Source organism: Lampetra fluviatilis, chromosome 9, assembly GCF_964198595.1.
Source record: "Lampetra fluviatilis chromosome 9, kcLamFluv1.1, whole genome shotgun sequence".
NCBI lineage: Eukaryota > Metazoa > Chordata > Hyperoartia > Petromyzontiformes > Petromyzontidae > Lampetra > Lampetra fluviatilis.
Genome location: NC_136283.1, coordinates 17501 through 79000, shown reverse-complemented (window position 1 = coordinate 79000; position 61500 = coordinate 17501). Strand labels below are relative to the sequence as shown.

Here is a 61500-nt window from a genome sequence, read left to right as displayed (position 1 = left end):
GTTATGGTTATGGGTTAGGGGTTAGGGTTAGGGGATGTACGGTATATACGGTGTGAAAGAAGTTCAACATACACACGGACATGGACACTCGCTAAATAACCTAACCATCATGGACACTCGCTAAATAACCTAACCATCATGGATACTCGCCAAATAACCTAACCAACATGGACACTCGCCAAATAACCTAACCAACATGGACACTCGCTAAATAACCTAACCAACATGGACACTCGCTAAATGACCTAACCATCATGGACACTCGCTAAATAACCTAACCAACATGGGCACTCGCTAAATGACCTAACCATCATGGACACTCGCTAAATAACCTAATCATCATGGACACTCGCTAAATAACCTAACCATCATGGACACTCGCCAAATAACCTAACCAACATGGACACTCGCTAAATAACCTAACCAACATGGACACTCGCTAAATAACCTAACCATCATGGGCACTCGCTAAATGACCTAACCATCATGGACACTCGCCAAATAACCTAACCAACATGGACACTCGCTAAATAACCTAACCAACATGGACACTCGCTAAATAACCTAACCAACATGGGCACTCGCTAAATGACCTAACCATCATGGACACTCGCTAAATAACCTAATCATCATGGACACTCGCTAAATAACCTAACCAGCATGGACACTCGCCAAATAACCTAACCAACATGGACACTCGCTAAATAACCTAACCAACATGGACACTCGCTAAATAACCTAACCAACATGGGCACTCGCTAAATGACCTAACCATCATGGACACTCGCTAAATAACCTAATCATCATGGACACTCGCTAAATAACCTAACCATCATGGACACTCGCCAAATAACCTAACCAACATGGACACTCGCCAAATAACCTAACCAACATGAACACTCGCTAAATAACCTAACCAACATGGACACTCGCTAAATAACCTAACCAACATGGACACTCGCTAAATAACCTAACCATCATGGACACTCGCCAAATAACCTAACCAACATGGACACTCGCCAAATAACCTAACCAACATGGACACTCGCCAAATAACCTAACCAACATGGACACTCGCTAAATAACCTAACCAACATGGACACTCGCTAAATAACCTAACCAACATGGACACTCGCTAAATAACCTAACCATCATGGACACTCGCCAAATAACCTAACCAACATGGACACTCGCCAAATAACCTAACCAACATGGACACTCGCTAAATAACCTAACCAACATGGACACTCGCCAAATAACCTAACCAACATGGACACTCGCTAAATAACCTAACCATTATGGATACTAGCTAAATAACCTAACCAACATGGACACTCGCTAAATAACCTAACAAACATAGACACTCGCTAAATAACCTAACCATCATGAACACTCGCTAAATAACCTAACCAACATGGACACTTGCTAAATAACCTAACCATCATGGACACTCGCTAAATGACCTAACCATCATGATTTAAAGATTTCGTAACTGCAGGGATTCATCTTCTTGGTTCTTTCGGTAAAGTCACGTAGAAGGGAAATCATAAAATAATAAAAATAAAACATAATAAAATACAATTCTCACGACGTTTCGGCCACGACGCAAACAGCTGTCCTCAGGTGAAGAACAGGTCTGTCGGAAAGACAGCGTCTGAATGAGCACCACCAGGCTTGGCAGCGTATATTTAAGCTGGGTTAAAGGGGGAAGGGCGCCTTGACAAATGAATTTGCATATCAAGAGGCATTTTGCATATTTATTGGAAATGCAGGTATGTGATTAGTCACTACTTGTGGAATGCGTAGGAGGTGGGGGGGGGGTTCAAAGTCATATTATGCCCGTGCAGTATGCAGGATTAGCAGCAACAAAGGGAGAGAGTAGGGGTAGCATTAATAAAGGGAAGGAATGTTAATAGTATGGAGTTGCAGCAGATAAACTACCACGTAAAAAAAAACTAAAATATAAACTACATCAGTATCATCAATATACTAAATATACTCTCCAATAAGCTGAGCTTCTTCTTCTTCTTGTTCGTCCATCAAAGTTGATGATGACCAAGGCACGTTTGTCATTATGTTGGGTTTTGATGAGTGCGCAAATGGCTGAAGAGGCCAATCCGAGCCCGGAATTCCCTGTGGCACACTGGACAGGTCAGGGAGGATGCAGAGCTCTGAGGTGCAGCCACACGTCCTTCCTTGGTAGATTTGCGCTGCTGCCTCTTCAAGATAGCACAGGAGCGTCTCCTACTCTCACAGAGGACTGCACCGTCCTGTACTTTTCTTCTCCAGGCAGGTCGGTCCTGTGCTAGGGATTCCCAGCTTTTAAGGTCGAATCCAAAGCTCTTCAAGGAAGCTTTCAGGGTGTCCTTGTAGCGCTTTTTGGGGCCACCTTGTGCTCGCTTGCCATTCCTCAGCTCGCCAAAGAAGACTTGTTTTGGAAGTCTCGCGTAGGGCATTCTGGTCACGTGGCCAGTCCATCTAAGCTGTTCCTTCGCAAGCAAGGTGTAGATGCTGGGGATATTTGCCTTGCTGAGGACTTCCGTGTCAGGGATTCTGTCTTGCCACTTGATCCTCAGCAGTTTCCTCAGACAGCTCAAGTGGAAATGATTCAATTTCTTGGCATGGCGCTGGTAAACTGTCCAGGCTTCGCACCCATACAGAAGAGTTGGTAAGACAACAGCCCGGTAGACCTTCAGTTTTGTCTCCTGCTTGATGCCAGTCCTTTCCCATACCGAGTCACGTAGACGTCCAAAGGCTGCACTGGCCTTAACAATCCTGATGTTAACTTCATCATCTATGTGCACAGCGCGAGATAGTGTACTACCAAGGTAAGTAAACTTGTCAACGGCTGAAAGCTTCTGCCCATTCACAAAGATGGTAAGCTGAGCTACTAACAGTAAGTCATACATTACAATTGTATGTCGCAAAAAATATAATATGCCTCCAGCTAAACGTTTTTCTCTTACATCACACGGGTCTACCCCGTACTATATACTGCCATAGACAAACCCAACATTGAATTATATACTGTATTACTATACACCACCCTATACCTTAGACTATACCTTGTAATATTACACTATGTATTATTCTACCTACCCTACTGTATACCACACTGCTGTATATTCACTATACAATTACGATACTATATATTACTTTATACATTGTATAAAACATTACACTTTTATACTATTTATTATTATACAATCTGCTATACACTATACCATTGACCGTCACGTGAAAGGTACTAAGAGGAAGCAACGAAATATGTCAATGGGAGGACATCCTCCACGGAGCTCAATAACAAAATACAAACGTGGACGTCAACTTTTCTGATGTTATCTTCAAACAGGCCCTCATCCTCCTTCACGACAAACTGCACTCCATTGCTGGAAAATACTACACTATGCTTTACAGCTTCTTACATTTATTTAGGAAAATTAACCAAAGCTGATGGATGCACAAATAGAAGCATACACGGAAATCTTGGAAGACATTGAGACTACAAATCGAGTCATTTGTATCCTTGATGCACATGCCAGTACTGGGAAGACCTTTGTTTTAAAACTGCTACTCGCAAATGCTCGCCAGAGAGAGAGAATTGCTCTAGCTGTGGCATCATCGGGGATTGCTGTGTAAGTCGGTGTGAGTCGATGTGTGTCAGTCGCTGTGTGTGTGTGTGTCTGTGTGTCAGTTGATGTGTGTATGTACGTCGATGTGTATGTGTTAGTCCATGTGTGTGTTAGTCCATGTTTGTGTAAGCCAATGTGTTTGTGTGAGTCGATATGTGTAACTCTATATGTGTGTATCTAAAGTCCATGTCTGTGTGAGTCCGTATGTGTGTGTAGGCCAATGTGTGTGTGTCTATGTGTAGAGGAGTAATATGGGGATGTGACGTCATGCTCGCTGTCCAGTACGATGACGTCATGGGATGTGACGTCATGCTTGCTGGGCGAGGCGATGACGTCATGTCTCCTCTAGGTACTTAAGGGGGACCCCGTGACGAAAGTAGGGTCACTTTGGGAGCCCGGGATAGAGAGCGGTTGAAGAGCCAGCCAGGGGTAGAGCTCAGGGAGTCTGGAGACAAGCCGGCCGTAGTGATAGAAGGTGCTGCTCTCCCTGGTCGGTGTTGGCTGAACCCCCGATCCGACTCGAGGGAGAGAGCCCTGGAGCTAGCCGAGCTAGGAACAGACAGAGTGAAGGTTCGTGTGAAGAAACCTAGTGAAGGACCCCTACCCCTGGGGAAGTTATCCGAAACGCTTAATAAATAACTGGCGCAAGCCCTTAACTGAAGACCTGCCTCCGCATCGTCATTTGCACCTCAATATTTGTATGCGAGTCCATGTGTGTGTGTAAATCGATGTGTGTGTGTTCGAGTCGCTGTAGGTGTGTACATCGATTTGTGTAACTCCATGTGTGTATCTAAAGCGAATGTCTGTGTGTGTGAGTCGATGTGTTTGTGTGTGTGGGTCGATGTTTGTGTGTCTAAGTCCATGTGTGTGTCTTTCGGCCGGGCAACACCAGGTACTTTCCACTAGTACTCTTATATAAGCGCACTTAATCTATCTGTGATGAACGCTGCACTTTCCATCGTTTTCATGCAGGGGGCGCTGTAAACCTACGCGCCCCCTGCATGAACGACGGAGGCACAGAGACAGACGGTCGATCGCGTTGGAATTGATCGGCAGACGGCAGTCTTCTGGCACGGCCAGCTCTGTGTCGCCTCATCTCAATCCCGCGATCCCAACCAGGTGAAAGTCCGCATCAAACCGAATCCCCGGCAAGGCCATCTACTTAACGACTAGAGAAAATTCACACGAAATGTCGTTTTCAATGAAGTCTTCCAGATGTAAAATGATATAAGCTTTTATTGAAGAAACACAATTTAAAACATAATACAATTCAAAGTTATTTCAATTCAAAACTTCTAAACGGAGCATTGGGAGTTGGCGTGGATGCGTCGCTCGTGTGCAATTTTCTTCGTGACTTTCCTGGCCCAAGGCAGTAAATGGTTGTGAGGGGCACCGCAGGCGGTCAGGCTTGCTTCAACCCATGGTTGTGAACATCCAGACGTTAATTGGCAAGGACCATTTCTTGTCCTAGTTCGCCAACATATACGACGTCATGCAAAATTCTAATGAGTGTTGTTGTGCAGAATGTATCTACTAGATGTGCTCAGCCTTGTAACCAAATACAAATCTGTACCAAAAATGCATTCCAAATGTGCTCTTAAAATTACCTCCTTGCTATGAAGCAGATCAGCAGACACGACATCTTTCATTTATCGATCTCTCCACGAAACAAAGGAATGTTTTACATAAACTATATCAAGCACAGACTTCTGGGAGTGCGTCAATGATTCAGTGCAAGCCACCTGTGGACCCTTATTGGTGCACAGCGTCTCAAGAGCAGCCGGGCTTGCTTCAACCGATAGCTTCAAACATCCAGACGTTAATCAGTAAGACGCATTTCTAGTCCTAGTTAGACGAAATGTGTCAACACGTAATACAAAATTATAATTCGTGTTGTTGAGAATGTATCTCCTCTACGTGTAACTTTTGAGTGGTATGCCTTATAACTGATAAACGATCCGAGTGTGCTCCCTATTTCAAAGACAATGAGTTGCTCCAGAGGGAGATGCTTCCTGAAAACACAAAAGTACCCTTTGACCTATATCAAAATAACAATGAGTCTCTTATAGACAAAATGGTACATGTACGCACACAATCAGACAAGTATTCATTCAAAATTAGTGACAGGCATATTAACAAAATTGAAAGACTGCACTGAAATATACTGCATTAGGTTACATCGCATTAACAAGAAGCTAATTTTAAAAAATACGCACCGTCTGCTTAACAGTGTATGTACAACATACTAATGCACCATTCAAAACGAGTCGGCCATTGCATGCTGGCGTCTGGATCAAAATTGAGCAAATTCTAAACATTACCTACAAACTCCACAACTGAGATGCCACATCAACCATCGCCCCCTATTGACAGGCTCTTGTCCACATGCAGGCCGGTGCAGGGCCACCACCTTGTGCCACACGGGCAGCTGCCACTTGGGATGCCCTTCGAGTGTTTGAGACAAGATACGATACAAAACTCAGAGTTGCCAGAGGCGATTAAGCAAGCACCATATAAATGCAATTATGATAACATAGTGAATGCTTGGGGGCTTATTGGCTCTCGCTCCTAGTTAGAGATCTACCCAACACACAGGTCCACAAAGACTGGCCGCTCTTACCCTGCAGGTTGACCTAGGAACCGAGTGTTAAACTTCACATTATTGTCATTAAAGGCCTGTGACAAAGGTGCATCTATTGGAGCGACATCGTTTCAGGCTTACACATCTACCGGGTCTCCATTCGACTTTGTACTGTCTCAGAGGAAGTCCACCCACACCTCCACTTCCACAAACTGCTGGGAGTTGCCTCGCTCTGCCTCACAGTCAGAATTCTCCTCCTGCTTCACATTGCCTGCATCGATGTGGAGGTCAGATTTTGGAGTTGAATCTTCATCTTCACATTTTACATTCTCTTCTTCGCTCTTCACCATCACTTCTTCACATTTCACCTTCACCTCTTCATATTTCACCTTGACACCTTTAAAAGTGTCCAAGCTGGGATTTTCTTCCGGTTCTTGTTTCATGAGGGATGGGCTCATTGCGGAACTTTGACTTTCACAAGTTGATTTCAGACTCTGCTCCTTGTGGATATTATGATGATTGTGTGTTCTCTGGTGTACATAAAGATGTGATGACCATGCAAACGCCTTCCCACACACACTGCACCTGAAGGGTTTCTCTCCCGTGTGTGTTCTCTGGTGTGATACAAGACCAGATGAATCTGAAAACGCCTTCCCACACACACTGCACTTGAAGGGTTTATCTCCCGTGTGTATTCTCTTGTGTGTTACAAGAGCAGATGACTGTGCAAACGCCTTCCCACACACACTGCACTTGAAGGGTTTCTCTCCCGTGTGTGTTCTCTGGTGTTTTACAAGAGTAGATGAAAGTGCAAACGCCTTCCCACACACACTGCACTTGAAGGGTTTCTCTCCCGTGTGTGTTCTCTGGTGTTCTACAAGAGAAATTGAGTGTGCAAACGCCTTCCCACACAAACTGCCCTTGAAATGTTTCTCTCTCGTGTGTGTTCTCTGGTGTATTACAAGAGAATATGATTCTGCAAACGCCTTCCCACACACACTGCACCTGAAAGGCTTATCTCCCGTGTGTATTCTCTGGTGTCTTACAAGAATAGATGACTGTGAAAACGCCTTCCCACACACACTGCACTTGAAGGGTTTCTCTCCCGTGTGTGTCCTCTGGTGTCTTTGAAGATGTGGTGACTGTCCAAACGCCTTCCCACACACACTGCACTTGAAGGGTTTCTCTCCCGTGTGTGTTCTCTGGTGTGTTATAAGAACAGATTGATATAAAAATGCCTTCCCACACACGCTGCACTTGAAGCGTTTCTCTCCCGTGTGTGTTCTCTGGTGTTCTACAAGACCAGATGACTGTGCAAACGCCTGCCCACACACACTGCACTTGAAGGCTTTCTCTCCCGTGTGTGTTCTCTGGTGGCCTACAAGAGAAGATGACTGTGCAAACGCCTTCCCACACACACTGCACTTAAAAGGTTTCTCTCCTGTGTGAGTTCTCTGGTGTATTACAAGATGAGATGATTGCATAAACGCCTTCCCACACACACTGCACTTAAAAGGTTTCTCTCCTGTGTGAGTTCTCTGGTGCCGTGTCAAATTTGCAGTAGAATTCGTGCTGTATGCACACCGATCGCATTGTTTTCTTGTCGTACCGAGCTGCGCCGAGTGTCTTTGCTCCATCAGACCAATTCTGCAGAAGAAGCAACAGCCGCAGACAGAAAAAAAGAATATTCACACCATCTACACATCAGTACAGAGGCACAGAGGAATGCATATACAGTCACACGTGACTTACACGTCTATATTTCGATTTAAAGCTTTCGTGACTGCAGGGATTCATCTTCTTGGTTCTTTCGGTAAAGTCACGTAGAAGGGAAGTAATAAAATAATAATAATAAAACATAATAAAATAATTCTCACGACGTTTCGGCCACAACACAAGCAGCCGTCCTCAGGTGAAGACCAGGTCTGTCGAGGCGACAGCGTCTAAAAGAAAACACCACCACGCTTGGAGCGTCTATTTAAGCTGGGTTGGAAGGGGGTGAAAAATGCGCATTGACAAAGGAATCTGCATATTAAGAGGAATTTAGCATATTTATGGAAAATGCAGGAATGCGATTAGTGCTACTTGTGAAATGCGTAGGAGGTGGGCGGGGGGTTTTCAAAGTCATATTATGCCCGTGCATTATGCAGGATTAGCAGCATCAAAGGAAGGGGATAGGGGTAGCATTAATAAAGGGAAGGAATGTTAATAGTATGTAGCTGCAGTAACTAAACAACAACGTAAAAAGCTAAAGTATAAACTACATAGCATTAAATTGTATACTGTATTACTATACACTACCCTATGTCTTAGAATAATACATAGTGTAATATTACACTATGTATTATTCTACCCACCCAACTGTATACCACACTGCTGTATATTCACTATACAATTTCGATGCTATATATTACCTTATACATCGTATTAAACATTACACTTTAAAACTATTTATTATTATACACTATACCATTGACCGTCACGTGAAAGGTACTAAGAGGAAGCAACGAAATATGTCAATGGGAGAGTGGTGGTAGGAAGCTTGCAGCGGAGCAAAGAATCAATTCCCATCTATTTAAGCTGGGGTTTCCCCCCCCTTCCAACCCAGCTTAAATAGACGCTCCAAGCGTGGTGGTGTTTTCTTTTAGACGCTGTCGCCTCGACAGACCTGGTCTTCACCTGAGGACGGCTGCTTGTGTTGTGGCCGAAACGTCGTGATAATTATTTTATTATGTTTTATTTTTTATTATTTTATTACTTCCCTTCTACGTGACTTTACCGAAAGAACCAAGAAGATTACGCGTCTATACTTATTAATATATTTATGATATATTAAAAAATCTTGCCCAAAATTCATCACACAGGCTGTTATGGCACACAATGAGATGGCAAATGGTCATAAACACGCCTGGAAGCCCTCGTATCGTCAAAATGAACGTTAACCCAAAATTCAGAGCACACAATTTCGGCTGTCTGGCTTCAAAATAAATATTTACGAAAGCTAAATTCAGCTGACATAGCAAAGGGTGTTGAAAATAATACTATTTGTGTTATGCACAAAATGCATAAATTAATGTTCAATCGCAACTGAGAGGTGTGAAGCCAGGCCCAGATGTCCTAGAATGCTGGGATGAACAGTTCCGACTTCAGATGCACGTGTGCTGTGATAACTTCCTGACTCCATTCTTGCAAAGAGTTCCAGAGGAAAAACTAAAATAAACTACTGTTTTGATATAACCTCTGTGCTCAATAGTTAATAGACTTTACTGCAAATACAAACTTGACAATGTCACACTCAGAGGTGGAGCCAGGATTTTCAGGTAGGGGGGGAAACCCCTCCAGCAATGAAAAATTACAGGAATTGTTAGTAAATAAGGAGTTGTTAGTAAGTAAGGAGTTGTTAGTAAGAAAGGAGTTGTTAGTAAGAAAGGACTTGTCCCTTGCTTTTCATTCGACGCGTGTGATCGTCATCGCGCTCCCTGAACGTGTTGATACCTTCAGGAAAGAAAAATAGACTTTTCTATTTTGGGTGGGGGGGGGGAAATGACCATGACGTATGTGGCGTCAACCCGCAACACACCTGAGTGAAGCGCTCTGCAATGCTTACCCCCCTACCACATGGCTCTTCGCGCGCCGTACTTCTACAGCTGTTCACAGCGTGCCGGGAGATTTTAGGTGGCGCTTCGCTCCTGGCCGATTAAGTCATTGGCTTCTTGGAGTTTCAATACAAATCCGTGCAAAGAACGTGTACAACTGCTATCTTAAATATAAAGCAGAAACTACAGATGTTTGTTTGTGTGAAGCAGCAAAAACTCTCCAACGCTGAGCTCTGGCGTCAAGAAATTTGCACAGCTCACGCCGTCTGGAATTTCTAAGTGAACACGACTATTTTCCGCTCGCCAAGTCATTCCCTTTCGGAGTGGCAAAAATCGACCTGACGCAGAAGTGGGTAAAGGTTGAATTTCCTTGAGTGAAAACATCCGATTTAGGTAAATTTATTTGTTTCGGCTTCTTTCTTGCAAGCATCAATTTTTTCAGTGTTTTTCAGTGAATTATGAGGGAATATGAAATTAATCCAAGACAAGAATCCAAGTCCCGGGCAAAGCCGGGTAGTGAAGCTAGTTACTAATAAACCCCAATGATCCTATCGAAATTAGGGATTTTCGATCGGATCATTGGGGGGACACGTGCCACCCCACCCCCACTGGCTCCACCACTGTCACGCACTGGCACGGTTCACATGTGGTGGTGTGTCCAGACCCACGCCTGGCCACCTTCACCTGCTCAGTATTAATGCTTCCTCACTCCACCAAGTAATTCATTGAGGATCAATCAACACAGCCGAGGCTGTGTGTCTCTCTCTCCGCATGGTCGTGTGGATTTCCTTCCTGATCCCCGGGTTTCCCCTCCACATGTAGAGAGTGAACACCGCCACGCGTCTAGAGTGAACTCCGCCACGCGTCTAGAGTGAACACCACCACGCATCTAGAGTGAACACCGCCACGCATCCAGAGTGAACACCGCCACGCATCCAGAGTGAACAACGCCACGCGTCCAGAATGAACACCACCACGCGTCCAGAGTGAACACCACCACGCGTCCAGAGTGAACACCACCACGCATCCAGAGTGAACACCACCAAGCGTCTAGAGTGAACACAACAAAGCGTCCAGAGTGAACACCGCCACGCATCTAGAGTGAACACCGCCACGCGTCCAGAGTGAACACCGCCACGCGTCCAGAGTGAACACCACCACGCGTCCAGAGTGAACACCACCACGCGTCCAGAGTGAACACCACCACGCATCCAGAGTGAACACCACCAAGCGTCTAGAGTGAACACAACAAAGCGTCCAGAGTGAACACCGCCACGCATCTAGAGTGAACACCGCCACGCGTCCAGAGTGAACACCGCCACGCGTCCAGAGTGAACACCGCCACGCGTCCAGAGTGAACACCGCCACGCGTCTAGAGTGAACACCGCCACGTGTCTAGAGTGAACACCGCCACGCGTCTAGAGTGAACACCGCCACGCATCTAGAGTGAACACCGCCACGCGTCCAGAGTGAACACCGCCACGCGGCCAGAGAGAACACCGCCACGCGTCCAGAGTGAACACCGCCACGCGTCCAGAGTGAACACCGCCACGCGTCCAGAGTGAACACCGCCACGCGTCCAGAGTGAACACCGCCACGCGTCTAGAGTGAACACCGCCACGCATCTAGAGTGAACACCGCCACGCGTCCAGAGTGAACACCGCCACGCGTCTAGAGTGAACACCGCCACGCGTCCAGAGTGAACATCACCACGCGTCCAGAGTGAACACCACCACGCTGTTGACGAGCCTCACCTTGTTGTTATTGTTGTTGTGGGCAGGTCGCTTCTGAAAACAAGAGCGGTACAGCAGCTCAAGCGGGTGTGGCCTGGTAAAAAAATGGAAAAAAAACTGTGAATATTTAAAATAAAACAAAGTTACAAAAGTAGCGAGCCAGGTGGAGAGAAATTTAAACATAAGCAAGATTACTCTTTGATTCTTTCGGTAAAGACACGTAGAAAAAAATAAAAATAAAAATAATAGTTTCCATTTCATTTATTTGGTATAGCCCTGTGAGCCATTCGGCTCTTGAATCGGATGCAACCACAACAAACAAAAAACATGAACGAGAAAACATCGTTGGGGGGGACACGTGCCACCCCACCCCCACTGGCTCCACCACTGTCACACACTGGCACGGTTCACAGGTGGTGGTGTGTCCAGACCCACGCCTGGCCACCTTCACCTGCTCAGTATTAATGCTTCCTCACTCCACCAAGCAATTCATTGAGGATCAATCAACACAGCCGAGGCTGTGTGTCTCTCTCTCCGCGTGGTCGTGTGGATTTCCTTCCTGATCCCCGGGTTTCCCCTCCACATGTAGAGAGTGAACACCGCCACGCGTCTAGAGTGAACTCCGCCACGCGTCTAGAGTGAACACCACCACGCATCTAGAGTGAACACCGCCACGCATCCAGAGTGAACACCGCCACGCATCCAGAGTGAACAACGCCACGCGTCCAGAATGAACACCACCACGCGTCCAGAGTGAACACCACCACGCGTCCAGAGTGAACACCACCACGCATCCAGAGTGAACACCACCAAGCGTCTAGAGTGAACACAACAAAGCGTCCAGAGTGAACACCGCCACGCATCTAGAGTGAACACCGCCACGCGTCCAGAGTGAACACCGCCACGCGTCCAGAGTGAACACCACCACGCGTCCAGAGTGAACACCACCACGCGTCCAGAGTGAACACCACCACGCATCCAGAGTGAACACCACCAAGCGTCTAGAGTGAACACAACAAAGCGTCCAGAGTGAACACCGCCACGCATCTAGAGTGAACACCGCCACGCGTCCAGAGTGAACACCGCCACGCGTCCAGAGTGAACACCGCCACGCGTCCAGAGTGAACACCGCCACGCGTCTAGAGTGAACACCGCCACGTGTCTAGAGTGAACACCGCCACGCGTCTAGAGTGAACACCGCCACGCATCTAGAGTGAACACCGCCACGCGTCCAGAGTGAACACCGCCACGCGGCCAGAGTGAACACCGCCACGCGTCCAGAGTGAACACCGCCACGCGTCCAGAGTGAACACCGCCACGCGTCCAGAGTGAACACCGCCACGCGTCCAGAGTGAACACCGCCACGCGTCTAGAGTGAACACCGCCACGCATCTAGAGTGAACACCGCCACGCGTCCAGAGTGAACACCGCCACGCGTCTAGAGTGAACACCGCCACGCGTCCAGAGTGAACATCACCACGCGTCCAGAGTGAACACCACCACGCTGTTGACGAGCCTCACCTTGTTGTTATTGTTGTTGTGGGCAGGTCGCTTCTGAAAACAAGAGCGGTACAGCAGCTCAAGCGGGTGTGGCCTGGTAAAAAAATGGAAAAAAAACTGTGAATATTTAAAATAAAACAAAGTTACAAAAGTAGCGAGCCAGGTGGAGAGAAATTTAAACATAAGCAAGATTACTCTTTGATTCTTTCGGTAAAGACACGTAGAAAAAAATAAAAATAAAAATAATAGTTTCCATTTCATTTATTTGGTATAGCCCTGTGAGCCATTCGGCTCTTGAATCGGATGCAACCACAACAAACAAAAAACATGAACGAGAAAACATCGTTGGGGGGGACACGTGCCACCCCACCCCCACTGGCTCCACCACTGTCACACACTGGCACGGTTCACAGGTGGTGGTGTGTCCAGACCCACGCCTGGCCACCTTCACCTGCTCAGTATTAATGCTTCCTCACTCCACCAAGCAATTCATTGAGGATCAATCAACACAGCCGAGGCTGTGTGTCTCTCTCTCCGCGTGGTCGTGTGGATTTCCTTCCCGATCCCCGGGTTTCCCCTCCACATGTAGAGAGTGAACACCGCCACGCGTCTAGAGTGAACACCGCCACGCGTCTAGAGTGAACACCGCCACACGTCTAGAGTGAACACCGCCACACGTCTAGAGTGAACACCGCCACACGTCTAGAGTGAACACCGCTCTACGTCTAGAGTGAACACCGCTATACGTCTAGAGTGAACACCGCCACGCGTCTAGAGTGAACACCGCCACACGTCTAGAGTGAACACCGCCACGCGTCTAGAGTGAACACCGCCACGCGTCTAGAGTGAACACCGCCACACGTCTAGAGTGAACACCGCCACGTGTCTAGAGTGAACACCGCCACACGTCTAGAGTGAACACCACCACGCTGTTGACAAGCCTCACCTTGTTGTTATTGTTGTTGTGGGCAGGTCGCTTCTGAAAACAAGAGCGGTACAGCAGCTCAAGCGGGCGTGGCCTGGTAGAAAATGAAAAAACAGTGAATATTTAAAATAAAACAAAGTTACAAAGTAGCGAGACAGGTGCAGAGAAATTTAAACTTAAGCAAGATATTCTTTGGTTCTTTCGGAAAAGTCACGTAGAAAGAAATAATAAATTAAATAATTGCATGCGACGTTTCAATTGAAAACACAAGCAATCATCATCAGGTAGAAATAAAAAAGGAAACAAACCTAGTAAACGTATAAATGTAATGCAATACAACACAGAGAGTCGGCTAACAAAAGCCAACACCCCACCTGGTTGATAACGTTCTTCCAAAGATTGCTCAATTTGAGAGAGACAAAACACAGACACGGAGACACATAGACAGAGATGACACAGACACACAGAGAGACACACATAGGCACACAGAGAAACACACACATAGACACACAGAGAGAGAGACACACACATAGACACACAGAGAGAGAGACACACATAGACACACAGAGAGAGATGACACAGAGAGACACACAGAGAGAGACACACATAGGCACACAGAGAAACAACGCCTCTGTGTCGAGGCCTTAAATAGAGAGAGAGGGGGGGTAGAGAGGGGGGGTAGAGAACTTAGCATGTCAATGCAAGGCCGTAGCCATGGAGTCAACATTGGGGGGAACCAAATCTTCCAGGGGGTCTGGGGCCCCCACTAGAAAAATATCTAAATTAAAAAACTCTTTTCCTGCCATTTCCTCCCTAAAATATATATTTTTAAATTCACTAACACATGGGATGGATTTTTTTTTATTTGATACAATAATGTCTCATAGTGTATTGTATTACATTGCTCTGTTTTTTCTTTGTTACCTTTTATTGTTTCATAGCATGTATTGGCAGAGATTAGGGATTCATGAAGTACAACGCAATCATATGAACATAAATCTATGCATTGTTATATGAAGACAAGTCTAGATTTTGTGGCCAAAGTTTAGCAAATTGTTGTTTTTATTAACATAGCATCGCAATTATTATTTACAAATATTTTTGATAGCAATATATTGGGGGGGGGGACATTTTGAGCATATTTGATTATAATTATTTTAACATATTATAGTTATTATATATTATAATTATTATAACATTATAATTACGGCTTTGTGTCAATGAGAGATTTGGAGGTTTGGTGACTGCACTTCATCAAACAAACTTAATAAAATTAGAAATGTAATGCAATGCAACACAGAGAGTCGGTCAACACACAACTGACGCATGGCCTGGCTGATCGCGTTCTTCCACAGATTGATCAACTAAGCGAGAGAATTGAAGCAAACGCCATCAGGCGAGGGCAGGAGGCAAGGCCCCGTGTTGTAAGTTCCGACCTGGACATCGCTTCCATGCTCGCTGCTACTCAATTGACATCCCTACGAGAGAGAGAGCGAGGCTCTACCTCGGTAAACAACAACCACCACAACAACCACCACAACCACCACCACAACCGCGATGAGAATTTCTCACCGTGGATTTCAGTTCCCGCGCGGAGCGGCAACTTTCCGTTACCTCGTGACGTCACGCGGCAGCAGGAGGTGACATGACGTCACTTGCGTGGTAAAAGACACTCCCCTCCCACAATGAGCGGCTCTGTAACTTAGATAAATTATGTTAATGAGCCTGGCCCAATCGTGGAGGGATGGAGCGTGGGTGCCGAACCGGTCACAACGAACTCGAGACGGCTTTGACGAATAAATTATGTTAATGAGCCACCAATCACTGGGTGTGGCTTTGCCCAAATAAGGATAGTACTTGAACAGATAACGAAAATGACCCCAGGCAGAGGTGACGTCACACTCAGCGCGTGGGGTGGGGTGAATACCTTGGTGACATGACGTCACTAGCGAGGAACACCTCCCGCTGGCGTTTCACGCCGATGAGGTAATGCTGAGTGGTGACGTCACAAAGCGGGGTTGGAGTTTAAGTTGATTTAGATTCATTTTCCATTACTCCCTCCCTTGAACAGAGACCCCTTGGGAGTGTGAGCTCAGCAACAACAATGTGGACATTATTGTATGTGTGTGTTCACACAGTGTGTGTGTGTACACTGTGTGTGTGTACACTGTGTGTGTACACACTGTGTGTGTACACACACTGTGTGTGTACGTACACTGTGTGTGTGTACATTGTGTGTGCACACTGTGTGTGTGTGTGCACACTGTGTGTGAGTGTACGCACTGTGTGTGTACGTGTACACTGTGTGTGTACACTGTGTGTGTACACTGTGCGTGTGTACATTGTGTGTACACACTGTGTGTGTGTGTACACTGTGTGTGTGTGTACACTGTGGGGGGCACAGTAATCTCAGTCAGTCGACCAATGGCATCTTTTCACCAATTTATTTTCCAACTTTTTCATTTTATTTATTATTTTATATATTATTGTTCGTTTTCTATCTGCGTAACTTTACCAAAAGAACCAATACTATGGTAGTGCATTCTCTGTTTTTTTTCAGAGGTTCAAGGTTTAAATCCGACAGGCACACCTGGCTACCCCAGTAACATTCGCAAAAATATGCGCAGTCTGCTTAACGGCAAATGTAAAACAAAGCGTCGTGTCATTCACAACGCACAGGTCACTGCATGTTGGTGTCACGGTCAACATTGGGGTAATGCCAAACATTATCCAGAAACTACACAATGGAGATGGCGCGTCAATGATCGCCCCCTACCGACAGACTCGTGTCCACGTGCAGGTCCGTGCAGGGCTACCACCTTGTGCCACACAGGGGCAGCTGCCACTTAGGGGGGGGGGGGCACCTTTAGATCGTTTGAGATGAGATTCGATAGAAACACTGAGTTGCTGAGGCAATTAGGCAAGCGACTTATGAGTGAATGCTTGGGAGCTTCATCGTCTCTCGCTCCTGCCGACAGATGCACCCAGCCGACAGCTCCACAGATACCAGCCGCTCCTACTCTGCAGGGACAGCTACGCATGGTTCGAAATAAGTTCTAGATACACACAGACTCACACAGAGATCCATAGATTATCACCGTTGGTTACGTATGGTGCAAAAGACGTTCACCATACACACAGAGACCTATAGATGAGCACGGTTGGCTATGTATGGTGTGAAATCAGTTCCAGTCGCGTGTAGTCGTGGAAGTTGAACAGCTGCGTGTTGCTACTTGCTACTGACAGTAGTTGAATATGGTTGGATATACGCAGTTAGAGACAACAACCGCTATTCGCCACTAAGTGGCGGTGACGTCACCACGACGCTTGTGCCAGGCCACGTGCACCTTGAGGCCATGCGAAATGTCGAACGCCCACCGGCAGGTCACGGAGCAGACCCAGCAGGGGCGGTTTCTTCATTAGGGCGATTGGGCGACGCACCACCAAATTGGGAAAGGGACTTTTTCAATCACATTAACAATCTAATTCAACCACAGAGTTACGCTAGCCGTTACTGTGCCTCTGGATATAGTCCAATCAGCGTCATGTCACGTTCTGTGGAGTACCGCCTCTTTTTGGGCGATTTCCCTCCAGCTGAGAATCGCCCCGAGTGGCCCCATAGACTTACATTCAAAGATGTTTTTTTTCGAACGGCGGGCGCTGCAAAGCATTTTCTATGGCTTCCGGGAGGGCTCGCACTAACGTGCTTACGTCATCATACGTGCTTACGTCATCATACGTAAGCACGTTTCAGTCAACAATATTATTTGTCGCCACCTAGTGGAATCTTTAATAAAAGAAACTGAGTGGATTGTAATAATAGTGAGTATAGAAACAAACAAGGAGATGTATTGTAAGAGTCACTTTATTTTTCATTAATATTAAAGAAGTGAAGTTGCCTTTACATGCTTAAGCTGTTAATTTATCCATTGCATGGGTGGACCTTATCCTTATCAATCATCCAGCCATTTGCCCCCCCTGAGAGATTTTGCAGGAGCCGCCACTGAGACCCAGGTGCCACGGGTCGACTGAGATGACTGGCTGATGCACCACCTGTGCCCCCTACTGTGCCAACTTGCTGTGCTTTAGCCAACCAACGCTCCGCTCGTTGTTGTGAGCGTCGCTCCTCCACCCTCCGTTGTTGTTGGAGGGCGACTGCCTTGGGATGAACTGTGTAGACTCGTCCTAAGCCATCAGATTCACCGTCAGCAGCTCGTCGCTTCCATTTTTTTAGCAGTCCATGTATAGTAGGAGAGAACTTAATGGTAGAGCAGGTTGGCAGCAAATGGGTCACTTGGGCACAAAACCAAGAACGCCATCAGGGTGGTATCTAGTGGAGCCAGGGCCTGTTGTTGGGCATTTCCTTTGGTGACGTAGATGCGTTGACCATTTTGAGGTGAAGTGCCAAATGGACGACTGTGGGGGAACGGTCATGGATGGGGAAGCCAAGAATACAGCAAATGGCCTCATTGTTGCTGATGTATCTTCCTTGGAAAGAAAGTTTGAGCTCATGCACACTTTGCCCCTCTCTTTTGTAATGCAAAGACAGCCATGTCAGGGCCTTTGTTGATGTATTGGCAAACATATTTGATGGCTTTTTTTTAGAATAGCAGAATTTCACATTAAAGTGGGGAACGATCCACCGGTTGTGAACTTTCATTAGCGAGTTAGTGGCAGGTCTGAGCGTTGTCTGAAATCCACCATGCTCAGTATTTCTGTGACGATATCGAGGATAGCCATCATGGGCCGACTGAGTGTCTTGCAAGTAGTTCCGTGGATACCTCTTGGTACACCTGTGGTCTTGCATACATGTGTAATGCGGGCGTAAACGACCTTCCGGATGTGACGTCATGGGGGGAGGAGTTACGTCACGTGGGGGAGAGGGTTCAGAGCTAAAAGGGGAGAAACCGGAAGAGGAGGGGAGGTTGTTGGAGACTGGGAGAGAGTAAGGCCACGCAGGGCGAAGGCTGGGGAGAGTGGCGAGATCGCCACACACACAGAGTACGGATAGGGCACCGTCGGCCAGCGGTGACCGACCCCGGAGAAGCGGGGAGCAGCGGTAAGGCTGCAGCGAGGGCAGCTGAGAGGCTGCACGAAGAGAACAGCAGCGGGACTGCTTCGGAGAAGAGAGAGCAGCGGTGGGGCTGCAACGAGGGCAGCTGGAGAAGCTGCACGAGGAGATTAGCAGTGAGGCTGCTACGGGAAAGTGGAAGAGCCGTGTGGGAAAAGTATACGAACCCGAATAAAGGACACCAAACCAGATACCGTGGTCGAGTCCTTTATTACACATGGCGCATTTGGATAGAACTGGGCACATGGGCCATGGACCATTTGGTTGCAGACCACATAGAAAAAGGGCAGGGTCTGGATGGGGGTGAGATAGCTCAGCACTGATAAATGTGTCAATGTGACTTGCATCAATTGTTTCCCTCATCCATAGCGAAATGTGAGCACGAGGTGGACGACGTTTTTGCCACCCAATGGTGTGCAAGCTACTGTTTGTCTATCCAAAGACGCCACCTTCGTTAGTCATAATAAGCATCTCATAAACTTTGAGTTTTTAGACCCTAGCTAACATGTCATGTCTGTCTGGTGGCTTTTGGATTGGATAAAGGTAAACCTGCAACTCCTTTCATTTGAGATTGCAAGTGAAGGTGATGAATCACGAAGGAATAGAAGTTTCTTTAGAGACAGTTTTGTGAGGATGTCTTTGTCCTGCAGCTTTGTAATTGGAGGAATCTTGACGTGGTACCCATCTTGGCCTTGCGACAGGAAAATGTGTTATTGTAGGGCATCGTATGCTCTTTCAGTGTCAGGAAATTGTGCGATGGTGTTTTCTTGGTATGGAAGAACAATGTCTCTCTCACAATGTTCCTCACCCACCGTAAGAAAGCAAGGTCAACAATATTTGGGGCATTGAACCTCCCTGCGTGCTCCCCGCTTAGGTGGAAAGGTGCGGTACGGAAACATTTAAATGCGTGATATTCCCACGAATGTCACAAAACGATAGACGAAATTCAATGGGCTGTAGCTAAAAAAGTCCAACGTATTTAGCAGTATAACATATTAATCGGCAACGCAGTACTACAAATCAGTAAATATCGTGACGTGCGCAATCGAAACAATAGAAATGCATTGAAGAAATAAGATGAAATACGTTTACATTAAAGAGCAGCAGTACGTACAGGTAAGTTGAGAAGCAGACGACAGTCTAGATTATAGACTGGCAGTACGCCGACTCAATGACACAAGCATTGCTACAGTCGACATAAAAAGCTGTCAATACGGTCAGCAGCTGAAAAAGCAGGATACAGTCGACATGAAAGGCTGGCAGTACACTGAGTGAGGTAAAGAAGCAGGCAACAGATTATAGACTGGCATACTCAATGCCCAAAAGCAAAATTAGCAGTGTAGATAACATGTAGTTTTTGCGACCAATATTATTTATAATAAACATTTTTGGGTCAGATCGCGTTATTATTTACGTGTCATAACCCTCCACCACCCGACACGGCCAATCAGCAAAAAAGACAAAAAGTTCACCATGGGAACCTCATTTGCCAGTAAAAATATGATAATTGTTTTTTTACCCTTCTATCGGGCAACAAAACTGACACCTTTCTACAAGGAGTCATGTTTGCATAGACCACAATACCTGCAGTCATAATACAAGCAAAAGACATAACTCTGATAATGTGCACTGGCCTTGAAGTTGATTGGTCCACACCCGAGACAGCTTTCCTTAGAGCCTAGTCTCACATGGGTTGGACCAGATGACGCCAAAAGGCAAAAAGTTCCCTACTTCAGCCCACCGGTGTGTTGAAGAGTGAATCCACAACATTTACAATTTTTGAGTAGTACGACTTTTCGCTAGTAATTACATCCAGCATCATCGGGCAATTCGCCAGAATGGTGCCAATGCACCGAAGTTAATTAACGAGCAGGCAGCAGGCAACAGCACGGACTGGCAGTGCACCGTCTCAGCTTCATAGAAACACAGCTAAACAAGAACATATTTAGCAACCAAATAGTGCAATATTAGTTTTCTACACACAAACATTTTTATTGTAATATTTGGCAACTTATTTGTTTCATAATAGTAAACAATAAACCTGAGTTCTTAGCGAAAGATTAAATAAAATTGTACTTCACATTGCCGTGGTGAGGCCTAGTCCAATGCAGAGCCCGCGGCCTCGCCGAGATTGCCAAGCCGGAGGAGGTGACACATTGCCAGGCTGGGGGCTGGGCCGCTCTCCCCACCCGCACTGCAATAATGCCATCTAAGTGCTCTAATATTAATATCTACGGACTTTATAGCAGTAACTGCATGCATTGGGGTGGGAGACATAAGACTAAAGAATGAACCTCAGCATTGTGTGTATATTTTTTAAGCATTGTTAACGCGAATGAGATTTGTATCGATCGTGTGTGCGTTGCTAGGAGTGCAATTGCGTGAACACAGACAGACAAAAATGACATTTATATATAACGCACTACTTTAACTGTGATGAACGCTGCACTGTCATTTTCATGCAGGGGGCGCTGTAAACCTACGTGCCCCCTGCATGAACGACGGAGGCGCAAGGACAGACGTTCGATCACGTTGGAATCGATCTGCAGACGGCGGTCTTCTCGCACGGCCAACTCTGTCACCTTACCTCGATTCCACGATCCCAACCAGGTGAAAGTCTGCATCGAACCGAACCCCCCGGCAAGGCCATTTACCTCACGACGAGACAAAATTCACACCAAATGTCGTTTTCAATTAAGTCTTACAGATGTAAAATGATATAAGCTTTTAATGAATACAATTATCTATTTAAAAAATAACAGTTCAAAGATGTTTCATTTTAAAACTTCAAAACGGAGCATCGGGAGCTTGCGTGGATGCGTCGTTCGTGTGCAATTTTTTTCGTGACTTTCCTGGCCGAAAGCCGTAAATGGTTGAGGGGCACCACAGGCCGTCCGGCTTGCTTCAACCCATGGTTGTGAACATCCAGACGTTAATCGGCAAGGACCATTTCTTGTCCAAGTTCGCCAACATATATGACATGAAGCAAAATTATGAGTGTTGTTGTGGAGAATGTATCTACTAGATGTGCTCTGCCTTGTAACCAAATACAAATCTGTACCAAAAATGCATTTCAAATATGCTCTTAAAATTACCTCCTTGCAATGAAGCAGATCAGCAGACACGACATCTTTCATTTATCGATCTCTCCACGAAACAAAGGAATGTTTTACACAAACTAGAACTAGCACAGACTTCTGGGAGTGCACCATTGATTCAGTGCAAGCCACCTGTGCACCCCGATTGGTGCACAGAGTCTCAACAACAGCCGGGCATGCTTCAACCGATAGTTACGGACATCCAGACGTTAATCAGCAAGGAGCATTTCTAGTCCGAGTTAAACAAAATCTACGTCAACACGTAATGCAAAATTATAATTCGTGTTGTAGAGAATGTATCTCCTCTACGTGTAACTTTTGAGTGGTATGCCTTGTAACTGATGAACAATCCAAATGTGCTCCCTATTTCAAAGACAATGAGTTGCTCCAGAGGGAGATGCTTCCTGAAAACACTAAAGTACCCTTTGACCTATATCACAAGAACAAGGAGTCTCACCTGATATGCACAGGTTACTTGCAAAACACACACTTTATCCTAACATCAGTTATTCAATGTTTGACCCTTAAAGACAAAATAGTACATGTACGCACACAATCAGACAAGTATGCATTCTAAATTATTGACAATCATTTTTACAAAGTTAAATTACTGCACTGAAATATGCTGCATCAGGTTACATCGCATTAACAAGATAAACAAAAAACAATGTCTGCTTAACAGTGTATATACAACGTACTATTGCGCCATTCAAAACAAGTAGGCCATTGCATGTTTAATGTAGCAAATTCTAAAAACATTACCTACAAATTCCACAACCAAGATGCCACATCAACCATCGCCCCCTACTGACAGGCTCTTGTCCACATGAAGTCCCGTGCAGGGCCACCACCTTGTGCCACACAAGGGCAGCTGCTACTTGGGGATGTTTCGAGTGTTTGAAATGAGATACGATACAAAACTCCGAGTTGTCGAGGCGATTAAGCAAGCACCATATAAATGCAATTCATAACATAGTGAATGCGTGGGAGCTTTTTGGCTCCCGCTCCTGGTTAGAGATCAACGCAACCCACAGGTCCACAAAGACTGGCCGCTCTTACCCTGCAGGGTGAACCTAGGAATTGAGTGTTCAACTTCACATTCTCGTCATTCAAGGCCTGTGACAAAGGTGCATCTATTGGAGCGATATTGTCTCTGGCTTACACATCTACCGGGTCTCCATTTGACTTTGTATTGTCTCGGAGGAAGTCCACCCACACCTCCACTTCCACAAACTGCTGGGAGTTGCCTCGCTCTGCTTCACAGTCAGAATTCTCCTCCTGCTTCACGTTGCCTCTATCGATGTGGAGGTCAGATTTTGGAGTTGACTCTTCATCTTCACATTTTACCTTCACTTCTTCGCTCTTCACCATCACTTCTTCAAATTTCACCTTCACCTCCTCATATTTCACATTGACACCTTTAAAAGCGTCCAAGCTGGGATTTTCTTCCGGTTCTTGTTTCATGAGGGATGGGCTCATTACGGCACTTTGACTTTCACAAGCTGATATCAGACTCCGCTCCTTGTGGATATTATGATGCTTGTGTGTTCTCTGGTGTTTTTTAAGAGTCGATGAACTTGCAAACGCCTTCCCACACACACTGCACTTGCAGGGTTTCTCTCCCGTGTGTGTTCTCTGGTGTGGTACAAGAGCAGATGACTGTGCAAACGCCTTCCCACACACACTGCACTTGAAGGGTTTCTCTCCCGTGTGTGTTCTCTGGTGTGCTACAAGAGCAGATGACATTGCAAACGCCTTCCCACACACACTGCACTTGAAGGGTTTCTCTCCCGAGTGTGTTCTCTGGTGTGCTACAAGAGCAGATAACTGTGCAAACGCCTTTCCACACACACTGCATTTGAAGGGTTTTTCTCCCGTGTGTGTTCTCTTGTGTGTTGCAAGAGTAGATGAAAGTGCAAACGCCTTCCCACACACACTGCACTTGAAGGGTTTCTCTCCCGTGTGTGTTCTCTGGTGTTTTACACGATGAGATGAATCTAAAAACGCCTTCCCACACACACTGCACTTGAAGGGTTTTTCTCCCGTGTGTGTTCTCTGGTGTGTTACAAGAGTATATAATTGTGCAAACGCCTGCCCACACACACTGCACTTGAAGGGTTTTTCTCCCGTGTGTGTTCTCTGGTGTTTTACAAGAGTAGATGACTTTGTAAACGCCTTCCCACACACACTGCACTTGAAGGGTTTCTCTCCCGTGTGTGTTCTCTGGTGTTCTACAAGAACATATGACTGTGCAAACGCCTTCCCACACACACTGCACTTGAAGGGTTTTTCTCCCGTGTGTGTTCTCTGGTGTGTTGCAAGAGTAGATGAAAGTGCAAACGCCTTCCCACATACACTGCACTTGAAGGGTTTCTCTCCCGTGTGTGTTCTCTGGTGTTTTACAAGATGAGCTGAATCTGAAAACGCCTTCCCACACACACTGCACTTGCAGGGTTTCTCTCCCGTGTGTGTTCTCTGGTGTTCTACAAGAGTAGATGACTTTGCAAACGACTTCCCACACACACTGCACTTGAAGGGTTTCTCTCCCGTGTGTGTTCTCTGGTGTACTACAAGAGCAGATGACTTTGCAAACGCCTTCCCACATACACTGCACTTGAAGGGTTTCTCTCCCGTGTGTGTTCTCTGGTGTGCTACAAGAGTAGATGAATCTGAAAACGCCTTCCCACACACACTGCACTTGCAGGGTTTCTCTCCCGTGTGTGTTCTCTGGTGTGGTACAAGAGCAGATGACTTTGCAAACGCCTTCCCACACACACTGCACTTGAAGGGTTTCTCTCCCGTGTGTGTTCTCTGGTGTGCTACAAGAGCAGATGACATTGCAAATGCCTTCCCACACACACTGCACTTGAAGGGTTTCTCTCCCGAGTGTGTTCTCTGGTGTGCTACAAGAGCAGATAACTGTGCAAACGCCTTCCCACACACACTGCATTTGAAGGGTTTTTCTCCCGTGTGTGTTCTCTTGTGTGTTGCAAGAGTAGATGAAAGTGCAAACGCCTTCCCACACACACTGCACTTGAAGGGTTTCTCTCCCGTGTGTGTTCTCTGGTGTTTTACGAGATCTGATGAATCTGAAAACGCCTTCCCACACACACTGCACTTGAAGGGTTTTTCTCCCGTGTGTGTTCTCTGGTGTGTTACAAGAGTATATAATTGTGCAAACGCCTTCCCACACACACTGCACTTGAAGGGTTTTTCTCCCGTGTGTGTTCTCTGGTGTTTTACAAGAGTAGATGACTTTGCAAACGCCTTCCCACACACACTGCACTTGAAGGGTTTTTCTCCCGTGTGTGTTCTCTGGTGTGTTGCAAGAGTAGATGAAAGTGCAAACGCCTTCCCACACACACTGCACTTGAAGGGTTTCTCTCCCATGTGTGTTCTCTGGTGCTGTGTCAAATGTTCAGGACAATTCGTGCTGTATGAACACCGGTCGCATTGTTGCCTTGTCGCACCGAGCTGCGCCGAGTGCCTTTGCTCCATCAGACCAATTCTGCAGAGGAAAGTACAGAGGAAGCGTCAGTTGCAGACAGAAAACAAAATATCTACACGTCAGTAGAGGCACAGAGGAATGCATATACACAGTCACACGTGACTTACACGTCTATACTTATTTATATATTCATGATATAGTGAAAAAGCTTCCAAAATTCATCACGCGGGCTGTTATGGCACACAATGAGAGGGCAAATGGTCACAAATTTCGGCTGTCTGGCTACAAAAGGAATATTTATGAAAGCTAAATTCAGTTGACATAGCAAAAGGTGTTGAAAATAATACTATTTGTGTTATGCAGAAATTCATAAATTCATGTTCAATCGCAACTTAGGTGTGTTGTATATATAGACCTTTTCCAAAAATATATATTAAGAATAATTCGACCCATTTTTTCCCTTAAATAATTAATAAATGAAACCAACACTCAACTCCGCTACCCCTCAAGCCACACCAAGCATCTGGAGGTCATTAAACAACAAACTTCGGGGCAAAGAGGGGTTCGCGACTATCTGGAAATCTCCAGGCTGGCAGATGACCATATGACATGACCTCCCCGGACGTTTTGGACAGTTCACAAACAAATCTCCAGAGCACATAGCAGAGACAAACGGACGTTACAACTCACATTTTCTTTCACGGCAAAAGTTTGAAACTCGTCAAAAATAACAAATCGACGTTATAGACTGCAGTCTATACGAGCGGCTTTATACTGGTAGGAACGAAGTGGACCAGACACCAATAGATTATATCGTCCGTCCGTTTGTCCATTTGTCCGTCCGTCCGTCCGTGTAGCAACATCGCCCCCTACTGCAAACACTTGGCATGACCCTACAAAAACCTTGAGACTCAGTGATGCTATCCAGGCTAAACAAGTGTAACATTCCCTTATAATTCCCTCAGATAGCTTTTAATTAAAACATTTAAATTAATGAGGCTTTCCTGGCTAAACACGTGTAACATTCCTTATAATTCCCTGAGATAGCTTTTAATTAAAACTTTGAAATTAAATAAAAAAAACTCACAGCGCCCTAAAGCCTACAGCTAGGCCTAAATCCTAGAACTAGGCCTGAAACTCTCCCTTTGTATCGTACCCCCGCGTGTGTGAAAGGGAGTTAATGTTTCACAATGTTACATTCCCTGATTTTTTTAAATAGAAACATTTAAATTTCAAGCTTTTACATTAATAATTAAAACATTTAAATTAAATATTAACTCACAGCGACCTAACGCCTACAGTTAGGCCTAAAGCCTAGAAATAGGCCTCAAAGTCTCCTTTCGTATCGTCCGATTAGGTGTAGCAACATTGCCCCCTACTGCAAACACTTGGCAGGACCCTACAAAAACCTACAGTGGGGCTTTCATGGCTAAACAAGTGTAATAATACATTATGTTTATATTCTTTGATATTCGTTCCTACCAGCCCACCCCGCAGGGTCCTGTTTATTATTTATTTTATTTCACCCTTATTCAACTCGTATATCATTTTGTATTGTATCTTTCTATCCATGTAACTTCACCAAGAGAACCAAGGAATGTGCATTCTGGTAGACAAGAAAGTGAGCGCTTGGTTATATCTCCAGCCTTGGGATATCAAAATATAACTCAAAATAAAACACCGATCCCTGGTGACACAGACTTACAACAAAGCTTGGCAAACCCCTCGGAATAATGGTAACAACGAGGGGCATTACGAATCTTGGTTAAACATGAACCAAATAATAACCACGAGATATTAGACCCGGGGTAACTCATAAGAGGTACAAGAAATAGGTCCAACACACACAAGACCAGATAATATGTATTCCATGGAATCAAAGCCTCCCCGGCCACCTTTGTCTTCCAACAATTTGACACAAACACATGGCAGCCACAATTACGTATGAAGGGTGTCTGGCCTTGAGCTAACAAACACAACGAAGGGGGGGGGGATGCCAACAAGCATAAACTTAGACGGAAAACAGCCCGTCCGGGGTCATCAAGGGAAGGGGGGGGGGGCATTCAGGCGCGGCCGCGGAGAGAGGACGGTGACAGAGGGCATCTGTTTTTTTTCTCTCGCAAGAGACGCACAGAGAGGGGAGGGAATTTCAGATATAACGAACGACACAGATCATGCAATTCAGTCTTGCAAAGGGGCAAACTCCGGGGCATGGCCTCGAGATCAACCATGGGTGTCGTGTCTCGTGGAGCGAAGGGACGATGTGTGTTAAGAGCTGAGTTCGGCATGAACTGACAGAGTATCGCTGAAAGTTTATTCTACATTCATCCTGATGTTTTGAGTCGCTTGTGGAATCGAGGGTTTGCGATAAGTTGTATTGTACCAAGCTATCAGAGTTGCGTAAGAGGTGTGCTAATACAATTTACAAGTTTTGAGAGTCAGTGATCCAGCCAGCGATGAGCAGCTCACAGCAGCAGCCCTCTTAGAAGAAGGGTGGAGAGCACGAAAGTTGAGCAACGACAAGGCGAAGCCCGGAAGTGAGGGCGGGAGAGGTAACACAATGCCAGTGCAAAACTGGCAGCTGCACGCCAAGGGCGAAAGCAAGGAGAGAGAAAGGAGAGAGCACGGAGCAGTGGAAAGAGCCTGAGCCAGCGCAAGCCCTGAAGTAAGGGCGGGTGTCCGTGTGAAGCTGGCAGCTGCACGATCAAGGAGAGAGCACGGAGCAGTGGAAAGAGCCTGACCAGCCGCCCGTGAGCAAGAGTGTCAGCGCCAGCGAGAGCGCCGTGGGTTCGACCCACACACACACACCGACCAGCACCAGCTGGGAACCAATGCCAGAGTGAGGAGCGGCGACCAGCAGACAAGCTGCGCACGCTATCTGATGACGGAATCATCGCACACCGCCGACGGCGAGCATCACGCCAACTCAACCAGCAGTGAAGAGGGCTGCAACGCCAAGAGGAAGAGTGCCGTGTGTTTAATACACACACACACGTACACACAGCTGCACACACGTACACACAGCTACACACACACACAGCTACACACACACACTCAGCTACACACACACACACGTACACACTCAGCTACACACACACACACGTACACACAGCTACACACACACATACACTCAGCTACACACACACACACACACGTACACACAGCTACACACACACACGTACACTCAGCTACACACACACACGTACACACAGCTACACACACACACGTACACACAGCTACACACACACACGTATACACAGCTACACACACACGTACACACAGCTACACACACACACACAGCTACACACACGTACACACGTACACACAGCTACACACACACACACACGTACACACAGCTACACACACACACGTACACACAGCTACACACACAGCTACACACACGTACACACAGCTACACACACACGTACACACAGCTACACACACACGTACACACAGCTACACACACGTACACACAGCTACACACACGTACACACAGCTACACACACACACGCCGTCCCAGCGGCCCTGCTGGGAATCCCGAGGTATTTTCAGCACAAGGACTGCCGTACCGCGTAATCCGCCAAGTCAACAAGTGGAAAAGAAGACACACGCACACAACACGCATATCGGGACGAATAAGATGAAAAGCATTTACTGCCCATTGAGTTACGTGGATACGGTCGTTCAGAAGTATTTTTGTCATTCCTTTTCGATGATTGCATAATCTTGCCAATGAATTAATTGACGTATACTTTTGCTTTCGGGAAATGTTTTTTTATTGCCGTTCGTATGAATATCGTCGCATGCATGTATAAGGACGTTTTCCTATCGCCGTATATGCTCGCGTTACTCTGAGGAATTAATCGAATGTTCTGTTACCCAGTAAACAACGTAATCATTGAGGGTTAAATGTACGGATCAATGAGAACATCTCCAGGGGTACTGTGTTGACAATTCCAAGCATAAGAGTTCGAATATTAAAGTTTTATGTTATTGGTTAGAAATTTAAATTTCTTAACACAAAAGAGTCCGAGTGGTGCCTTCCTAAGTTCATGCGTAATGATCTCAATTATGAGAACTGTATCCTGCGGTGAGATTTGAATTTGGAGACACGAAGACACAATCAGTAAATGTTAAAACGAGACTAATTGTTTCTAGATTTGAAGCTTTCGTGACTGCAATGATTCATATTCTCAGGTTTTTTCGGTAAAGTCACGTAGGTAAAACATTAAAAGTAATGAAAGTAAAATAAAACAAAACAAAAATAAAATTCACGACGTTTCGGAGGCAACACAAGTCTCCGTCATCAGGTGGGACCGTCACAGCCAGATTAGCTGCATCAAGTGAAGCAATGATTCAAGATGTAATCCCTTATAAGCAAGTTGAAGGGGGGGAGGAGAGGGGGGGGGGAGTTCATCAGAATGTGGTAGCCAATGAATGGAAACGTATCGGGAGGGAGGGGGGTGGGAGGGGGAGGGAGCCAACAAAAAATTTGGCGACGGCTTGGACGCGGCTGCTGCGCACGCCAACACAATGGACAGAGAGGGGGGAGGGGAGGTCTGATACACATGATAGAACAAAGGAACGAAAATGCCCATGTTTATACCAATGCAGGCTGAAAAATGAAGAGAGTACTGTTAAAAATAACTGGGGATGTTAACACTCGGTGAAGTAAATTAAAATAGTGCCTGTCAGATAAGATGGTCCAAAAAGTGTAATTAAGTCTTTTTTGCGTGGTTAATAACATCTTTCCAGTGATTACTGAGTTTGTACCCATCATCACGGTTGAAATTATGTCTGTGTTTGTATATTTGTATGGCTTCGTGTACAAACCTTTGATGGTAGCCAGGAGGCTTGCAGAGAACCTTGGTCTCGGAAAAGACAATTTCATGAGAGCCCGCCGAGTTGTAGCAATGATCGGCAACGGCCGAAGAATCACGGCATAACTGATTCTTCGGCCGTTGCCGATCATTGCTACAACTCGGCGGGCTCTCATGAAATTGTCTTTTCCGAGACCAAGGTTCTCTGCAAGCCTCCTGGCTACCATCAAAGGTTTGTACACGAAGCCATACAAATATACAAACACAGACATAATTTCAACCGTGATGATGGGTACAAACTCAGTAATCACTGGAAAGATGTTATTAACCACGCAAAAAAGACTTAATTACACTTTTTGGACCATCTTATCTGACAGGCACTATTTTAATTTACTTCACCGAGTGTTAACATCCCCAGTTATTTTTAACAGTACTCTCTTCATTTTTCAGCCTGCATTGGTATAAACATGGGCATTTTCGTTCCTTTGTTCTATCATGTGTATCAGACCTCCCCTCCCCCCTCTCTGTCCATTGTGTTGGCGTGCGCAGCAGCCGCGTCCAAGCCGTCGCCAAATTTTTTGTTGGCTCCCTCCCCCTCCCACCCCCCTCCCTCCCGATACGTTTCCATTCATTGGCTACCACATTCTGATGAACTCCCCCCCCCCTCTCCTCCCCCCCTTCAACTTGCTTATAAGGGATTACATCTTGAATCATTGCTTCACTTGATGCAGCTAATCTGGCTGTGACGGTCCCACCTGATGACGGAGACTTGTGTTGCCTCCGAAACGTCGTGAATTTTATTTTTGTTTTATTTTACTTTCATTACTTTTAATGTTTTACCTACGTGACTTTACCGAAAAAACCTGAGAATATGAGACTAATTGTATTATCCCGAGTGATAATACGACCCTAGACAACGAAGATAAGCGTAATTATCATAACTGCATACATTAGCATAATTGCATACAGTTGCATAACTTAATAGGATCACCTCCCTAATTAGCATAATTTCGGATAATTACACATTTTTCCTATTTACATTTAATTTTTATTATTTTTAATTAATTTTTCAAGGCCCAACATATACAACAGGTGTGAAGCCAGACAGGCTCACGATGTCCTTGAATGCTGGAATGAACAGATCTGACTTCACCTGCATGTGTGTGCTGTGTTAACTTCTTGACTGTTTCCATTCTTACAAAGAGCTCCAGAGGAAAACAAAAAACAAACTACAGCTTTGATATAACCTCCCTGTTCAATAGAGTTAATAGACTTTACTGCAAACACAAACTTTACACTGTCACACACTGGCATGGCTCACAGGTGGTGGTGTATTAATGCTTCCTTACTCCACCAAGAAATTCATTGAGGATCAATCAACATCGCCGAGGCTGCGTCTCTCTCCCCGTGGTGTTAACTACCTCTCCTGGTATACAGGAAGTCGTGGGTTCGATCCCGACCCTGACCCCCGGTTGTCCCCATCTCGACATGCAGAGAGTGAACACCACCACACGTCTAGAGTGAACACCACCACACGTCTAGAGTGAACACCGCCACGCGTCTAGAGTGAACACCGCCACGTGTCTAGAGTGAACACTGCCACGCTGTTGACGAGCCTCACCTTGTTGTTGTTGTGGGCAGGTCGCTTCTGAAAACAAGCGCGGTATAGCAGCTCAAGCGGGCTTGGCCTGGAATAAAAAAAGAAAAACTAAGAATATTAAAAGTAAAACAAAGTTACAAAGTGGCGAGCCGTGTGAAGACAAATTAAACTTGAGCGAGAGAATTGAAGCAAACGCGATCAGGCGAGGGCAGGAGGCAAGGCCCCGCGTTGTAAAATTCCAACTTGGACATCGCTTCCATGCTCGCTGCTACTCAAATAACATCCCTACGAGAGAGAGAGCGAGGCTCTACCTCGGTAAACAACAACCACCACAACAACAACAACCACCACAACAACCGCGATGAGAATTTCTCACCTCGGATTTCAGGGCGAGCGCTGAGCGGCAACTTCCTGTTACATCGTGACGTCACGAGGCAGGAGGTGACATGACGTCACTTGCAGGAAAAGACACTCTCCTCCCACAACGAGCGGCTCTGTAACTTAAATAAATTATGTTAATGAGCCGCCAGTCACCGGGCGTAGCTTTGCCCAAATAAGGATTGGCACTGGAACAGCTATCGGCAGCGGCCGAGCGGAGGTGACGTCATGCTCAAGAGCGCGTGAGTTGGGTGGGGTGAATACCTTGGTGACATGACGTCACTAGCGAGGCACACCTCCCCCTGGCGTTTGACGCCGATGAGGTCACGCTGAGCGGCGACGTCAGAGGGCGGGGTCAGAGTTCAAGTTTGTTGACAGAAGGGGAGCGGCAGTGACGTGGTGAGCGCTGCGCTCCGCACCGACCAGCCGAGTTCCATTCCCGCTCGTGGCCAACACCGCCAGTGACGACTTTCTGAGCCGGTCCTGAGCCTCCCCTACGTCGACTCAGCCTCAAACGAGTCCCCGGTGCGGTGTGTCAACATCGCCACTGGGGAGAGAAAGGCGGCCGGGCGTGGTGCTGGCCACCCACCCCCTCGTGTGCCGTCCCACCCTTAATAGGTGCTCGCTAACAGCACTTGCCCCTACAGTCTGTTAAGGCTATACGGGGGGGTCTTTGTCTTTGTGTGTTGGGAGCAAGTTTGAGTGGCGTGTAGCCGTGGGAGTTGAACGGGCGCCTGCTGCTACTGACAGTCGTTGACTGCGGTTGGACAGACGCTGATAGACAGACACAGACAGACAAGACAGGCGGACAGACACAGACAAGAGGAACACAGAGACACAGAGACGACATAGACAGAGACAGGCAGAGAGACACAGGCAGAGAGACACACAGAGGCAAACAGAGAGACAGACGGACAGAGATGTTGAATCGAACACACTGAACTCGATCCATTGAAAGTTTCCTCGATCTTTGCCCATCCCCGGAAGTCGTTCTAGTTTCTATTTATTTCCCTGTGTGGTGTGTAGTGTAAGCAATGTGGGATATCAATGTACACAGATACGAACAAGATCAGCAGACGTCTTTCATTTATCAGTCTCTCCGCGAAACAAAGGAATGTTTTACACAAAATATAACTACTGCAGCATTCAGTGCAAGTCAACTGTGGACCGGTTTTGGTGTACAATTTATACATAAATATATAAGCACACGACTTCATTTATCTGTGACGAACGCTGCACTTTCCATCGCTTTCATGCAGGGGGCACTGCAAACCTACGCGCCCCCTGCATGAACGACGGAGGCGCAGGGACAGACGTTCGATCACGTTGGAATCGATCTGCAGACGGCGGTCTTCTCTCAACCAGGTGAAAGTCCGCATCAAACAGAATCCGCGGCAAGGCAATCTACTTAACGACGAGAGAAAATTCACACGAAATGTCGTTTTCAATTAAGTCTTCCAGATGTAAAATGATATAAGCTTTTAAAGAAGAAATACAATTATCTAATGCAAAACATAATACAATTCAAAGTTGTTTCATTTTGAAACTTCAAAACGGAGCATCGGGTGCTTGCGTGAATGCATCGTTCGTGTGCATTTTTCGTGACTTTCCTAGCCCAAGGCCGTAAATGGTTGTGAGGGGGCTGTAGGCAGTCCGGCTTGCTTCAACCCCATGGTTGTGAACATCCAGACGTTAATCGGCAAGGACCATTTATTGTCCTAGTTCGCCAACATATAAGACGTCATGCAAAATTCTAATGAGTGTTGTTGTGGAGAATGTATCTACTAGATGTGCTCTGCCTTGTAACCGAATACAAATCTGTACCAAAAATGCATTTCAAATATGCTCTTAAAATTACCTCCTTGCTATGAAGCAGATCAGCAGACACGACATCTTTCATTTATCGATCTCTCCACGAAACAAAGGAATGTTTTACACAAACTATAACTAGCACAGACTTCTGGGAGCGCGTCATTGATTCAGTGCAAGCCACCTGGGGACCCTTATTGGTGCACAGCGTCTCAAGAGCAGCCGGGCTTGCTTCAACCGATAGCTTCAAACATCCAGACGTTAATCAGTAAGGAGCATTTCTAGCCCTAGTTAGACGAAATTTGTGTCAACACGTAATACCAAATTATAATTCAAGTTGTAGAGAATGTATCTACACTACGTGTAACTTCTGAGTGGTTTGCCTTGTAATTGATGAATGATCCGAGTGTGCTCCCTATTTCAAAGACATTGAGTTGCTCCAGAGGGAGATGCTTCCTGAAAACACAAAAGTACCCTTTGACCTGTATCACAAGAACAATGAGTCTCACCTGAGTGATCTGTACAGGTTACTTGCAAAACACACACTGTGTCCTAACATGACTCATTCAATGTTTGACCCTTATCAGAGGTGGGACAAAGTCATTGTTATGCAAGTCCAAGTCGAGTCGCAAGTCATCAAATTCATGACTCGAGTCTGACTCGAGTCCAAGTCACATGACTCGAGTCCACATCTCATAGGTGGGACAAAGTCATTGTTATGCAAGTCCAAGTCGAGTCGCAAGTCATCAAATTCATGACTCGAGTCTGACTCGAGTCCAAGTCACATGACTCGAGTCCACACCTCTGACCCTTATAGACAAAATGGTACATGTACGCACACCATCAGACAAGTATTCATTCTAAATTCGTGACAGGCATATTAACAAAATTGAATTACTGCACTGAAATATACTGCATTAGGTTACATCCTATTAACAAGAAGCTAATTTTAAAAAATACGCACCGTCTGCTTAACAGTGTATGTACAACATACTAATGCACCATTCAAAACGAGTCGGCCATTGCATGCTGGCATCTGGGTAAAAATTTAGCAAACTCTAAACATTACCTACAAACTTCACAACTGAGATGCCACATCAACCATCGCCCCCTACTGACAGGCTCTTGTCCACATGCAAGCCGGTGCAGGGCCACCACCTTGTGCTACACAGGGGCAGCTACTACTTGGGGATGCTCTTGGAGTGTTTGAGACGAGATACGATGAAAACTCCGAATTGCCGAGGCAATTAAGCAAGCACAATATAAATGCAATTGATAACAGTGAATGCTTGGGAGCTTATTGGCTCTCGCTCCTGGTTAGAGATCTACCCAACACACAGGTCCACAAAGACTGGCCGCTCTTACCCTGCAGGTTGAACCTAGGAACTGAGTGTTCAACTTCACATTCTTGTCATTAAAGGCCTGTGACAAAGGTGCATCTATTGGAGCGGCATCGTCTAAGGCAGTGGTTCTTAACCTTGTTGGAGGTACTGAACCCCACCAGTTTCATATGCGCATTCACAGAACCCTTCTTAATTGGAAAAATAAAATTATTTTTTCAAATTCAAAACATAGGTACATGTTTTACTGGTGCACAATCATGAGTCAGGTGTGTGTCTTAACCTCCGCCGAACCCCTGAGACTGACTCACGGAACCCCTGGGGTTCGATCGAACCCAGGTTAAGAACCACTGGTCAAAGGCTTACGCATCTCCCGGGTCTCCATTTGACTTTGTATTGTCTCGGAGGAAGTCCACCCACACCTCCACTTCCACAAACTGCTGGGAGTCGCCTCGCTCTGCCTCACAGACAGAATTTTCCTCCTGCTTCACGTTGCCTCCATCGATGCGAAGGTCCCATTTGGGAGTTGAATCTTCATCTTCACATTTTACCTTCACTTCTTTGCTCTTCACCATCACGTCTTCACATTTCACATTCACCTCTTCATATTTCACCTCGTTACCTTTAAAAGTGTCCAAGCTGGGATTTTCTTCCGGTTCTTGTTTGATGAGCGATGGGCTCATTGCAGCACTTTGACTTTCACAAGCTGATTTCACACTCCACTCCTGGTGGATCTTCTGATGCTTGTGTGTTCTCTGGTGTCTTTGAAGATGTGGTGACCATGCAAACGCCTTCCCACACACACTGCACTCGAAGGGTTTTTCTCCCGTGTGTGTTCTCTGGTGTGCTACAAGTGCAGATGACTGTGAAAATGCCTTCCCACACACACTGCACTTGAAGGGTTTCTCTCCCATGTGTGTTCTCTGGTGTGCTACAAGAGCAGATGAACGTGCAAACACCTTCCCACACACACTGCACTTGCAGGGTTTCTCTCCCATGTGTGTTCTCTTGTGTTTTACAAGAGTAGATGAATCTGAAAACGCCTTCCCACACACACTGCACTTGAAGGGTTTCTCTCCCGTGTGTGTTCTCTTGTGTGTCACAAGAGCAGATGACTGTGCAAACGCCTTCCCACACACACTGCACTTGAAGGGTTTCTCTCCCGTGTGTGTTCTCTGGTGTGCTACAAGAGCAGATGACTGTGCAAACGCCTTCCCACGCACACTGCACTTGAAGGGTTTCTCTCTCTTGTGTGTTCTCTGGTGTGTTACAAGATCATATGACTGTGCAAACGCCCTCCCACACACACTGCACTTGAAGGGTTTCTCTCCTGTGTGAGTTCTCTGTTGTGTTACAAGATCATATGACTGTGCAAACGCCCTCCCACACACATTGCACTTGAAGGGTTTCTCTCCTGTGTGAGTTCTCTGGTGCCGTGTCAAATGTTCAGGACGATCCGTGCTGTATGCACACTGGTCGCATTGATGCCTTTTTGCACCGAGCTGCGCCGAGTGCCTTTGCTCCATGAGACCAATTCTGCAGAGGCAGTGACAGCTGCAGACAGAAACAAAGAATATCCACACCATCTACACGTCAGTATCGAGGCACAGAGGAATGCATATGTAGGGGTGTTAGAGAGAGAGCCCGTTATGCATGGCAGCCTATGGTAAACAAACACAGTAGGCGGGGCTACATGTGTGCACAAGCAGGTGCCCTCTGCGACGTCCGCGCCAGACACCCTGGGGGGTCGATTCGGTCGTTATGATCCCCCGGGGCCCCACCCCTCAGGGAGGGGTTGGGTATAAAAGGGGAATGTATCGAAGGGCTCGGGAGTGATGTTTAGCTAAAGAAGAGGAGGCGGAAGACGTCTGAGATAGAGCCCTGGACTCCCCCTGGTACGCCGTCCTTATCAGGACCGCGCAGGCTCGAGCCAGTGGCGTGGTACCAGAGCCAGAGCCAGTGCTGGTCTGGACTCTGGGTACCGGGCCCGACTGACCAGTGTCGGGCCAAGATAGTGTTGTATCCTAGCCTTCTTCCATAATTGATATATAATGAATGAAAACACACCAAAGCGCAGCAAACTGCAAAACACCAGGTGTTGTTAAGTAATGAACGGGAGGAGGGCTAGGATGGCAGAATTGCAACCTTACTTCAAGGAAAGATAAGGCCTGATAAACGGGCACATGTCACCCGTGCAGGCGGCAGAGACAGTGGGAGAGTCAGCCAGACATAGTTAAGGCAAAAAGCCCAACCATCTATGACCTCAGCACATGGGCGAATAATGGGGCAGTGTCAACTCGAAGGCAATGAAAGGAAGCAGAGGCGCCTTTGTCTAAATCACAACCACAGAAAGCCAGGAATCATCACTGATTGTGTGTTTAGGGATTCCGAGCTAATTGGAACACGTGCACACAGGGAGGAGAAATACGCCTTGTTGTCCTGCAGCTGAGGGAGCAAACCCAAAAAGGCCAAGGAATTAAATTATTAAATAAGTGGGTCAGCTCAAGGCTGTGTACACAGGGGGGGGGAGCTGATTTAAACAACCCTGCACGTCTGAACGTGAAGGGGCCTTTGACCTGAAATTAAGAATAACACTCCCAGAGCAGAAGGTTGGATGGCCACAGTGAGACGAATAAGAGCGTTGTATATCTCAAGGATGCAGACTCAGCTGAATAACAAGGCTGCGGGGGTCACCAGAAGTTCGCGTTCGCCTAGTTAAGACGAAAAGCTCAATTATTCTGTATTGCTATTAAAGTAACGTTAAAGTCGGAATTTAACAACAGGATAGGCTAAAGTTATTGATATTCACACCCACTCCAATTAAACCAGGCCACAAGTTACGCCTACTGAACCATCACCATCATTAAGTCAATATGAAATGTTATTTCCATCTATACAACTCAACCCGAAGCATATGACAATCAGAACCTTCCTAAGTCAAAATTGAATCGCACCCAGACAGGAGCGAATAGTCGATATAAGGTTGAAGAGGGAAGGAAATTAAGAGCACGGCGAACTGCAAACGTAAGCAAAAAAGCCGGGAACGACACCAACCCAGCGACCCACCAGCCCAACAACAGCGAGTCGGGCTTCGACAGGCCATAAAAGTAGAAATAATAACTCCCGGGGTCAGGGGACATCAGGAGAAGCAGGCAGACAAAAACCAGAACTGACTCCAAGGTTCAACCGCCCTCACCTACAAGGAGTGACGGAAATTAATGAGGCCTTGAGTTAACGGCGTCAGCTGGACAGCAACAACAACGGCGAGCAGAGACAGGGTGAGGCAAAGACTGCGAGGCTATGAAATGCAACTTCATGTCAGTAAAGCCCTGACCAACAAGTTAAGTTAAAGACATCACAATACATAATATCGTACATAACATCAATGTTAACGCTATTCACCGTAAACTATATTCCGCTTATATAACCATGCAGACACCAAGGAATACGAATTCCTAGGATCAAGAAACTTACCCCTTAACCTAAGATATCGGAAATAAATTAATAATAATAAGCCTATGCATGAAAAGACAAAAGTAAAACTTATGAAAAGCCAGGATAACGGGATGAATCACCACCAGGTCGAATATAAAATACATAATAAAAGAGCGATGTTAAACCCAGGGTCGGAGAGAAAGGGAGATCCCGGCCGTCTTTGTATCCCCGCAGCGCGGGATAAGAGTGTGTATACGCTCGGGGAGGCACCTCCACTTGGGTCAAGCACCACGATGGGAAACGGCAGACCTTAGGTTACATACAGAATCATAACTGTGAAATGGTAAGGGACAAATGTTAAAACTTTTTAACCATTTCTTTGTGCATCGGTGAGGGTCGGAGGGAGTGTTGCCCTCCCTCCAGGTCGTGCAACACGGACAGAGACGCCTGTGAGACGATTTGTAACGTCTGTGTTTTGGTTCATGAAGAAGGCCAGACAAGAGATAATATTGCACCCAGACAGAGAGACGACTTCGAGGCAATTTGTAACATCTGATTGTTTGCTCGTGGATTTTATGGAGGGAGTATGACAACGGAATATACCGTGGGTGATGCACACAAGGACAAGGACATACGGACACACACATGGACACACCTACCTACGGACAGATCCTGACACAGCAAAAATCGAAAGAAACCCCGCCTTGTGGGCAGGACCCAAAAGGGATTTTTCGGCAAAAAAGAAAGGACCCTGAGCATTGGAAACCAGCTCGACCGGGAGGGTCGACTCAGGAGCGAGCTGCGACCAGCGGGTCGGCTCGACTCATCTTCAGCTCGACCGGGAGGGTCGACTCAGGAGCGAGCTGCGACCAGCGGGTCGGCTCGACTCATCTTCAGCTCGACCGGGAGGGTCGACTCAGGAGCGAGCTGCGACCAGCGGGTCGGCTCGACTCTTCAGCTCGTCTGGGACTCAGCCGAGTTCGATCGGCTCACCGGAGCCGGCTCTCGGGGCTCGACTCAAGCGGCTCCCCATCTCCTCTGCAGGCGGGCAAGACCCGCTTGACAGCTCAACTCGGCCTGCGTGGGTCAACCTCTGCCGAGTCGGAGGTCTCTGCTGCCGCCGGAGGTCGCGGTTTGGCGACGAGGCTCTGTGCTTCCCCTGGTTGACGACCCAACACTGCACGCTGCGAGCGAGCTGTGGGCGCCACCTACCGACCGGGTTCCGAGCTGCGACAGCGTATCGACGGGCATCCACCAGTTCACCACGGTGACAGGGGAGCGACTGATACGTATGACGCGCACCGCCCCCTCACCACACGACCACCAGGCGTCTGTTTGACATAAAGAACCGACTCCGAACACTGACTATTCAAGACAACTCTTACCACTCAAAAACACTCGAGACCGAGTGATGGCCATCCGTCGTTTATAAGAGTATTCGTAATTTTTATCTTTAATATTTAGTGGGCTGTACTCTTAATCGCATAAATTCCCAACAGATCCATCAATACGAATTGATTCTTGGCACCTCCTTCCGCCAAGCCACGCTCACGTGGGGAGTGGTGGCCCACCAGATCCTTATCAGGTGATCTGGTCCCCAATTAGTAAACTTGATAAGATAACGATCTTCGGAAAAGGAGCACCGTCGCAGGCCCTTACTCCGAGCCATTCTGTTGTCAGATAACCTGCCGATGTATCTGTTGAGATTGGTGCCTTTAAGAATAATAACTGTTTTTGATTGTGTTTTTTTTATCGCCGTATAATCTTTCAAGTATCTTTCAGTCATAATCGCCGCACGTACTCGCATCCTCTACAGAATATTCAACTGTCCCGTGACCCAAGGTGCTAACAACGTGATAAGGGTTGCATATGATCAATAAGGAGTGCGGTACTGCGTGAACAATATTGAGTAATCATTCATTAACGTTAAGGTTTTTCTTAGCATAGTATTTGCATGTTTTAACGACTCTCTCTCACTAACAACCATCGCGTTATGCGGGATACATGTGCCGTTGTCAAAGTGAAATCAGACAATCATTGATGATACTGTATTGATGCCGTGTTGACGTTCCGGGATTGAGAGTTCGCATTCTATATCATAGTTGAGGTTGAATTAGTAATAAATTGATTAATACAGAAGTGGTTGTGTGATTCTTTCCTGAAATCTATGCATAAGATCTGCTTCTGCGTTGAGATCTGAACTTGGTGACCTTAATAAACACACTAATACATACTCAGTAAATGTTAAAGCGATAACGGGGTGAACCGGGGACCTAAAATATAAGCGAGAATGAGACGAACCTAGACAACGATGCCGAGTTAATCTAAGTTAATCTTGCATACTTACACCACACCTGCATAACTGCATACGATTAATTGCCTTATTCCGATCGATAACCCACCCTCGTCACCGAGGCGGGGTCTGGTTATCATAACGACTTGCATTATCATAATTACACCCACTCGCATAATTACTACGATTACCTCTCGAATTGGCATAATTAAATGTGCATAATTACATAAATTAACATATTTCCGGATAATTACACATTTGGCCAAATTTCATTTGATTATTATTATTTTCACTGAATATTCATAACCCACATATACAACATAATAATTTCACCCACGCACGCATACAACATATCAAAATTTTGATAATCAACATATACAACAATAGCCTCCCCTAGCCCATTAGTGGAGGACTCAGAGGCAGGCTAAGGTTAGCCTAGAGGTGTGTCCTCAGATAGACGGGTGAGGGGGCCGATACCCCCTCAATTGTGTATGTCACAAAGTTGGTGTTCAAATAAACAAGTGTGCCTCCAACTCCGGTGTCAACGAGTCGTAAGCGTTACTACATCTGGCGTCAGAAGTGAAACAAAGTACGAACATGGATACACGCCGGACGACTCGAGTCAGAGTACCAGGGGCGGAGGACACCGCTGCAGTTGGAGAGCCCGAGACGGCTGAAGATGCCATCGAGCAGCCGGGGCTGGGTGCATCCATGCCACAGCAGCTGGAGGAAGGGGAGCCGTCGACGGAGGGGCTGAGGCAGGCGCACGCGAAGCTGGCCGAGCTGCTGTACGCCGCAGCCGCCATGCTCGATAACATAACGCGGCTGGGGGCTGCGGGATTGCCACGAGGATACAGCAGCCAACGACCACAGCGCCTTCCCGCCATTTCAACGGAGCAACATTTTGAAACTCCCGCCATCGCCGCAGCTGCTGTTGAGGGCGTGGCCGCTCTAAGCATCGCGTCCAACGGCGGGAGTACAGTACCTGCCGCGTCACCACGGGTGCGACCGGCGATGCCATCGCTGCTTCGGGCCGACGCTGAGTCGAGTGAGGGAGACGAGGGAGCGCGATCGTCCTCTGCAGCCGCTGCCTTACATCAGCGACTGCCGCCGCTCAAAGAATTTGTGGGCGAGGAGGGCGACTGGGGCGGCTTCCAGCGGCGCTTCCTCGCTCACCAGGAGATGGCACAGTGGACAGACGCCGAGGCTCTCCGAGCACTGCCAGCACTCCTCGACAGCGACGCCCTCGCCACACTAACATCGGCAATGAAGGAGAGGCGTTCCACGCTGCGGAAGGCGATGCAAGTGCTGTCCGCTGTGTATGGGCCACCATCGGACTGTCGTCAACTCTTTTACGATCGCCAGCGGGGGACGAAGGAGTCGCCCCTGGCGTACCGTACAAGCCTCCTGGCGCTGGCAAAGGAAGCCTTTCCACGAATGGACGACGAGGGGATCGACGCCATGGTGACAGAAAAGATACTTTTGCTGGCGGACGACTTAGACATCGTCATTGTCGCACAGGACGATGCAGAAATGTGCTCCCTCCAAGCGGCCCGTCTCCTCCACGCAAACCTGTCCTCTCAACGACGGAAGGCCAGCAAGGCAGCGAGCGGGCGTGCCGTCGCTGCGGCCACCCTCCCGGCAGAAGAGGTTTGCGCCATCAACCATCGACGGCAGCACGGAGCGGGAGCGCGGGAGGACCGGGCCGGTTCAAGCCATCTACAACGTTCATCGTCGCCACCAGCGCTTCCACGCTGCTACAACTGCGGCATCCGGGGCCACGTCGCCTCGGGGTGCCGCTCTCCTCGGCAGCGCGGGACGACACCTCAACGGGACGCCGGCCCTCGTCACAAGCTCCACCATCATAATCCGGCGAGTCGCGGCACCCCTCATGTTTGGCCCACGTACACGCCCGTCGCACACTCAAACACCGCAGCGAAGGGGGGGCCAATGTCGCGTACCATGGCACCAACACGCACCGCTCTGGGTACTCACATTGAACCCAGCCAGTGGTCCGTGTTGGCCCATCGGGTTGTAGCCGCGTCGTCGGGGTCGTCGGCCGTTGTGGGTCACATCGATGGGGTGGAGGTGCACATCTTGGTCGATACAGGAGCATCGGCGACCATTATTTCGGAGTTGATTTATAACATTCTCTCTGCCCAGAGCCGTCCTTTGATGCCTGTTAATGTGCCATTCTTTGCTGCTAACGGGGGTTCACTTGGCATCATCGGACAAATTCGAGCCCAAATTTGTGTCGGGGATATTAAATTATCTGGGCCGATTTTTGTTTCCTCCTCGCTGGCGGTTCCGTGCCTGCTAGGGACGGATTTCCTGGCCAAAATGCCGATTAGGATATTAATCGACCAGAGATGCATTGAGCTCCCATCGGGCCGACGCATGGCGTTTTTGCCATCCCCCGCTACGAGCCGGACGGCGTTCGCGACGGTGCCGGCGTTCGTAGATAGAACGGTGCGCGTTCCTCCGGGGGCACAAATGTTAATTCCTTTGAGACTTCGGCGGCCCCTCGCTAAGGGCATTGGGGCTCAAGGGGTTCTGCTGGGACCGTCTAGGGCCGGGGTCAGTGGACCTAATTTACTCCCGGCCCAGACCATAGTGAGAGGGGATGGAGAACCCTTCATCGCGGTCCTCAATGTGGGCTCGCAGATGGTGGTGGTCCCACAGGGGACCGTGCTTGCTCACGCAACGCCGGTGCCCTGTGAGGAACCCGTCGCGAGTCATGTCGGCGCTGCCCCTGCACCGCGACCACATTCAGACAGCGATGAAGGGTGGCTCGAGGCGCTTTGCGCGGGATCGACGGACCTGTCAAATTTAGAGCGCCAACGTCTTAAGACACTACTGAGGGAATTTTCCGACGTTTTCAGTCGGGATAAATACGATTTGGGCTGCACTCATCTGCTGCGTCACCATATTGATACGGGTGACAGCGCGCCAATACGCCAAAATCCTTTTCGGTTGAGTCCCGCCGAAAAGGACCATGTCAAATCGGCTGTTGATGACATGCTAGCCGCCGACATCATTTCTCCCTCCAACAGCCCTTGGGGAGCGCCGATCGTCCTGGTTAAGAAGCAGGACGGTTCGTTGCGGTTTTGCGTTGACTTTCGGCGCCTTAATAAAATTACGGTTGCCGACGCATACCCGCTCCCACGGATGGACGAATCGCTTGACGCCTTGGCGGGAGCGCGATTCTTCTCCACATTGGACTTACTTTCGGGATTCTGGCAGCTTCCTCTGGACGATGATTCAAAGCCTAAAACTGCTTTCCGTACTCCGCACGGCCTGTTTCAATTCAACCGGTTGCCGATGGGCTTACACTCAGCACCAGGCAACTTTCCAGCGGTTGATGAAATTGGTTTTGGCTGGATTGCAATGGGAGTCGTGCCTGATTTATTTGGATGACGTCATTGTCTTTGGCAAAACTTTTGAGGAACATCTCCAGAGGTTGCGGGCGGTTTTCCTAAAGATGCGGGCTGCTAATTTGAAATTTAAGCCCCAAAAATGCCATTTGTTACGCGAGTCGGTGCGTTATTTGGGGCACATCGTGGGGCGCTCAGGTATTTCTACCGATCCCGCCAAAACGCAGTGTGTAAGCTCCTGGCCGACTCCCACCTCAGTGGGAGAGGTTAGGAGTTTTATTGGGTTTGCGTCGTATTATAGACGCTTCGTCGCTAATTTTGCGACTATCGCCAAACCCCTACATGCTTTAACATCTAAAGGGGTTCGGTTCTGCTGGGGTCAGGAGGAGGAAGCTGCTTTTTGCTCCCTTCGGGATGCTTTGGTAAACGCTCCTCCCCTGGTTTACCCTGATTTTTCAAAACCGTTCTTGCTCGACACCGATGCGAGCAACACGGGTATTGGGGGCGTGCTCTCCCAGGTGGTTGACGGCGTGGAACGTGTGGTTGCGTACGGCAGTCGGGTGTTGTCTCCAGCGGAGCAACGATATTGTGTCACCCATAGGGAACTGTTGGCAATTGTCCATTTCATCCAACAGTATCGCCCATATCTGTACGGTCGGCATTTCACCGTCCGCACAGATCATGCGGCACTGCAGTACGCCCTGAGGGTTCAACAGCCATCGGGACAATTGTCCCGATGGTTGGAGGTCCTCCAGGATTACGATTTCCAAACCACATACCGTAAGGGCGTTCGCCACACCAACGCGGACGCTCTGTCACGCTTGCCAACCGCCTCCGAGTGTGCATGCCTCCTGGGGTCTGGACGTTGCAGGCCTCCAGGGGACACATCGGTACCTGTCTTGGCGGCCGCCAACGACGACGATGCAGTGGTTCCTAATTCGATCGAACAACAGGGCAAAGATTCCCTGTTGGGGTTGCCCGTCATTGAATGGGGGCGCCTCCAGATGGAGGATGTCTCCCTCCTCGGGTGGCGACGTCGCGTTGGCGGTGCGGCGGGGGGAAAAAGAGGTGGTTCCGACGCATGGGAAATGTGCCAAGGTCTGCTGATGCATTGGGACGGGAAGTCACGTCGACATCGGCTGGTGGTCCCTACTGGGTTGCGGGGTAGGGTGGTATGGGCCGCTCATGAGCGCCTCCTACACCTGGGGACCCAAAAGACTCTCGCCTTGTTGCAACTTGATTTTTATTGGCCTGGCATGACGAGGGATGTTGGGGATTTGTTGGGATCATGCCCTCAATGTGCACAACGCAAACCGCCGGCACGGGAGTCTAACCCGCCTTTGCAATCGATCAAAGTGTCCAGGATAAACGAGCTGGTCGCTCTGGACATTTTGGGACCATTCCCCGCCACCCCCAGGGGGAATAGATATTTGTTGACTGGTGTCGAGTATTTTACACGCTGGCCTATGGCCTGGCCTCTGGCCAACCAGTCGGCAGCAGCCATCGTGGAGGCCTTTGTTCAGGGTTATGTCCTGGACAAAGGTGCTCCGGAGAGGTTGCTGACCGACCAGGGCAGAAATTTTTCCGGTAAACTACTCAGACAAGTCTGCGATCTCCTGGGCACAAAGAAAATTCGGACCTCCCCATATCACCCACAAACTGACGGGATGGTCGAACGTTTGCATCGCACCATCTCGTCCATGTTATCACAACAAGTTTCGGACTCGCAAACGGATTGGGACCTACAAATTCAGGGGGTCTTGGCGGCGTACCGGTTGGCACCCCATGCAGCTACGGGGTTTTCTCCCTTTTACCTCATGTACGGCCGAGAACCAGACCCGCCTGTTCGTGCCCAGTTGCGGATCCCCGTGCCGCGGGGAAAGACTAATCTGGCTGACCATGTTAAATTTAATCTGGACAAATTGACCGAGGCACGGGATGCTGCAATGCAAAACTCTGACCTCCGTCAGAAGGCGAATGAGCGCCTCAGATTGAGTCGAGCGCACATACTGCAGTGGAAGCCGGGGGACAAGGCATGGTTGCACTGCCCCCAGGTGCCACTGGCAACCTCCTCTAAACTGGTGCGGCCGTGGCGGGGCCCTGTGGAAGTGGTGGAGGTGTTACGTCCGCAGTGCGTGCGCATAAAGTGGGGGAAGCGGAGATGGTTCGTGCATCCCTCTAGGTTAAAACCCTTCGCGGCAGTACACAATCCCACTTCACACGCGCGTGGCCAAACATGTGGGGGGTCGGCCGACTTGCTGGGTCCGTCTCCGTCGCTCTCACCTAATGCCTTGCCGGCTGTGCCACCTTCAGGAGCATCAGGAGTGACGGGCTCACGCCCGATCACCCCTCCTGCGGATACCGAGGGTCACGCGGAGTCGGATGAATGCTCACCCCAAGACGGACAGTCGCCACCTGATGGTCCGCCACGCGCGGTTACCCCGTGTGAGGGGCCCGCTGCAAGGACGCGCGCTAAAATGCGCAAACTGTTGTGAGGCCGGAAAATGTGTACATAGCTGTTGTGTTTATTGGGTGTTGTGTGGGTGGTGTGTTCCCCGCTCCTCGGATGTACATATGTTGGGTTCACCGTGTGTTGTGTGTGCGTGGTGGGTTCCCTGCTGATTGTATATAGGCTGTTTTTTTTTACGGAATTCGTATTTATTCGGGGGGGGGTGCGTCGGGTTGTTTCTCATCTTGTTGTTGCGTTCTTGTTCTGGTTCCTGTTATTGTTCAAAAATAGTGAGGCACACGCGCGGTCAGGGGGTGAAGGCACCTTTATTGTCAAATTTTTGTATGTTGGCAGCCGGGACGGCTGCATGCTATGCGGGGGGGGAGTGATGTAGGGGTGTTAGAGAGAGAGCCCGTTATGCATGGCAGCCTATGGTAAACAAACACAGTAGGCGGGGCTACATGTGTGCACAAGCAGGTGCCCTCTGCGACGTCTGCGCCAGACACCCTGGGGGGTCGATTCGGTCGTTATGATCCCCCGGGGCCCCACCCCTCAGGGAGGGGTTGGGTATGAAAGGGGAATGTATCGAAGGGCTCGGGAGTGATGTTTAGCTAAAGAAGAGGAGGCGGAAGACGTCTGAGATAGAGCCCTGGACTCCCCCTGGTACGCCGTCCTTATCAGGACCGCGCAGGCTCGAGCCAGTGGCGTGGTACCAGAGCCAGAGCCAGTGCTGGTCTGGACTCTGGGTACCGGGCCCGACTGACCAGTGTCGGGCCAAGATAGCCTCCCCTAGCCCATTAGTGGAGGACTCAGAGGCAGGCTAAGGTTAGCCTAGAGGTGTGTCCTCAGATAGACGGGTGAGGGGGCCGATACCCCCTCACTTGTGTATGTCACAAAGTTGGTGTTCAAATAAACAAGTGTGCCTCCAACTCCGGTGTCAACGAGTCGTAAGCGTTACTACACATATATACACAGTCACACGTGACTTACACGTCTATAGTTATTCATATATTTATGATATAGTAAAAAAGTGTCCCAAATTCATCACATGGGCTGTTATGGCACACAATGAGAGGGCAAATGGTTATAACCGTGCCTGGAAGCCCTCGTATCTTCAAAATGAACGTTAACCCAAAACTCAGCACACAATTTCAGCTGTCTGGCTTCTAAATAAATGTTTATGAAAGCTAAATTCAGCTGACATAGCAAAGGGTGTTGAAAATAATACTATTTGTGTTATGCACAAATGCATAAATTAATGTTCAATCGCAATTTAGAGGTGTGAAGCCAGGCACAGATGTCCTTGATTGCTCGGATGAGCAGTTCCGACTTAAGCTGCTGCACGTGTTTGCTGTGATCACTTCTTGACTCCATTCTTACAAAGAGTTCCAGAGGAAAACTAAAATAAACTACCGTTTTGATATAACCTCTGTGCTCAATAGAGTTAATAGACTTTACTGCAAATACAAACTTGACACTGTCACACACTCAGAGGTGGAGCCAGGATTTTCAGGTAGGGGGAGGAAACCCCTCCAGCAATGAAAAATTACAGGAGTTGTTAGTAAGTAAGGAGTTGTTAGTGAGAAAGGAGTTGTTAGTAAGAAAGGACTTGTCCCTTGCTTTTCATTCGACGCGTGTGATCGTCATCGCGCTCGCTGAACGTGTTGATGCCTTCAGGAAAGAAAAATAGACTTTTGTATTTGGGGGGGGGGGGGGAAATGACCATGACGTATGTGGCATCAACCCGCATCACACCTGAGCTAAGGGCTCTGCAATGCTTACCCCCCTACCACATGGCTCTTCGCGCGCCGTACTTCTACAGCTGTTCACAGCGTGCCGGGAGATTTTAGGTGGCGCTTCGCTCCTGGCCGATTAAGTCATTGGCTTCTCGGAGTTTCAATACAAATCCGTGTGAAGAACAGGTACAACTGCCATCTTAAATATATAGCAGAACTTACACCTGTTTGTTTGTGTGAAGCAGCAAAAACTCTCCAACGCTGAGCTCTGGCGTCATGAAATTTTCACAGCTTATGCTGTCTGTAATTTCTAAGCGAACGCCACGTCATTCCCTTCCCGAGTGGCAAAAATCGACCTGACGTAGCAGTGGGTTCAGGTTGAATTTCCTTGAGTGAAAACATCCGATTTAGGTAAATTGAAGTGTTTCGGCTTCCTTCTTGCAAGCATCAATTTTTTCAGGGTTTTTCAGTGAATTATGAGGGAATATTAAATTAATCCAAGACAAGAATCCAAGTCCCGGGCAAAGCCGGGTAGTGAAGCTAGTTACTAATAAACCCCAATGATCCTATCGAAATTAGGGATTTCTATCGGATCGTTGGGGGGGCACGTGCCACCCCACCCCCACTGGCTCCACCACTGTCACGGTTCACAGGTGGTGGTGTGTCCAGACCCATGCCTTGCCACCTTCACCTGCTCAGTATTAATGCTTCCTCACTCCACCAAGTAATTCATTGAGGATCAACCAACAGCCGAGGCTGCCTGTCTCTCTGTGGTGAGATGTTCACTACCTGTCCTGGCATACAGGAAGTCGTGGGTTCGATCCCGACCCTGACGCCTGCTGTATATTTGTAGTTTACGTGTCTCTCTCTCTCCCCGTGGTCGCATGGATTTCCTTCCCGATCCCCGGGTTTCCCCTCCACATGTAGAGAGTGAACACCGCCACGCGTCTAGAGTGAACACCGCCACGCGTCTAGAGTGAACACCACCACGCGTCTAGAGTGAACACCACCACGCGTCCAGAGCGAACACCGCCACGTATCTAGAGTGAACACCGCCACACGTCTAGAGCGAACACCGCCACGCGTCTAGAGTGAACACCACCACGCGTCCAGAGCGAACACCGCCACGTGTCTAGAGTGAACACCGCCACGCGTCTAGAGTGAACACCGCCACACATCTAGAGTGAACACCGCCACGCATCTAGAGTGAACACTGCCACGCGTCTAGAGTGAACACCGCCACGCGTCCAGAGTGAACACCGCCACGCATCTAGAGTGAACACCGCCACGCGTCTAGAGTGAACACCGCCACGCGTCCAGAGTGAACACCGCCACGTGTCTAGAGTGAACACCGCCACGTGTCTAGAATGAACACCGCCACGCGTCTAGAGTGAACACCACCACACGTCTAGAGTGAACACCACCACGCGTCTAGAGTGAACACCACCACGCGTCTAGAGTGAACACCACCACGCGTCTAGAGTGAACACCGCCACGCGTCTAGAGTGAACACCACCTAACCTATGCCGTTACTGGCAAAATTGTCCCAATTTTTCTAGTTTTATTTTTAAACAAAAAGTGCATTTATTGGTTGTGTTTAGCCTGAGTAGCCTATATATTACGTAAAAAAGTGGGGAATTTGATACATTAAATTTTCGAATATAAAAAAATGAATCGGCATACTGTGCCGATTTTAGCCGAAATAAGCCCAACTTTCACAGCTTTATTTTTGGACAATAGTTCATTCCTCTATTGTATTTAGCCTTAGTATGCTATGTATTAGATTAAAAGTGGGAAATTTCACGATGAAATGTTCACGTCCCGTTTTTGGCCAATATTGGCCAAATTTTTCCAGCTTTATTTTTCAACAAAAGTGCAATCCTCGTGTGTTTAGCCTTAGTATCCTATATATAGCGTTAAAAAGTGCGAAATTTCACCATGAAATGTTTAAGTGAAAAAAGAAAATCGGCATACTATGCCGTTTTTGGCTAAAATTGGACACATTTTTACAGCTGTATTTTTAAACCAAACGTACATTCCTCGGTTGTGTTTAGCCTGAGTTGCCTATATATTACATTAAGAGGGAAATTTCACAATGAAATTTTCAGGTCCCATAAAGAAATCGGCACACTCACGTATGCCATTTTTGGCCAAAATTGGGCGAATTTTCATAGCTAAACTTTTCAAAGAAAAAGTTAATTCCTCTTTTTTGATTAGCATTAGTATGCTGTATTATTACTATAAAGGTTTGATATTTCATGATGACATTTTCACTTCCTAAAAATTAAATTGACATAACATTTTTTGGCTAAAAAACAAATAGGCATACTAACCTATGCAGTTTTTGGACATAATTGGGTTAGAGTTAGGCTTAGCAATTAGGGTTAGGGTTTAAGGTTAGGCGTTAGGGGTAGGGTTAGGGATAGGGTTAGGGCTCGATTATTCCAACTCACTACTCTCCGGGACATCTGGCAAAAACATTACCAAGCTGATGCGTGTACAAAATTATTTTACTGGCGTCATGACGGGTACTGCAAAATCCGACCATGTCTGTCCAGTGCTCACCGAACTGCATTGGCTTCCTGTTGCCGAACTCATACAGTATAAGATTGCACTCATTACATACAAAGCGCTGGCCACAAGTGAACCCCAATACCTTGCTGGTATCATCAAAGAGCATCAACCATCACGCAAACTCCGGTCATCCTCGTAGCAGCTTTTGGCTAGTCATCGAACAAAGACGGTCGCTGCATTGCACGCTTTCAGATGCACTTCTGCAGCCGTCTGGAATGTTCTTCCCTCCGAGATTAAGAAGTAACTGGAGCTACGCATTTTTAAAATCTAGGTTGAAAATATATTTTCTTTAGAACTGCTTTTCGTGCTTAGTTTGGTGTCCCTCCCCGGCACCTCCGATGACCATGGTTGGCTATGTACGGTGTGAAAGAAGTTCAACATACACACCAACATGGACACTCGCTAAATATACTAACCAACATGGACACTCACTAAAATAACTTAACCAACATGGACACTCGCTAAATAAGCTAACCATCATGGACACTCGCTAAATAACCTAACCATCATGGACACTCGCTAAATAACCTAACCAACATGGACACTCGCTAAATAACCTAACCATCATGGACACTCGCAAAATAACCTAACCAACATGGACACTCGCTAAATAACCTAACCATCATGGACACTCGCTAAATAACTTAACCAACATGGACACTCGCTAAATAACTTAACCATCATGGACACTCGCTAAATAACTTAACCAACATGGACACTCGCTAAATAAGCTAACCATCATGGACACTCGCTAAATAACCTAACCATCATGGACACTCGCTAAATAACCTAACCAACATGGGCACTCGCTAAATAACCTAACCATCATGGACACTCGCTAAATAACTTAACCAACATGGACACTCGCTAAATAACCTAACCATCATGGACACTCGCTAAATAACCTAACTAACATGGACACTCGCTAAACATACTAACCAACATGGACACTCGCTAAATAACCTAACCATCATGGACACTCGCTAAATGACCTAACCAACATGGACACTCGCTAAATAACCTAACCAACATGGACACTCGCTAAATAACCTAACCATCATGGACACTCGCTAAATAACTTAACCAACATGGACACTCGCTAAATAACCTAACCATCATGGACACTCGCTAAATAACCTAACCAACATGGACACTCGCTAAATATACTAACCAACATGGACACTCGCTAAATAACCTAACCATCATGGACACTCGCTAAATGACCTAACCAACATGGACACTCGCTAAATAACCTAACCAACATGGACACTCGCTAAACAACGTAACCAACATGGTGCTGTAGCGCCACCGTGTGGTCACGTGGTACCACTGCAGCGCCTGGCGCGTTGACAGCAGCAGTGGCGCTGTGCTGCGTCTTCACGGCTTCATTGCAGCCAACCCGCTTGGGACTAACGCCAGGACGCAGCAGCAGCAGCAACTCACAACTGCGGGAACGCGCGGGGTGACGCCTGACAGCGGCAACTGCTGGCGAACTGTGTTGGCCTGTACTGCACATGTCCACCAAGATGGCAGACGTAACCACGAATTAAATACCAGCCAAGTTTGGTGGCGATTGCTTTCACGGTGTGGATTTGTATTTGGAACATACTTTCATTTTCATACATGGAAGTGTCGGAGATTGAATAACAAAAATACACGTTACATGGAGTTACTATTTTTTTAATATGAAGAACACAGGTGCTGAGAGAAATTAGAAAGGGGAAGAGATAATTAAGGAAGTGGCACTGTCGATGTAATGAACGAGGGCGCAGCGAGCAGTAGAGGCCAGGTGGTGAACGAGAGTCGTGACAGGCGGCTAGAGGATGATTGATGGGAAGGCGCGTGCGGAGCGAGGCGTCACGTGGGGGGAGGTTGAGGGCGGGGCGGGGCGGGGCGGGGCGGGGCGGGGCGGGGCGGGGCGGGGCGGGGCGGGGCGGGGCGGGGCGGGGATTCCCCACGGAGGACGCCATCTCGGCTGGGCACCGCGTGGAGAACGCGTGGTTCTTGTGGCGTCGTTGAATTCGTCTTCAACTACCGATCACAGCTGGTCCATGTGACTTAGCAAGCTCGTCAAGGTGGATCACCAGCTCGACCATATGGCTTGGCAAGCTCGTCAAGGTGGATTCCCAGCTCCTCAAGGTGAGTTGCCAGCTCATTCAGTGGAATTTTTTGTCAAAGACAGTTACGAGGCCTGTCTTGTGAGAGTTAGTAATAGCCTAGACTCGTAGACCGTCGCTTTTTTAAGTGTACCATTAAAGCTATTTAAGTGCAAAATCCTCACATTGTTTTTCATTGTAATGAGGCGAGGAGGAGGCTGTAACACGTCCCCAAGAGGGATGAAGTTTAACATCGTGCGTCAACACGTTTAGATTGCGGCCTGCGTGGTGATTATCGGCAGCCTGTATGTAATTCAGGCGAGTCCGCGCTCGTTGAATATTGAGTTTTTGCGAGGTTTTTTCAAATATACTTCCCTACGATCGATTTCGTTTATTTTGTGTAATCTGACAGTGATTGTCAACCCCCACCCCCCGCAATCATTTCCCGAAATATATTTCAGAACAAACGTTAAGGTGCAAAGTTGACAATTTGTCAATACAAAAGAGGGTTGGGTTTGGGTTTGTTTAGGGTTAGCGGTTAAGGCTTAGGGTCAGGGGGGTTAGGGTTTAGGGATAGGGTTAGTATGATATATGTAGATTAAAAGTGGGACATTTCACGATGAAATGTTCAAGTAAATATTCAAATTGGCATACTAACCTATGCCGTTTTTAGCCAAAATAAGCCAAATTTCCACAGCTTTATTTTTCAACAAATTCAGTTGGGTCAGCCTTAGTATGCCATATGTTTAATTAAAAGTCAGAAATTTCACTATGCAATTTTCACGTCCATAAAAAATAAGCATGCTAAACTATGTCGTTTTAGCCAAAATTAGCTAAATTTTTACATCTTTATTTTTCAACAAAACGTTCATTCATCTTTTGTATTTAGCCGTAGTATGCTATATATTACACTAGCGGAAGTACCCGGCATTGCCCGGGTGAAAAAAATATTCCTTTACAACCTTACATTTATATACACAGATACGAAGGTATTGTCAAAGCCCGGTTGGCCGTTTGTACATTTCTCCACCAACAAATATATGAGGCTTGCACAAGCCCAAAAATTTGTAGAAAGTGTGGGGTAAATAGTTTATGTAAAAGGTTTCTGAAAATTGTGGACCCCCCCATCCCGCTCAAAAAAAATATTTACCCCTCGTAGGTATATATACCTACACACCACTCACTAATCACCACTCACAATCGCCACTCACCCTCACCACTCACTCTCACCACTCACCCTCACAACAACCACTCACCCTCACCGCTAACCACTCACCCTCACCACCGACCCTCACCACTCGCCCTCACCACTCACCTTCACCAATCACCACTCACCCTCACTGCTCACCCTCACCGCTCACCACTCACCCCTCACCACTCACCCACACCACTCACGCTCACCACTCACCCCTCACTAATCACCACTCACAACCGCCACTCGCCCGCACCATTCACCCTCACCCTCACCACTCACCCTCCTCACTCACTACTCACCACTCATCCTCACCAATCACACCCTCACCAATCACCACTCACCCTCACCACTCACTCTCACCACTCACCACTCACGCTCACCACTCACTACTCACCCTCACCACTCACCCTCACCACTCACGCTCACCACTCACTACTCACCCTCACCACTCACCCTCACCACTCACCAGTCACGCTCACCACTCACCACTCACGCTCACCACTCACCCTCAACACTCACCCTCACCACCACCACTAACCCTATTCCCGTTTTAAAAACTTGCTTACGTGTCGCCAAGTACTGTATGCTTAACATTTCGAACAGACACACACATTCACTAATTTAGCTTTTCACATTTAACATACAAAACGTCAGCTTGTACTACTGTCATCATAGCAGATACCACCACCACAGTGATGGTGAGTGGTGAGGGTGAGTGGTGAGCGGTGAGGGTGAGTGGTGAGGGTGAGTGATGAGAGTGAGGGTGAGTGGTGAGTGTGAGTGGTGAGGGTGAGTGGTGAGGGAGAGGGGTGAGGGTGAGTGGTGAGGAAGAGTGGTGAGTAGTGAGGATGATTGGGAAGGGTGATTGGTGAGTGGTGAGGGTGAGTGGTGAGGGTGAGTGGTGAGGGTGAGTGGTGAGGGTGAGTGGTGAGCGTGAGTGGTGAGCGTGAGTGGTGAGGGAGAGGGGTGAGTGGTGTGGGTGAGGGTGAGTGGTGAGGGTGAGTGGTGAGGGTGAGTGGTGAGTAGTGAGGATGATTGGCGAGGATGATTGGCGAGGGTGAGTGGTGAGCGCGAGTGTTGAGAGAGTGGTGAGGGAGAGTAGTGAGGGTGAGTGGTGAGGGTGAGTGAGTGATGGTGAGGGTGCATGCTGAGGGAGAGGGGTGAGTGGTGAGGGTGAGTGGTGAGAGTGAGTAGTGGTGGTGAGGGTGAGTAGTGAGAGTGAGTGGTGAGGGTGAGTGGTGAGGGTGAGTGGTGAGTGAGTGGTGAGGGTGAGTGGTGAGAGTGAGTGGTGAGGGTGAGAGTGAGTGGTGGTGGTGAGGGTGAGTAGTGAGAGTGGTGAGGGTGAGTGGTGGTGGTGAGGGTGAGTGGTGGTGGTGGGGGTGAGTAGTGAGAGTGGTGAGGGTGAGTGGTGAGGGTGAGTGGTGGTGGCGAGGGTGAGTGGTGGTGAGGGAGAGTGGTGGTGGTGAGGGTGAGTGTTGAGTGTGAGTGGTGAGGGTGAGTGGTGGTGGTGAGGATGATTGGTGAGGGTGAGTGTTGAGGGAGAGGGGTGAGTGGTGAGGAAGAGTGGTGAGGGAGAGTGGTGAGGGTGTATATATTTTTGCCTATGATGACAGCAGTACATGCTGACGTTTTGTATGTTAAATGTGAAAGCTAAATGTGTGAATGTGTGTGTCTGTTGGAAATGTTAAGCAAACTTGGCGACACGGAGTTTGTTAAAAAGGGAATAGGGCGATTCTAAAGTAATCTACAACCCTCGATTCATTCGCAACGATTCCAAAGAATCGCTTCTTGGCACGCTTGGGTTACAATTTGAATTACAGAGTTTTATTTTGATTGGTATGTTATGTTTAAAAGTTTTCAGAAGTTTTAAAATATATTTTTGCCCTTGGCAACGCCGGATATTTCCCGTTCGTTGCAGTTTATATCGACTCTATAACCAACTTATAGTAAACGGGAATCAGCCGATTCTACAACCTTCGATTCCTTTGCGCGATTCAGAGAATCAATTCTTGGCTCGGTCGGGTTTAAAATTTTAATTACACAATTGTATTTTCATTGGTATGTTATGTTTTAAAGTTTTCAGAAGATTTTAAATGTATTTTTCTCCCGGGCAACGCTGGGTATATCGAGTTTATAGCACAAAGTCTTCGCCTAACACGTGTGGGGTGTCGAGGCCTAGTACCGTGCAGAGCCTCCGGCCTCGCCTAGATTGCCCACCCGGCCGAGGCTGGGTGCTGGGGCCGCTACCCCCCCCCCCCGCGCTGGAATAATACTGTCTAAGCGCTATAATTTTATTAGCTACCGACCCTATAATAGTAATTGCGCACATTGGGGTGGGGGGGGAGTGAAGAGGACGTGAAACTTTGATGAATTTACCTCAGCGTCGCGTGTTAATGCGTGTGCATATTTTTAACGGGAATTAAAAATGGCGTCCACCCCGCAGCGACGGCGTTGCTGCCCGTTGCCAGGGGCAACCGCCTTCGCGCATGCGCATAGGCGTGCTTTGTCACGTGCCGGTCAGCAAAAGTAAATAAATAAAGAGAAATCGCACTAAATCAATAATCGGACCAATTTAAAGTTTAGAGACTAAAAATCGGAAATGCCTATTCCCACTGCGGGGACGGGGGCGTGCCCACCGGCAAAATTTTATCTCGGCGAACCCCACGGTCCGAGAGCCAAATCCCCCGCAAGCGAGCGTACGCAGACGGACAGACGGACGGACAGACAGACAAAAAATGAATTATATAGGTAAGATTAAAAGTGAGAAATTTTACGATTACATTTTTACGTCTCAAAAAGATGTCAGCATACTAACCTATGCAGTTTATTTGCCAAAATGAGCCAAATTTTCACATCTTTATTTTCCAATAAAAAGTTAATTCCTCCCTTTTGTTTAGCATTAGTATGCTATATATTACATTAAAAGTGAGACATTTCACGATCACATTTTCACGTCTCAAAAAGAAAATCAGCATACTAACTTATACAGTTTTTTTCCCAAAATGAGCCAAATTTCCATAGCTTTATTTTTTTACAAAAAGTGCATTCCTCCATTGTGTTTGCTGTAGTATGCTACGTATTACGTACAAAATGTTAAATTTCACGATAACATTTTCACCTCAGGTATGCCGAGAAAATCATCATACCTTCTTTGGCCAAAAAGCAAATTGGCATACTAGCCTATGTCGTGTATGGACAAAATTGTGTAAGGGTTTGGGTGAGGGTTTGGATTAGGGTTAGGGTTTGGGTTAGGGGTTAGGATTTGGGTGAAGGTCAGGGTTAGTGGTTAGGGGTTAGGGCTAGGAGTTAGTGGTTGGGGGTTAGGGTTAAGGTAGTTAGGGCCAGGGTCGTGGTCAGGGGTTAGGGTCATGGTTGGATTATGGTTAGAGTTCAGGGTTAGGGTTAGTTGAGGGTTAGGCATTAGGGTTAGGTTCAGGGGGTTAGGGTTAAGGGTTAGTATGACAACTGCAGTGCCTCGGCACGGTAACAGCAGCAGTGGCACTGTGTGGTGTCTTCACGGCTTCATTGCAGCCAACCGTACTTCGGACAAACGCCAGGACGCCACATCACCAGCGACTCACAACTACGAATTGATTGCTTGTGATACTGCACTTGTCCACCAGAGGGGACACGTAACACGTCAAGCGCGGTAAAAATAATATTTAAAAAAACTTTTTTTTAAACACGCTTTTATGAAATGTACGAGTAATGGCAGAACTCCACGACTCCAGGAAGTGGCCCTGAAGCTTTCCAAAACGTAAGGGACCGTGGACAATTACAGCCAATGTCAGTTGACCGTGGACAATTAGACCCAAGCCAAAACATAACATATAAAAAATATTAAATTTCGATTTAAAGCTTTCGTGATTGCAGGGATTCATCTTCTTGGTTCTTTCGGTAAAGTCACGTAGAAGGGAAGTAATAAAATAATAAAAATAAACATAATAAAATAATTCTCACGACGTTTCGGCTACAACGCAAGCAGCCGTCTTCAGGTGAAGAATGAGACACTGCCAAGCTTGGAGCTTATATATAAGCTGGGTTGGAGGTGGAAGAAGAGCGCCGTGACAACATAATTTGCATATCAAGAGGAATTTAGCATATTCATGGGAAATGCGTATATATAAGCTCCAAGCTTATATACGCATTTACTACCCTTCTACATGACTTTACCGAAAGAACCAAGAAGATAAAAAATATTGTTTAAAAATATTTAAAAAAATATGATAGAATATAGTATTTGTCATTAGTTTGACATAAGTATAACAAGTTTGCAGTCGATACCACATTGGGTAGTGGGTTAAAATTGAGTTAGAAGATTTGAGGATACAACGACGATAACAACAACAGATAGAGTGAGTTAAAAGAAAGCGTGTAAAAACGAAACTATCCGGCCGATTTGCACTGCAATGCTTTATTTCTTTACGGATTTTCAAATAACAAACTACTGCATTGACATCCCAAGCTGTCCCATACATTTAGACCATTGAATATTTGGTGAACATCGGTGCTGAAATAATGAAAAGCACTGCATTCTCAAACAGTGCCCTTCAAATCGGCAACAATCACACCCATCCTTGACTTCAATGCAAAATGCCGCCCCGGTTCCACAAGTCACACAAGCAAGTGGCGTGTGCCCTTTGACTCTACTCGACAGAGTCGCGCCATATACGATTCAACTCATCTCGCTGAGACGCGTTTAAAGGCATATTTGAGGCATCTCACTTGCAACCCTAAGAAGTCCTAAATCCAAAGCAGGAGTCTCAATTCCAAATCTCGGAGTTCCGATTCTTCATGCGGGAATGTGAACACCAAGGAAGTGGTTGTGGGGCTCCCGGAAATGGAATAGGGACTCCCAAAATAATCCATATACAGTAGCCTGTTAGCCTAGTTAGGGTTATGGTAAACGGTTAGGGGTCAATGAGAAGTGAATTCCTCCATTGAATTTTGTCTTACAATGCTGTATATACAATAAAAACTGGGCAATTTAACATGTATATTTTTTGCGTGAAAAAATCGACATAGCAGTCAAATACACTAAACGCATGTGGAGGGAAAAAGCCACACGACCATGGGGAGAACATGCAAACTACAAACATACAGCAGGTGTGAGGGACGGGGTTCAACTTACGACTTCCTGTATACCAGGCAATGTAGTTACATTCTTGCCACTGTGAATTCCTCCATTGACGTTAGTCTCACTACGTGATGGATGAAACAAAAACTGTAAAATTAAAGGTACTACGTGGTTTTTTGCAAATAAATAGCCACATTTTTGACTTGTAATTTTTAAATTAGAAGCTCATTCCTCTAATGCCTTTAGTCATACTATGCTATATATGAAATGAAATTTGGTGATTATACAAATATATTTTTTCTCGAGAAAAAAATCGACAATTTAATTAGGGATAGGTTTAGCTTTAGGGGTTATGAAGGTGCAAAGTTGACCATTGTTCAATGCAATTTCCCATTGGAAAAAGTCTTAATTGTTGCAAAACATTTCTAAAAAGCCCTTATTTTGCTTGTCAATAGCACTGCAACCAAAAGACACAGAGACCCAGTTGTATTTCCTGATTGCAGAATATGTAGGCTACAAATTGTCCAGAGGTTTGACAAAAAACATTTCCAAAGTATTTGCAATTTCTGCGCCCCAGAATTGTACGAAAAACATACTTAAGCATGCGTTGTGTCGACTGAGGCACGCACACACACCGTTGTAGGAGGCATTGCATTTATGAAACAATTCAATGTACACCGGCTTCTGTTGGTAAGTGTGGCTAACTTGTTGTAGGCTGCTCACTATGTTGCGTGTCTGTTCCCTCTCTTGATCCCCGAACGAGCCCCGAATCCCCCTCGCGCTCCCCCTTCATCCCTTTGCCCCGGCCCCGCCCCTTGCTGTATCAAGGACGGCACCCCCGCTTCCGGCCACGTGTCCTTAACTCCTCCAATCGGATTCCAAGCTCGTTCATGTGCATTACCAGCTCGTTCATGTGGATTACCAGCTCGTTCATGTGCATTACCAGCTCGTTCATGTGGATTACCAGCTTGACCATGTGAATTACCAGCTCGTTCATGTGGATTACCAGCTCGTCCATGTGGATTACCAGCTCGTTCATGTGGATTACCAGCTCGTTCATGTGAATTACCAGCTCGTGTTGTGGATTACCAGCTCGTCCATGTGGATTACCAGCTCGTGTTGTGGATTACCAGCTCGTTCATGTGAATTACCAGCTCGTGTTGTGGATTACCAGCTCGTTCATGTGAATTACCAGCTCGTGTTGTGGATTAACAGCTCGTTCATGTAGATTACCAGCTCGTCCATGTGGATTACCAGCTCGTTCATGTGGATTACCAGCTCGTTCATGTGCATTACCAGCTCGACCATGTGGATTACCAGCTCGACCATGTGGATTACCAGCTCGACCATGTGGATTACCAGCTCGACCATGTGGATTACCAGCTCGTTCATGTGGATTACCAGCTCGACCATGTGGATTACCAGCTCGACCATGTGGATTACCAGCTCGTGTTGTGGATTACCAGCTCGACCATGTGGATCACCAGCTCGACCATGTGGATTACCAGCTCATCAAGGTGGATTCCCAGCTCCTCAAGGTGAGTTACCAGCTCATTCGGTGGAATGTTTTGTCAACACAAATTGACGAGGCCTGTCTTGTGTTTAGAGTTAGTCATAGCTAGACTCGTAGACCTTTGCTTTTTTAAGCGAAATATTTAAGCTATTTTAAGCGCAAAATCCTCAGATTGTTTTTCATTGTAGTGAGGCAAGGAAGAGGCTGTAACACATCCCCAACAGGGA

At 47.3% G+C, this 61500-nt stretch overlaps 3 protein-coding genes across 3 annotated transcripts; all 3 read right to left on the bottom strand.

Moving 5' to 3' along the window:
- Positions 1–4938: 4938 nt before the first annotated feature.
- On the bottom strand, positions 4939–15645 carry LOC144934083 (uncharacterized). Its single transcript, XM_078859456.1, has 4 exons — positions 15540–15645; positions 13989–14061; positions 11564–11636; positions 4939–7860 (listed from the first exon to the last, which is right to left on the bottom strand). Exon 4 carries the CDS (start codon positions 7848–7850, stop codon positions 6390–6392), a length of 1461 nt encoding a protein of 486 aa, XP_078715582.1. The 5' UTR covers positions 7851–7860; positions 11564–11636; positions 13989–14061; positions 15540–15645; the 3' UTR covers positions 4939–6389.
- Positions 15646–21750: 6105 nt separating this feature from the next.
- On the bottom strand, positions 21751–32424 carry LOC144934082 (uncharacterized). Its single transcript, XM_078859454.1, has 3 exons — positions 32381–32424; positions 32026–32092; positions 21751–25644 (listed from the first exon to the last, which is right to left on the bottom strand). The coding sequence occupies exon 3, from the start codon at positions 25632–25634 to the stop codon at positions 23295–23297; it is 2340 nt and encodes a 779-aa protein (XP_078715580.1). The 5' UTR covers positions 25635–25644; positions 32026–32092; positions 32381–32424; the 3' UTR covers positions 21751–23294.
- Positions 32425–35267: 2843 nt separating this feature from the next.
- Positions 35268–36814, bottom strand: LOC144934263 (uncharacterized; the record flags this gene model as incomplete). Its single annotated transcript, XM_078859944.1, has 1 exon — positions 35268–36814. A coding segment is annotated over one exon (921 nt), but the record flags the coding sequence as incomplete, so codon positions are not given.
- Between the last annotated feature and the right edge of the window lie 24686 nt (positions 36815–61500).

Excerpts from the sequence above, each read along its gene's own strand:
- LOC144934083 (XM_078859456.1), bottom strand. The coding sequence starts at position 7,850 with ATGGAGCAAAGACACTCGGCGCAGCTCGGTACGACAAGAAAACAATGC.
- LOC144934082 (XM_078859454.1), bottom strand. The coding sequence starts at position 25,634 with ATGGAGCAAAGGCACTCGGCGCAGCTCGGTGCGACAAGGCAACAATGC.